Genomic DNA, 72,089 nt, shown 5'->3' on the forward strand with positions numbered 1-72,089 from the left:
AGGGTACTCTTAATCCCCTTCATCTACTTCACCCTTTCTCCACCCTCCTCCTCACTGCCAACCACCAGTCTGTTCTGTTTCTGAGGTTTTTTGTTCTTTGTTCATTTGTTAATTCTAACTTGAGGAGCCTCCATACTGTTTTACACAGGGGCTGCACCAGCTTGCCTTCCCACCAACAATGTGTAATGTGTAAAAATTCCTTTTCCTCCATATCCTTACCAACACCTGTTACTTTCTATGGTTTTGATTTTAGCCATTATGACACATGTGAGGTGACATTCTGATTTTTATTTGCATCTCCCTGATGATCAGAGACATTGAACACCTTTTTGTGTGTTTGGTCCACTATAGAATTTTTGTAGATAATTAAGGTAGTTCACTTTTTTAAAATGAAATCCAAGTTATTAACATAGTGTAATAATAATTTCGTGAATACAATTTAATGATTCATCACTTACATATAACACCCGGGGCTCATCCCAACAACTGCCCTCCTTAATGGCCATCACCTATTTAATCCCTCCACCCAACATGCCACCAGCAACCCTTAATTTGTTCTCTATTTAAAAGTCTCTTATGGTTTGTCCCCCTCTGTTTTCATCTTTGCTTCCCTTCCCTATGTTCATCTATTTTATTTCTTAAATTCCATTTATGAGTGAAATCATGATGTTGGTCTTCCTATGATTTATTTTGCTTAGCATAATACCCTTCAGTTCCATCCACATTGTTGCAAATGGCCAGATTTCATTCTTTTTGTTACCAATAATCCACTGTGTACATATATCACATCTTTATCCATTCATCCACTGATGAACATTCGGGCTCTTTCCATACTTTGGCTATTGTCAGTAGTGCTGCTATAAACACTGGGGTGCATGTGTCCCTTAGAATCAGCAGTTTTGTATCCTTTGGATAAATACCTAGTGTGTAATTGGTAATTGCTGGGTCATAGGGTGAGATAACACTTCTATTCCTAGTTTAACTTTTTACTCTGAATGGATACTTACCTATGACAAATACTATTTCTGTATCTTTTGGGGATTATATGATTTTGGGCATTTATTCTTTAAACATGATGCATTACAGAGTCCATTTTCTAATACCAAGTGAATACTGAATTCCTAAAATAAACTCAAGTTGGTCATCATCTATTTACACGTCCTATTAAAATGGCATTTTGATTCAAGTTCTAATATTTCATTTAGGTATCTTGCATCTGTGTTTATGAGGGACTGGCCTGCAGTCTTCCCATTTTCTAGCATCTTTGTCAGATTTTGCTGAGTTTGTTTGGCCCTGAGAGGGGAGATGAAGAAATGACAGAGTTGGGTTACTGCTCTTCCCTCTCCTCCTCCTCCTTCCTTTCCCTTCCCTTCCTGTTGTGAATTATCCAGTGCTAAAGCCATCAGGTGAAGCTGAGCAAGGAAAACATACAAGGCAGCTCAAAAAACAAAAAACAAAAAAACACACACACACAAAACAAAAAAAACCCCAGAGTCCCAGCAACATGAAAAGGGCATCCCCAGAGTACCGTGCCCAGCATAATGTGTGTCTGACTGAGAAAACTGAGGTGGTCTGAGGAGGAGAATTTATCCACTTTTAGCCTCTCTTCTCTATTGGACAAGCACTTAAGATGATAAAGATTATAAATACTGGTTTAATGGCATCCCCCACACAAAGTATATACCTATTTTCTTTCTGAATTTACTTCTATGTATAGCCTAGTTTCCATTACAATTTCTTTAATTTATGAATTGTTTAGAATTGGGTTTTTTTAGTTTTTATATATGTGCCAACTTGAATTTATTATGACATAAACTAAGCTGCTATAATGTAACCTAAAGATAAGCTCAAAAAAAAAAAAAAGATGACACAGATTTCCCTTTCGGAGGTAGGTGGGCAAGGCAGCTGGTAGGGACTGCACTGAAGGAGTCTGTCCATTGTGCTGCTGGCCCGGCCCTAGGGCGCTGCCTTATTTGCAAAGGAAACTTGCTTCACCAACACTCCATCTACATTCCAGCTCATGGACAGAGAGGAAGAATTTTCTTAAAGCCATTTCCTCTCTAAGTCAAGTCACCACGATGTTGCACCAACCACCTCCCCGTGAAAACAATCTCCAGACCCAGGTGCAAGGCAGGGGGAACAACCATGTGCCTAGCTCAATAATGAGTTCCACTCCCAAACTAAGAAGGGAGACTGAATACAGGGAAATAATTAGTATTCTCTGCCATGGAAGTTTTTAGTTATCCTTATGTTAGCCCTTTTAAATTAATTACATTGTGGTCAGAGTCTGTGGTCTCTAGAATCTCAATCATTTGAAATATATTTATGGCACGCAGCCTCCTAAATGGTCATTTTATGTGTTTCCTGCGTGCTTGAGTATATGCATTCAATTGTTTCGTTTCAGTGTCCCGCATACATCTACTAGATCAATATTGTTAATTACATTGTTCCAATCTTTTATATCCTGATAAGCCAACTGCTTAACAATTACTGAAACTATTTTATTTTTTATTTTCATTAGCTTAGTATCTTTATTTTTTTATTTATAGTTTATTGTCAAGTTGGTTTCTATATCACCGTTTTATTAATTAGTCTCCCATGATCATGTTAAGATCATTTTTTTTGTGCTGTCAATTTTTGCTTTTCATGTTTTGAATCTATTAACTATATATATATTTAGAGTTATACCTTCCATGAATTTTAATCCATCAGTATGGAATATGTTTCTACATCTCTAACAATATTTATTTTAAAGACGGCACTGTTATATTTGAGTAATTACACTAGCTTTAATTACTATCTACCTCCATTCTTTAAGTTTTTTTTTTAATGTTTACTTTTGAGAGAGAAAGTGAGAGAGCGAGCAAGCGTGCAAACAGGTGAGGGGCAGAGGGAGACAGACACAGAATCCAAAGCAGGCTCCACGCTGTGAGCTGTCAGTACAGAGCCCGATGAGGGGCTCCAACTCACAAACCATGAGATCATGACGTGAGCCAAAGTCAGACACTTAACTGAGCCACCCAGGCGCCCCTTCTTCCATTCTTTTTACTTCAAACCGTTCTGTACCTCAGTGCTTGAGCTTTGTCAACAAGAGCTCAAGTGGAGTTACTTTTAAATCCAGTCCAACTTTTGTCCTTTAAATACGGAATTATACATATGGTCATTACTAAAAATGGACTCACTTCTAACAGTACGCTTTTCATTTGCTCTGTTCTTTTGCTGTGTGGGTTTTGCTTGTTTTGGGTTTTTTGGGGGGTTTTTTTGCATTTCTGTCATCTTTTAGTTTGAGTTCTGCCCTTCAATTCATTTTTCTATTGATTTTTATTATGTTTCTATTCTGAGTTGCCCTAAAATAATTTAGTAACCACATGTAACTTTCACAAATTTAGACTCATTTTTATCCCTTTGCTTACATGGTATGCCAACCTTTAAATGTTTTAACTTTTAGCTGTGGTCTACCTCTTTACCCAGTAGGTTATTTCTGCCCATATTCTAATTCTAGTTTTAAATACTCACAAAATTAAGCATTTTTATCTTACACAGTCAGTGTTTGTTTATATTTACTATTTTAGAGATTTCTTTCTTAGGCATTCCTTTTTGTGTTCCTGATGCTTGCTTCTGTAGTAATTATGTTTCTTTCTGAAGTACAAGTGTTAGATATGCTAAAAATTGGTACAGACATCCAATTTTATTTCCTTAAAGTATTTTGCCCTTGTTCTTGAAAAGTGGTTTACTTACTGACTTATTTTTTTTTCTCTTCCCTTTGAAGCTATTTTTGGATTCTGCAACAGCAAAGCCAAGCCAAGTCCCTTAATTCTCCCTTTGGCTGCTCTGTAGTTTTTCTGCACAAGGTCTGGTTTTAAATGTCTACCTTCTTACCTCTTTGTGAGTCTCAGAAATGCTATGTTTCAGCAATTCTAGAAAAGTCTGTCATTAGCTTGTCTAGTATTTTGTTTCTACTGTTCTCCTTTGTTCCTTCTGGATTTGTTAACAGACTAGCTTCTCTTCTGTAGAGGTTAGATTTCCCATTGCTCTGCCCCTCTGCTGGCCACTCTACTTGCGATTCTTTCAACTATGTCTAAACTTCTGCTTAAACTATCCAATAAAATCTTCATTTCCATTATTGAAGTTTCTAGATAAGCTCTACATGGCTATTTTTCCATCTGATTGAAGATCAAAGAATAAGCTATCAAAAAATAACCAATCTACTTTGTTTCTTTAAATGATAGACATTCACAGTTTATACTGCATGTCTATGAATTCTATTATCTGCAAACTTTGTGATGGTCATTCATAGTCTGCTGTTTGGGCTAACTAACTGTAGTTTGTAACTTTTTTCCCCCCCATAGTTAATAACAAGCTCATCTTATTTTGCAAATTGTCACTGAATATTCTTGAGGTTTGGGTTTGAAGTACATTCCTCAAGAAATGTTTCATCTCTCCTATGCACATCAGAGCATAACCAGTCCATTTCAAGAAAATTTTCCATGAATATTCCCACATTTCTGCAGGGTTTGGGCTTTCAGAAGTAATGCTGGTAAACTCTCAAAGGATAACAGAAGAGCAAACATGTCTTTCAAGCTACAGATACTGTATTGTTCTAGAAACATCTAGAGATCTATCTCTTCCAGAGCCATTTGCTTACATTTCAGAGTAAAGGTCCCCCCCACCCCTCTACCCCTCCCTCTCTCCCCAAGGAACAGCCACCCTACATAAGCTTCTAGGCTTTCAATTTTGAGGCTCCTCTCCAGTGTCACAGGCTACTATCATGTCACCATTTGGAAATCGTGGCTTAGAAAACTAGTGCTAAGATGCTTTTTGAGTCATTTTTTCTGATCCAGAGTCCTTATGTTTCTATCAGAGTTCTCTATATTAAAAAAAAAAAAAAAAAAAGTCTATGGCATTCTAACCATCAGCTTCCAAGTAGCACAGAACCTAACACCCTTCATGTCTGACTTATTACACCCCAGCCCCACCTGAAGCTAAGCCTCCATGTTCAGACTTTTTTGAGCAATCAAGCAAATTTTGACTCCATACTCTTGTAAGGGCTAGCTTAGAGTTAGGAATCTGCAGAAACGGCTTTTTTTTCCCCATCCAGAATCAAAGCTGAGAAAAAAAAAGTAACCCCTTTACCATCTCCCTCTGTGGGTCAGATTTTTTCATTCCTAGTTAACGGATTGAGAATGTCGCCTTTTGTGGATTCCACCTGTACCTTGATGTACTCCTATCCTGTGTGAACCTCAAATTTGCTTCCTTTCATATAATTTATGAACAATCCAGAATCAGCAGCTACCTCTGGAGCAGTATCTGCATATTTGGCAGCTTCCTCTCCTCCCTGGCTTTTGCTTTCTCACAATTTATGGCCTTTAAGAATTTGCCTTACATCTCTACCAGTGTTGTATAAATAGAAACTTCATTCTACATTTTGTCTTTTATGTTTTATAAGGTCAGTATTTAATACTTTTAATCTTAAGTTTTCCATTTATTTTTAGGATTGTCAAGGTCTTTTGGTTTGAAAATGCCTGGCATTCTTTCCCTATATACTGTTAAACTACCAATTTGGGGGGGGAGACTGGGGGGGGGTTGTAAATAGCACAGTTTTGAGCTCTTCCAACCCTAGCTCACAGGAGAATTTGACACATTCACACATATTGTCACATATGACATATCTTATGCTTCCATTTTATTTTTAATATTTCATCTTTTTCCTTCCCTTCATTTTTTTTCCTGGTCTGATCAGACTGTTGGTAATTCTATCCTTTTCCCTTTCTGAGGAAATCTTGATTTTATTTTGAGGACTACTGACTCTCTGCATCCAGATACATGGAAGTCCACAACTACTAGAAACAAGACATCAATTCTTTCCTCCATGATGCAATGTATGCCTCACTGTGCCAACACAAGATCTACTTTCCTCTCCTCCCTTCCCTACTTTAACTGACTCCTTTCCCTCACCTTTTCTGCTACATGTTTTGAAATTCTTTATTTCCTGTCCTCACTGCCACACACTAGGTTTTTGCAGAGGTAGTTTGTACTTACTAAAATTTCCACTAGTGTCTCTTTAATCTCAGTAATTTTGTAAGCACTCATGTTTTTCCTCGTCCATTTACATTTAACTTCTAAATAAAACTACATGCATATGCACACACATGAGCAGACACCTAAAATGCACTGCTCACTTTCATCTTTATTCAACTTGAGGTCTATGGATACATTTGATTGGACTCTTGTTCGCCTCAGACCACAATGCCTCAGACACAATACATGGGTGATTATGGTGGTAGCCATTAGTGCTTTTTCAAAACTATTCAGATTCTCTTCCTTCCAGACACATCACAGAATTACACTTCCCTGCTGCCTCTGAAGTAAGTTATGGCCACATGACTGGGTTTGGCCAATAAAATGTAACAAGACAACATAGGTTTCTTTCAAGATCATTCCCTTCCTACTACCACAATGATCACAAAAACATGCATTAAAAACAGATCCTCCATCAGCCTAAGTCCCTATGCAGAGGCTCATGCTAACCCATGCACAACGTACAGCAAGAATATGAAAAAGGATTTTGTGTTAAGCCAGGGAGATTTAAAGATTGGTAGCATGGCTCAGACCAGACAGTCCTGACTGACACGTTCTGTCATCCTCCACAGCTCCCAATGGCTTTCTTTTTCCTTAACAGGTGAAGGATTCCTCGGCTGCACTTAAGCTTGTTGATACAGTCCTCTATCATTTGTAAATGTGATTCTAGGCTTTTCTGACTTCCGGTATTACGTATGAGAAGTTATATCTCAGTCTGGTTCTAAGATATCTGTTCTGTCTGGGAAAGTTTTATTCTATTATTGCCACTTTTATTTTTGTCCTCTGGAATTGCCAGTTTCTGGATCCCTTTTCCATTTCTTAGCTTCTCTCTCATGGAAAAGCTCATTCTATTTTTGCTCTACGCTTTGATGGATTTCCTGAAATTTATCTTCTAGTTCATTTGAGGTCTAACTAATGATACAGATAGAAAAATTATGGCTTTAGATCCAAAAACTGTTTGTACCCACTGTATTTCAGCATGTATCCCTGCCTTCTGAGTCTCCCTTAGATATTGGTTTCTCCAATGGCTACTAACAGGGGGTTTTTTCTCTTTTCCTTTTTAAGATACTTTAAAAAAAAAAAAGGGGGGGGGTGCAGAAAACCTGCAAGCCAAGGAGGGTGAAAGAATCTCTACCCCCTTGGACCTGAGGTCTAAAAGCAGACTCCGTCCTCTGCTAGGAGTCTTTCATGCCCTTTGGTCTCCTACACTCCAGTCTCAGAGACAAGAAAGACAGCCCATCCCATAATCCTCCCTGACCTCTTAAAGATCAGGAAAACCATGAAATTCCAAGCTCCCTTTATGCAATAACTTTATAGCTCCAAGAATAAGCTTCATCCATTGAAAAGAAAATTTTGCAAAAGTACTCAGAGACCAAGTCATAACTAAACTCAGCTACCCACAGCAGCCTTCAAGATCAAGAGAGGGATGAAGTTTATAGTTGGAAAACAAGGGGATCAGAACCAAATGATCATCCCTTTTCCCAGTGTGTTCTCTTTCCTCCTTGTATTTCAAGTCTCAGATCAGACTCATGGCCTTTCAAGAGGCACTCCCTAACCATTCCTTTCTAAAGCAGCTACCCACAATTCTCAGACACCTTGATTTTCCTGCTTTATCTCCTTCAGAGTACTTAATACTTAATTATCTCATTTACCTGTGAATGTCTGTTTCCTACTAGGATTTATATACCATAAAATAGTGAACTTGTCTGCCTCAATGTCTCCAACTATATAGCACTTTAACAAATTATTTACTGATTGGGCACCTGGGTGGCTCAGTGGGTTAAGAGTCCAACTTCATCTCAGGTCATGATCTCATGGTTCATGGGTTCAAGCCCCCCATCAGGCTCTGTGCTGACAGCTGAGAGTCTGGAGCCTGCTTCAGATTCTGTGTCTCCTTCCACCTCTACCCCTCCCCTGCACATGCATGCTCTCTTAAAAACAAACATTAAAAATTTTTTTAATTTACTGAAAAGACTGAGTTTACCTCCCTCATGCTTTCTACCCATCTGGCCCTAAAATCCTGGATTAGTGAAGGCCTGTTAACTAGAATCCTATACTCTTTCCCTTAGATATTTCTAGAATTCTCATGTAACACCTCTATTTCAAATGCCCAATTTAGATTCAATCATATATATTTAGCCAGAGTCCCCATTCACAAGGCTTTCATCTCTTCCTCACTTCCTCTGTCTTGAAAGTTCTTCTGAATCATCTTTGATTAAATTACAACCCCATGTATTTTCTTTAGATACAATTCATGGCACATCTAAATCCCTGTGTATCCAAAAAAAAAAAAAAAAAAGAAATCACTCACTCATTTACCCTGAAAGATCAGTAAGGAGTATGTAAGATCCTTGAATTACGGGCCTTTCAACAGCTTGTAGATGATTTTTCCACATTGGAGATAAGACAGCAAAGTCCAATGCTAGAATAATTATATTTCCTCTGTAAGCCATAGGTTTTTCTCCTTAAAAGACTGTAACCTGTTTCTCTTTAGCCTAGGAATTCAGGAATGTCACTTAGAATGGACTCTTGTTAAATATTAAAGCGCTGCTATGAAAAGTAAATACACTGGTACACTGCACTAATTTTAAGGGGTCAAACAGTGCCCTATGGAAGAACAGAGACCCTGAGTAAGCCAAAAGACCAGGTAAGGCAAGCTTGGTTAAGGTGCTCTTTTTCTTCACTGAGAAGTGAATATATTCACGGAGATTCACTGAGATAGTGAGGGTGGGAATCAGCACTATCTTCAGAAAGTCACTATTATCTGAAATTCACCAATTAGTAATCCAGGTCAGAAGGAACAATTTACCCGTAATTCATCTTCTAGTTCTGAATTCGCTGCGCTAGCTCCAGACAAATATATTTGGTTCAGTGAGCAAAACTAGTTCAAAGATAAATAAAATGTAACCTATAGTAGGAAGAGAATACAAGAAATAGTAAAACCATTACACTGAATTGATCGAAAGCCTTTTTTTGACTACTGCCTTGACTTTGTCTTTGGTTTTGACTTGCCTCAAATCCTGAAGAATGGGACCATTGGAACATTTTTCTTAACCAGCAGTAAAAACTAAGAGTATTGTGTTCAGCATAATAAAAAACTAGAAATAGAGCTACTTGAGAAATAAACCTAAAAACAATGTAAATACATAGAAGATACAAAAGACTAATTTCTTCCATCAAGGGTGCTCGCTCTGTGAGTTTAAATCCTAATTTATGCCTTGAAAACCAAAATATTTATGTAATTGTTTAAATTCAATGTAGAACAAGATTAAAAGTCCGTTACAGTGTTTTTCAAGAGCTATACGTAGGTGCCACAGCAATCATGTTTTTCAAAATGCTTCAATTAAACAGTAAGTTGAGAACGTAGTCACTTTCCCCATCATCATGATGAAGCACAAACTAAAACCTCAAATTTGAGTTTTCCCCAAATTTCACTGATACATACACATTTTAACAGGTCTTCTAATTCCCTCAATTCCCAGAGATTCTTAGAGTTCACCAAGGTCATCTCAGTATATTCATTTCTATGGTCTCCATGTTCCTCATTTAGGTCACTAAACTCTTTGCTATCTAATACCACCACACATCTGGCTTTTGCCATTTGTATTAAAAAATGCGAACATTCTCACTCTACACAATAAGTAAGTTTCATCTTCCATTTTCAAGCATTTTAGTGGTGTGTCTTGACATTCTTATAATAAATGCATTTTTAAAAAAATATTATCTGTGACTCAACCATAGTGACTTTATTAAAACCGTTACCAAACTGATACCACTATGGGTAAAAAGAAAAGAAGATGTTTGAAATCTAATTCTTAGTAGTGTTATGCTTGGCTTGAAGGAATGCTTAATATGAAAAGAAACCAAATTCTCCTTACTAATGATTCAAGGTGGGATTAGAAAAACAATCTAGCTGATTTACTGCCCCTAAGCCACATCCCTGGCTCACATCTCCTTCGATGATTTCCAAGGTTGTTTTTTTGCTCCTGACAGATTTAGACACAGAAGAGTCTTATATAAATTAGCAGGGAATGCACACAATGAAAAAGAAAAGCTGAGAGGTACAATAGCAGGTTCAATTCATGTACCCACTGCAAACCCTTTTGCATTTAAAAGGTAAAAAGCAAACTACTAGAAGCTTTTAAAAACTCCCTGCCAAATAACCATGAAACATGCGGATAAACAGGGTCAGTCTCAATAATCATTTACTCAAGTGCAATGTGGCTGCCAAATTCTTCCCTCCCGGGAAATACTTTGTGAATAGCAGATAATGAATTGTTTAGAAAAACAGTTTCTAATGAGCCCATGATATAAGTCATTAGTTTTTAGGTTCTCCATCTTCCTAGAGAGAGACTCACGGAGAAATCCTGACTTTAGAACTTCCAGCCTCCAGAGGGCCAGGGAGGAAGATCTCAAAATGATGAATCCTGGGCATCCTGCCTTAAGGGCAAGTGGGGGGGGGGGGGGGGGGGGGGGGGGGGGGGGGGGAAATGACTTTTTTAAAGTAATTGTAAGTCTCCCTAGATTTTCTATTTCCAGCATTCAGACAGACTACATACCCTGAAAACCCCACCTAATTGCAATAGTTAAAAGACTAAATATTTAAAACACATTTTGCAAAAAGCATGGCTGAGCTGGCAGAAAAGGGTGCAAATTCTCAGTTACCAGAAATAAAATCTAACTAGGAAGTGAATTATCAAAGCCACTTTCCACCATAAAGGTTCTGCTAAGCTCTGGGCCCCACAAATTCCTGCTGCTGGCCTCACAGGGCACCACAAGGGAGATTCAGACCTGGGGTTCACCCAGAGTGAGGAACTTTAAAGATGATCTGGAAAAGCTAAATCCCAAAAGTTCACTCATCCCTCATTAGAAGATCACAAAAATTAATGACAAGTGGATAACTCCTCTATTACTGCTGTAACAAGTTCCCACTAACCTAGTTGCTTAGGAGACAAATTTATTATTTTACAAGGTGGAGGTCTCAAATGTAAAGTCAAGGTGTTTCCAGGGCCAGGATCCTTCTGAGGGTTTCAAGGGCAAAGAACAAGCTTCCTGGTCTTTTCCAACTTCTAGAGACTTACCATATTGCTTGGCTTATGGTCCCTTTCTCACATCACCCTAATCTCTTACTTCTATCACCAAATCTCCTGCTTTCTAGCAGATTCCTCCTGTGTCTCTTTATAGAAAGCCTTATGTTTACATTGGACCCATCTTCATATCTAGGATCATCTTTTCATCTCAATATCTTTTTTTGGGGGGGGGGTTAACATTCATTTTTGAGACAGAGCACAGCCAGAGAGAGAGAGAGAGGGAGACACAGAATCCAAAACAGGCTCCAGGCTCTGATCTGTCAGCACAGAACCCAACACGGGGGCTCAAACCCACAAACCAAGAGAAAGGTCCTGAGCCAAAGTCAGACACTTAACCGACTGGGCCACCTAGACACCCCTCATCTCAATATCCTTAACAGGTTTACATCTGCAAAGTCCCTTCTGCCACATAAGATAACATTCATAGGTCTCAGGGATGAAGACATGGACATTTTGGGGTAGAAGTTATTATATAGCCTACTACAAAGCATTCAAAATAAAATTCGCAGTTTCATCAAGTATAAGTCTCCTTTGAGGTTTATTGGTATTCACAATGCTCTGCAACTTGAATTCACTCTACCTGTGTAGCCCAAAATATGGGAGTTTAGTTGAAAGTGGTCTTAAGTATGGAGTGGCTACAACTGACTGGAGGAGCGAATGCACGTCTCTCTGGACTATTAAACCCCACCTCATGGCTCAAACCATTACTGCAGCAAACGTCTGAGAAATATACACAACTTACAGACCAAAGTCAAAAAATGAAGTGGGGCACCTGGGTGACTCAGTTGGTTAAATATCCAACTTTGGCTCAGGTCATGATCTCAATTTGTGAGTTCAAACCCCACATCCAGCTCTATGCTGACAGCGTGCTTCAGATTCTAGGTCTCCCCTCCCCTACTCACACAGTCTCTTTTGGTCTCTCTCAAACCTAAAAGAAAAAAAAAAAAAAAAAAAAGGAAGTACCAGAAGTCAAAGTCTACAAGAAATAACTTCTTTCAGTAATTTCAGTTCAAAAAAAATTTAAAAAGATAAAAGTCTGATTATATAATCCTATTTAATATAATAAGTACAAAAGAATCCTGTAGATATGAGAAAGGATTAAGAGGCCATAAAGAATATCCAAGCAGATTTTTTAAAGGACAAAAATAGGAACCCTAGATATAATTCAGAACTCAGTAGATGTATTAAAAAGATTAAACACCATGAAGAAAAAAAAACAGTAAACTAGAAAAAAATCTGAATAGATTACACAAAAAGTAACTCAAAGATAATACAAATGTGATTAAGAGACAGATGAATAAACTAGTCAGTTCATTTAACTGGAGCTTAAGAAAGAGTAAATAAAATAGAAAAGAGTCAATATATGAAGATGGTGCCTCAGTGTTCTAAGACTCAATACAAATGCTCATTAACAAGTACCAAAAGAAATAAAAAGATCAGTTTCTAGATACACACAGTAAGACTAAAGAGCACTACAGAAAAAAAAGATCTTAAAAGTGGTTGAAAAGAAGGAAAAAAATCTTCCAAGTAAAGAAATATGATTCCAGACAAAACATTTAAAGTGTACGGAGAAATAGTAAGCCAATGAAGTCAGAAATATGAGAGGCTAGTAAAACTACTACTGACTATATAAAAAGACTAGTGATAGTAATATCTAATCTGGGGGCAGTGGGTCAAGATACAAGTACAATATTGGGGGGAATAAGTGTTATGTTGGTAGAGGGTGACCTGAGAGCCCTTGATTCAAGAATTGTAACTTAAAGATGGATGCTAAAATAAAGAAAACCCCTTTAAAAACAGACACAAAACAGAAGTTCCTTAAAAATTACAATAAGCACATGGAAGGAGATTGAGAAAAATTCAACTGGGCAAAAATAAAAAAAGCAGAGAGGAGGAAGATAAACAGAAACCACCTAATAAGGTGGTATAAAATGAAATAATCACAATAAACATAAATGGATTTAGTGCTCTAGTTGAAGGACAAAGATTATCATTATATTATCAATGGAATCCAGCGATAGAGGATATTCCAACTATTTAGTAATTGGTATAGTATAGGCACTGACTAGTCGAAATGCATTTGCCAACAAATCAGAACTTTGATCATAACCAGTATGCCCATATGGGATCATACTAAATATCAGCCCTGAGTCCAGCCATGTGCTTTATTTCATCAGTCACCTCTAAAACAGACACATAAATGTTACAAATTTAGGAATGAAGGGTGTACTAGATAAATACAAAAAGGAAGTTGGTAAGTGGTATTGACAAAATCGACTAGGACAAAAACAAAGCAAAACAAAGCATTACCTGGGCTAGTCAGTCACCATATGATCTAATCACAAAGTACAGGAGTGTTGGCACTCTTGCCTTTTCACTTCTTGTTCTTCACTGCAGCAATTTATCTTGTGCAGGTCCCACAGCTGCTGGTAGTTGAACCACATACATGCTAAGGTTTGGGAAGAATTCACTGATGTACTCATAGGTTTTTCATTTATGATCCTCATTAGTTGCTTTGGTCTATAAGCAGAGTTTGGGGACAGTTTTAGAACTAAGGAAGGGGTCAAACTCACGTTGCACTCATTCTGAAATTGCTTCCTACTTCACTGTCACGTCTTTTCCAGAATTTGTAGCATATTACTCACCTTCTACCAAGTGTGCTACCTTGGAAAGATAGATGCCAGTCTACGTGAGCTCTTCTCTGACTAGAATACCTTCCTTGTGCAAACAGAGGTAGACTGCCTGGAAGTCATTGGTCCTACTGAATCAGGTATCTTTGCTCTCCACAGTTTAACTGCTTGCCAAATAAAGAAAAAAGACACATTATACTCTGCTCTTCATTAGGTAGTTAAGAATGAATTGAAATCTGAGAACTGGAAGGGAAAGAACAATTTACTCTGCTTACAGTTTCAATAAAGAGGAAAAATGCTTTGTGTGGATGCCAGCAATTATCCTGTATGTTTTATTGTAATGTAAGCAGCCAAGCCTGGGTAGTTAACGCAATAAAGGGAAATGAATAAATCCCTGTCCTATTATTATCTTTCAGATCCTGTGGATCTGTAAAAGTTGTATGGGAGAAAAGAAATGTTAGTCAAATAACTTGAGGAAATGTTAATGCTGAAGTTGTTCAGGGAAGCTCTGGAACCATTTTATTCTTCCACTGACGGCAACGTCAATCCACATTACCGAATTAACAGAAAGCTCAATGTGTTTTCACATGTAACAAAATAGAAAGTTCTATTAAACTTTTAGAATTACGCTGATTACAAATAATCTTAAAAGTTCTTTTTGTCGTAGAACTATTCTTTCACTTCATGAGGATGGGCACTAGAAAAAAACAGGAAAGATGTTCAAATAACATCTTTGAAATATTCTTGGCCAAAAAATGAATGTAAGTCTGTAGTCTACAGCTAACTTCCACTTGTAAGAAACAGAGGAAAAAGTTAAATTTCACAAGGAAGCAGAGACCAATCCAGAGTGGAAGACTCTGCAAGACAATGGACCCATTTTCTGTACAAATCTGTGTCTTGAAAGGCAGGCCTAAGAAGGGTAAAGGATCTACTCTAAATTAACAGAAAGACTCTGGGATTTAACTAAATGCAACCCATGGAATTTAAGTGCAAGCATGATTTCCCTCATCTTTGGGACCACTGTAACAATCTGGCTACGGGCTGGGTACTCAGCATTAGCAGGGAGTTATTGCTAGCTTTATTAGGTGTACTAGAATATCATCCTGATATATAATTAAATGTCCTCAGCTTTAGTTTTAAAGGACATTTGAGTGAGTAACATGTCTGGAATTTTCCTTAACATACTTCAAATATTTTTAAAAATCAAAACAAAAAAGGTACATAAAACAAAATCTTAACCAGATAAATCTGGTTGATGAGTAGGTGTTGTTCTTTGTACTAAAGAGACTTTTGTGCTTATTTGAAAAGGTTCAAAAAAATTTAATGAAACTAATTTCATCATGAAATTGACCAAGCTTATTTATAAAATTACCTGAATTCTTATAAAATCTAAGTATCTAGAGACATCGAAATTGTTCTATTAAAATCATGACTGATTTACAAGAATACTTGAACTGTTACCATACCCAACCGATTTGCTTGGGCATATTTAGTGTGATCACAGGGGTCAATGCAGACTACAAGCTGAACCCTCGTTGTCCATAATGAGCACAGCAGCCGAGTTTTAAACAAATGTATCCTCAATATATATCAATACCACCTCACCCACACTTTAACTGTTACTGCATCTAACTCCAGTCACTGTACTCGGCACTTCACATGGACTATTCCTAACCCATCCCACACTGTTAAAAAGGTTTGTATTACTGCCTCCATTTTACAGCAGATAAAACTGAAGTTTGTTAGGTACCTTGCCCAAGGGCATAGTTCCCAAGTCTTTCTGAATACTGAGATGGAATCCTTCCACTATCCACAAAGAAGTCTGCTAAACAGGATTTCCTACAAATGTACATGTATTAATTATGTAGATTTTATTAAGAGTCTTTCCAAAGAAAAACAAAGATGACCAGGATGCAGGAAGCTCCAGAAAGTTCAGTGCATTTAGATCCATTTTCAAATTTGTCCGAATGCACAATTAGTGTTGTGCAGAGTGTCCTGGTCTCCAGCTCCAGCGCTGTCACTTATAACCTAAGTGGCCTTTGGCAACGTAACTCCTTTGAGTCGGTCTTGACAGGCCTGAAATCTGAATAGTAATATCAAGTGGTTGTGGCAACAATGATGGTAAATGGTGAAACAGGAAACGCTGCTTAGTGTCTGGGACATCACCGGATTCTAAATATGAGCACCGTTCTTTTACTTACCTTTTGTGATCTGTGCATAAGAGGGCAAGTCCAATAACTCCTCTTTGAATGCCACCCCTGACTGCCATCGGCAAAAGGAACCACCTATTGCCCAATGTATTGCTCTCCTTGGCCCAAGGCCAATCTTTCCATCTAAAATTCTGTTTTAATATAAACATGACCTGTAAGTCAGGCTTGCACTGCTCTACTCAACAGTGACTGGCAATGGGCAGCAGCATTTACCTTCAACACAATGTCACTTAAAAAGACGCTTGAGGGGAAACTGCTCCATCTGCGATGTTCAGATCCTGCCCTGTCCCCTTCCCCATTAGCAAAGGCTTCAGCTAAGCCAGAAACTCTGCAGAACATGGATTACATTTACTAAGAGTCAAGATACTGAGCCTGAACAGGGGGGAAAAAAAATTAAAACCTGACAACCATTTGGAAGAAAACCTTTTTTTAGTTAAGGACTTTTTATTATGTTACAGCCTGGATAACATTAAGTCTGGTACCTCAGATTTTAACCTCATATCCTTCCTAAGACTCCTATATGGTTTTTGAGTTAATATTCATATCACTATTCGTCCATGGGAATAACACCCTGAAGAGAAAGACCCTCTACTTATCAGAGATCCAGAAAGAAAAAAATCTTTAAAGAAAAATATCTGCACATAATTTACTAGTAATCCACTAAAAGGGTAAATGTGGCCCAAGAGCTAAAAATTATTTTAAAATCCATGTAGGACATTACTTCATCTCTGAAGAAGTACCTAAGTTCGAAGACGGCAAATTTTCTTTTAATTAGTTGCCATTTTGTTGTCAGTCTCTAGACAGCATGAAAGGGATCAAATCACAGGAAACTGACAAAAAAATCAAGTCATCTGAAACCCAAAATGCCATGTTCTTTACTTCTGAAATTCCCAGTTCTTACTGTCCTGTTTGGAATGGAGGACAGAAGGAGGTGAAAGGCAATTTATAGACTCCCCTTCACTCTTCATAAATGATTCTCCATTTTCATAGTTCCAGTAAGCTGGCCACCTAAGGAGAATTAAGACTCCCTATAGGCATCAAGTAAGTCCTACAAGTTCTTTAATGGGTGCGCAAGAGACCTGCTCTAACAGCTGCCAATATTTGTATTTGAAGTCCTCACCCACCAAGGATTAAAACCATAAGAAAACTCCAATTGCAGATACGGAAGATAAAAGTTTACATGCTATGTAGACTGGCACCCCCAGTAGAGACCCACAGACTTTTGCAGACTTGGAAAAAAACAATCACATGAGCCTCCATTATACACAGTAGAGAGCAATACCATGACAACAGGGTAGAAATTACACTGTGAAATGTATCATAGTTTACAAAAATATATCCTATTAGATGAAGAAAAGGAACTCTTGAAAACTGTAAATATTGATTCACTCGCCAAAAGAGTAGTTGTCAATTTCTATGTATATCAAAGTTATAATGGGTAGTTATTAAAGATTTTGAATCTGAGAAGCCAGCCTCAGAGGCCAGGCCTTGGAAAGGACACCAGGAATCTGAATTTTTAATAAGCATTCCAAGTAATTAAAATGCACATGGTCTGAGAACTGTACTTTGAGTAACACTTTGAGGAGGAAAAACCATAAACTTGATGCTCAGTTTAATTGGAGCACAGATAAAACCCAAAATTTTAAATCTATATTGAAGGACTGCTATAAGCAGTGGTGATTAAGTAAAGCAAGGTGTTTAAGTGAAATGGAGAGCAGACGCAGAGCTCAAGCTAACCATCGCCGACTACCTCTTAGAGCTAAGGGGTACACAGTGAGGTACAAAATCCACCTGGGTTGTTTGTTTTGCCTTATTATTTGTTAGGTTTTTGTGGGTTTGTTTTGCAAAGAAAGAGGAGGGTGTGTAAGTAAGCACCAGCAGACTCACTGGACTGGACACAGCTGTCAGCAGACAGACGACAGAGCCCCTTAGATGGGCTTTTTCTATGAAAAGCAGTGGCCACCAGGGGGGGGGGGGAGAAATTTTGGAAAGTGAGAAAGTTTGAGATAATTGCCTATTTACTTTGATTAGGAAAAGGTAAAACAAACTTACAATAAAAGCTAGGTGAGAAATTTCATCTTAAGTTAAAGCAAATATTAGGTAAGAAGTTTCTTCTTTACCCTTCCCCAACTTAATTAATCATCCTTCAACATCTGATCCCGGAAATACCTCTTTCAAAGATGAGTAGTCAAAGAAAGAAAAACAGGATTTATTGGAAGGTACTGGAAGGAAGAAAAACGAGAAATAACCCTTGCTGGAAACTTTTAGCCATGAAGCAAGTAAGAGTTGTCACCAAACCTTCTACCACGAATTTTTAAAAAACTTAGAAAAGTAGTTGCTCCTATGAAATAAGAGCACAATGCATAGGTGAAAGATCTCAGGGTAGAAATGAAGGAAGCATGAAGAGATGAAACAGGACTAGCAGAGTTAAAAGTATATATATGTATTGAGGGGGCAGGGAGGGGGGAGGGTAGAAGAGTATGAGTAATAGAACCATGACTGAAAAGTAAAATTAAAAGAATCAGAACAGTTGAAAATAAAGAGATACAAAGTAAAAGTGAGAGAATAAAACCCAAGTAAAGATTTTAACAAAATTTAGAAATAAAATGCCAGTTATTAATGGACAGCATTATGTATCACTTGCTACCCAAGCAAGGGGAAGTGAACAATAAGGCAGAATAGCTAGAGACCTAACAAAACAAAAACTCAAGTGAAAAACAAAAACAAACAAACAAAAAAAAACCATGAAGCTATACTGAAAAAGTACTTCATGTTCCGAAGAAAATGAACCCAGAATAACAAATCCCAGAAACAGTCTAGTAAAGTTTGTGTACGTCAAAGATAAGACTCCTTTGAGAAGTCAAGTAAACAGTGGCCAAGTTTCCTATGAGGATAATCCAATCAGCATGGCTACAGTCTTCTCCACAGAAATACTCAACTTTAGAAGACAGTGAGATAAATGACAGATTCCTGAAGCATTCAAGTACGAATCAAGGATTTCATACCTAGCCACAGACAGTTGTTGGGATTCCCTTTGCCTATTTTGAATAAGCACTCTGTTTTTTAATTTGAATCCAAGTTAGTTAAAGCATTCTATTTTATAAGTAATTTTTAACCAATACTTTTGTGTTCTTCTTAAAGATTGCTAAAATTGTAGAAGCTCCACAAAACGTGGGTCTAACACCAGCAAGACAACCTACTAGAAGAAGAAATCTTAAATGTAAGGATCTGCTGAAGCTCACGTCAACTACAACTGCAGGCACGATGGGTTTTTCTGTCTTACACATCTCTTGAGAATGCTTCCCACTGGCAGAAAACAGAATCCTGCTGGCCAGGGAAACTTACAAGTTTCCCCAAGTACCAGGGGTAGCATAGAAAGGACCAAAAATGGTAAAGAAATGCTTACAGAAAACCACAAACCATTTCAGCTGCTCAGAAAAAAACCCAGAAGTCTAAAAAGGTATTTTTGTTCTTAATGCTGCTTATCAGCCAAAGAAGAATTATCAACTGATGAATTAGTATAGTTCCATCTTTTTAATTACATGCCAGTCATTCAACTCAAATTCGTGTTTAAAATTCACTGCAAGGATCAGCAATAATAAGAACAACAGCAACATCTTAACCATTCTTAAAAATTAAGGGTATGTAACCATTATGGTGAACAAGTAGGACGTGGAAGGGGGCCACCATAGAGCAACTAGTACAGCCTTTCCTGCAACTGCTCACTTCCCCCAAACACTGAATGAAATCTCAGGTGAGACCCCAAACTCTCCGGATGACTCCTGAGCAACAAAAAAATCACCTCTGATCCAGGGGACATTCTCAGGTCAGCGTTTACATTCACCAGTCTCATGTAATCATCAAAACCACACACTTCACTTAAAGATCAGCTTCTTCCCAAACCTGTCTGGCTCTGCCAACTTTGAGCCAGAAGCCAACAATGGCAAAGGCAGGGATGGGGTAGTGCCTCCATTCCCAGGGCGTGGGCTGCTGCTTCACCATTCAGAACCAACTATAGGTTCCGGACTCGCCAAAATTAGCACAGAGGGAGGAGGAGATGGGAAACTTGGGGGTACATGATGGCTCTCCTCTAGTACCACCACGATCTGGAAGCAGCTCCTGGGCTCTGATGTAATTTCAAGTAAGACATTCTCTCATGGAACACACTAAGTTTTTTTGGAGATCTTCTCACAAGAATTCTCTCATCTGCCTTCCTGCTAATTTGAGTAATGCCCCATCTGGCCTGGAGATTATGATGTTCCCACCCTCTCACCCTCCCTCAGAAGCAGTCCTCTCTGACATCATCCTTTTAAAAATGAGCCTAGGCCAATGGCTTCCCCATGCAAGAGTGGCACTGTAGGAGAGCAGTTCTGAATGTTTCCAATTAAAGTGGTCGTCACAGTATAAAACAGAAGACTCAGACTTTTGAGACAAATTTTCTAAAGGTTCTATTTTTAAAATTCCAAACACTAAGACTTACAGTTGGTGAGAAGGATGCTCACTGAGGCCTTGTGCACTGTTGGGCCACTGTGAATTGACACAGCCACTATGGAAAACAGCATAGTTTCCTCAAAAAGTTCAAAATAGAAATACCATACAATCTAGTAATTCTTCTTCTGTATTATTTATCCAAAAACAAAAGGATAATCTGAAGATAAATGCATCCCTACATTTATTGCAGCACTTTTTGCAATAGCCAAGATATGGAAGCAACCTCAGAGTCCATCGATAGATGAACAAAGATGTGGTATATCCACACAGGTGGCTATTACTCATAAAAATGAAAATAAATAAAATCCTGCCATTCACAACATGGATGGACCCAGTGAATATTACACTATGGGAAGTCAGGAAGACAAATACCACATAATGTCACTTCTATATGGAATCTAAACTTTTTTAAAAAAGAAAAAATATTGCAAGCAAACTGGTGGTTGCCACAGGGTGGGGGATAAGGGAGATAACAGAAGTGGGTGAAGGAGATTAGGAGTAACAAACTTCCAGTTATGAGTCACAAGGATGAGAAGCACAACATGGGAATACAGTCAACACTACTAACTCTGCCCATTTAACTTTTACACTTAACGTGGTGAACACTTTGCAATGTGTATAGTTGTCAAATCCCTATGTTGTACTTCTGAAACAATTCTTATATGTCAACTGTACTTCAATGAAAAGTTTAATAAAGGATGATGCCCATTGGTCACCAGTAGCAGGACAATGCTACATACCTCCCTCACCACACACAAACACACACACACACACACACACACACACACACACAAATATGACAACTGGAAGTGAGAGTGGTAACATATGTTCTTAACAAGGAAATACCCACCTCTCAATTCCTAGATGTTAAAGTTGGGGGGAAAGCCTTCCCATCCTAGATCAGGGTCGAGGAGATTTGAATCAGGTAATAGAAATACTAATAATCACAAGCACACATACCCTTCATATGCCAGGAATTCTTCTAAGTGCCTTACAGGTTCTAATTTCATCCTCACAAGGTCTAGGAGGTAGACACTAGTGTCCTTATGCAATAGGGTAGAGATTTAGTTTACTCACAGCTACCACCCCCACCACCCAAAAAAAAAAGGTATCTAGCTCTGACTCTGAAGTCCATATTCTTAAGCACTACTCTCTACTCAAGAAAAAGTCAAGCTCTCAACAGGTAGAATGGGACTAAAAACATTTGGGAAGCAGACCAGCCCAGGACACCCTTATAAAAGGGAAGTTAACTAGAAACATGGCTGAGGATGAAAAATAAGCCATTTCATACTGAATAGAGATCAAGACAGATCTCAGCCTAGACAGAGAATTGGTAAGATGGGTTTTACCAGTCCTTACCTTGCTCTTGTCATGCCAACAGTTGCTGGCCCTGGTTGCTGACACTCCTATCAGCGAGGTTTCCCAAATCCCACCACTTAGATGCCACCTGATTTTCAGTCACTTTTCTATGGAGCCCCAACCTCTCCACACTGTGTCTAATGTCCCTCAAACTGCTCTACCCTATCACCCAAAGCTCTTAACCCTATTTGCTCTAAATCCCAATTTTCCTTTTTTTTCCCCCCAACCTTAAGAATTCCAAGTTGTCTATGCATCATTCTGGGCTACAAAAAATATATAAGAACTAGAAATTAAGGCAAATTTGGAGGTCAAAAGAAATGGCTCAATCTGGATCCTAGCTCTTGAACTCGGGATTCATGGGCAAGAAGCAGGGCCCCCAAAGACCCCTCTGAAAACACTGTGTCTCAAGCAGACACTGCAATTTCTTTAACTTTTATGGTTGTATCAGAAGCAAATTTCCCCTGAATACCAAGTGTGCCCTGGAGCACATCTGTAATACATAAAGATCCAGCTCCTCAGATGTCAGGTTTTATTTACAAGAAGAAGGGAAAAAGAGTCCGCAAATCCTCAGACATGCACACATATGTACACACACATGGTATGTAAGTGAAAATACATGTTTATTCTGTGAAAACTTCATAGAAATTAAAGCTCATTTACCACTACTTAAAACAGAAACGCTTGTCATGTCTTCTTAGAGATCCCCTTGAGATACTTCAGAAATTGGCTTTTGTTTCAAAACTGATGGTTTCTTCTGAGATGCTCAGTTACCCATACTCCTTCCCTACGGTAACCTTTGTTACAGCGCAGGCCTGCCATCGGAATGTGGTTCCTAACTGAGGACATGCTTGGAGACTTTGAATTTGCATGATCACACCAGGCAATCTTTCCTGTAAGGACGAGTATGGACTTCATGGCGTATTAATGCAACTAAAAATGTTTTCCCGTGGTGCCGACCCAGCTCTGTCCGTTAGAAAGCAGGTCACTTAGCGACCCTACTGAGCTCCACCATGACCGGTCAGGAGACAGAAGGACTCAGCATTCAGCGCAGACTAAAATGGTCCAGAAATCGGTTTTCTGAGGAGAATGCCAGTACCCGATAGCTATGCCTAGAGTTTTTAACAATACCTTCAGATAAGCACATTCTACCAGTATTATGGAGCTATCAGCTAGAGCCAAAAACTGAAAATCTGTTATGCACGGGGCACATGGCATTTCACTTTCCAGATCTAGGTTATATACGCTTCATCACAAACAAGGCAGACATTAAAATAAATTGGCAATATCATCTTAATTGTACCACACAGAGTAAATATTGAGCACTATATCCCACATCTGACAAATAGTGTTGCCAAATTAGCAGAAAGGTTTAGCTTTCCAATTTTGCTACATAACTACCATTTCTTAAGGTCTAAGGAGGAAAAAAAAAAATTGTAGGCCCTACAATGACTGTCAGAATATGAGTCAGCACACAGCAGGACCTGAACTGCCGAAACCCTAAGAAAAAAATCTTAAACGTACTGTCTCCATGTGATTTTTTTTAAGCCATGCAATGCATTGTTCCCTCTATCCTGAGTTATCTAAGCTATTGCTCTGAGATTCTTGCGATTATGACACAACTCAGCCATGACCTGAAAGGCAGGCAAATAATCCAAGTGTCCATATAAAGGAAGCTGTTAAAACACTTTTCCATTATAAGTCATTTTCATAAGCCTGGATCCACACCCTGTAACATTCCTGAAGACAGCTGTTTTCTGTAAAGGACCATCTATGCCAGTTGAGAAAAATATTTCATTAAAAAACACAGCTTAAGAAAAACTATGAGCCAAAATTCTTGTTTGTGATTATTTACAATTATTTCACATGTGCAGGAAAAATGCACTATATATGAAGATGAACTTATTTGATAGTCACTACAGTTCCATTAACATTATGAAGTCAACAATGGAGTAACTGACCATTAAAAGTTGTCTGTTTGGGGGCACCTGGGTGGCTGTCAGTTTAAGTGTCTTCAGCTCAGGTCATGATCTCATGGTTTGGGGGTTCGAGTCCTGCATTGGGGCACTGTGCTGACAGTTCAGAGCCTGGAGACTGCTTCACATTCTGTGTCTCCCTCTCTGCCCCTCCCCACTCATGCTGTTTCTGTCTCAATGCTAAAGAAACAAACAAAAAAGTCTGTTTAGGAAAAGTGAACATAGCTATGCCTTTAAGAAAAAACAATTATTCGATACATTTGGGGGATCTCTTCCAGGTTACAATTATGTATTCTCTCTACTGAGTTCATTCTTCGCTAATCTGTCATTTAACGATCTGAACACGTTGCAAGCCTTTAGACCACACCAAGCAGCTCACTTCCCCGGCAACAATGTTTCAACCGCACCTCTCGGTGGAAGGCCTCCCACCAGAAGACTAAAACCAAGCTGCTCCAGCTCCTAGCAGCTCCGCAGAGTCACCTGTGAAAACAGGAGTCTAGAGTCTTGATTCTTCCATCTTTTTTTTAAGCTTTATTTTAGAGAAGGTGGGAGAGACTCTTAAGCAGGCTCCATCCTCAGGGCACAGTCCAACCCCACAACCCTGGGATCACGACCTGGGCCAAAAGCAAGAGTCAGGCACTCAACTGACTGAAACACCCAGGTGCCCCCCTTCCGTCTCTTTATAAAAAGAGGGACTTCCAAGTAAGCTTGCGCACTTGAACAACGTTCCCAAATCCAAAACGGGTTCGTAAGCGCTTGGTGTGGTGAACGCCAATGCTCAGCTTTGCTGCTTTCACTTCATTTGCCTTTTGTCTCCTCTCATCCCACCTCCAATTTACCACCACAGCCTACGACAAGGTGCTTATACTTAGAAATCAAACGCCTGACCCTGAAAACCTCTGTCCTCTACCTCCCTTACCAGGATGACTTACCAGAACCATTTTGCTACTTAACCTGGATGTTCCGCGTCACGTTTCTGAAGTTAGATTTTTCATTTGAGAAAATTCAAAGATAGATCTACAGTAGAACCAATATTAAACATTCAGTCATCAAACCTGTTAAATGTTCAACAGATGAGGATATTTTAAAGTCCTTTAATTTTCCTTTGTATTACTAAAAAATAAAAAAAAAATGTTAAGTTGTTGATGCCTATTGTTAAGTAGGATACTGGACATTTTTGACATTAAAACATTTCCTGAAAAAAGTTTCCTGTCAAGCAAATGTCCTTTAGATAATTTAAATGTCTTTTCGAAGGATTAATATGCTGATGTTCACATCAGCATTATAGAGAGAAATACTAGGGTACCAATGCTAAGCTTGAAAAAATTCTTCTCACAATAGTTTACATACAGCGAGGTGGGTGAGAAAGAGGATTTAAAATGTATAACTAGGAATTATAAGCTTATTAGAATAAGTTTTGTATACCTTTCACCAACAGAAGTAGATTGAATTACAGCGTGTGAAGAGTTTTGAACAAAATTGCCACTTCTGAATAGGAAGTAGAAAACCCATCTATTCACAACCATTCCATACATAAATGTTTGAAAATACTAATAAAGTGTTCAGTTTATCTAAAATTTCACACTGAACTTACAGGATTTCCAGGATTTAAGACTAAGTCTCCTACGGGGGGCATCAAAATAAAAATTCGTCAAGTAAGAGAATAATTTTCACCTTACACCTTTAAAGAGCTCTCATGGATGCATTACAAGTGACAGAAACCCTATCCCTAGATTTTAAAAGAAATTTGTTCACTATTACTTAAGGGCAGGAGTGGGTCCATCTAGAGGGTCACATGGGGGAACCACGTCTACCTGTCCACTGGTGTCCACTACAATTATGTGGGCTCCCCCAACAAGGGGAGGAGGAGATGAATGACACCACAAGCTCACAGGTCACAAGTTCGGCAAGTCCAGCGGAAAGAGGGCACCATTCCCGATACCACCAAAGATCCAGGGAGAACTCTGATGTAGACAGGCCGGAACTGTAGGCGTATCTGTCCTACCCAGGCCACGTGGACCAAGGACAAACCAGGCCCTCCCTCCACCCAACAGGCACAAAAGCTCATTTCCCCTCCATGAAGCCCTTCAAGAATATGGTCTGCTCACACATCACTGAGCATCTCGTGAAGCTGGAATCCCCGACCACCTCATCTGGCTCACGGTGCTTCTTCCACTCCTTCCAGAAGGCCAAAGCCGAGTTCAGGGATGGTGGAACTCCCAGCCTATCAACTGCCTCTGGCGGAACCGGACTGTCCCCGCGCACTGGCAGCACATAAGGTGCTTCCCGAGCCCAGGCTCCAAGGCAGCTGCGAGTGCATGGGGTGCTCCCGGCCTAGGACCGGGTTCCACCAGTACCGGGGAGCATCTGTCTGCGCAGGTTCCACCCGTGGGCCTTCTCAGTCCTGGAGCAGCCATTCGGGTCACGTGGCCCAAGCCCACCCTGGCAGCAGCAGTGACTTGCTCGTGCACCTCCAAGACTGCCGTGTGCTCACTAGGGCACAGCCCTACCCACCCACCCCCAACCCCCCAGCTACCTGGGTCCACTTCATTGCAGGCGCTCTGGGGACGGGACCGGCTGCCCATCCCAGACCCTGCGAGGCCTGTCTCCCTATGGGGGTCCCTGCTGTCCCTCCAGGGATGGCAGGCAGGGCACAGGCCAGCACCAGCAGGAAGCAGAGGCACCCTGGGGAACCCGTTCTGATCCTGCCCAAGGGGCTCACGGTGGCAATGAAATGCTGGAGCAGGCATTCCTGCAATATGATAACAAATAACGTGGGAAAACGTCTTAAAGAAATAAAACCAATCTCCTGCGTCTACGAGACAAAGAACAGAGGCATCATTCAGTCACACAGCAGAACAGAGAAGCCTGTTTTTACAGAAAAATACAAACCTCGTCTTCTAGTATCCCACATAATACAAGGACTTAAATAAGATTCTACATCTAGAAATTCACATCTGAATAACCCAGTCACAAGACTTAATTCTGGTAAGAAATTATCTGTAGATTTCAACTGGGTACTAATTATAAATTACAATTGCCCAAGGACATTTCTTCTCTGTGGTCTTTAGCTATGTTATATTCTTTAACTTGTTATTTACGTCTGTACCTATTTTAGGACAAGCACTGTGCTTGACCTATGATTTTTCCCCCTCATAGAATGCTGTCTAGTACAATATCATTTAGGCATTTATTATTTAATATTTATTGATCTGCCTTGGCATTTAATATTCTAAGAAAGATCTGGTTCTCTTTTTCAGTTTTTCATCATTAGGCCCCAAGAATAAAAGAAACGACACGGGGAAAGGGGCAAAGTTTCTAAGTGTAGGCATATCTGCATTTTTGAGAGTTATTTAGATTTTCTCCAGAAAAATAAGATTTCTCTTCAACTTGCACATTTATTGTTTAAGAGTTTGTGGGCTGCTTACAACACAAATACAAAAACTAAATTTTTAAGAGAAATAATGCATTCTTACTTCTTGACAAGTCACTTTATAGCATTGGGAACAAAATGCAAATTGTAGTCATTTGCTGTAAGTGGTTTCCATTAAGATAACAAAACTATAAAACATTCTTTTTTGGTCAAATCTTTTTATAATTTATACCTAGCACTGTTAAGATGCAGTGCTATTATTTAGCCTATTATTTGTACTAAGTGTTTTGCAGATGCTTCATTATGCTTTTCTAAAACTCATTATTAACATTTCCTCATTTGAATCAATTGAGACCTAACTTTCTCTGTTTAGGATACTAAGTTTAGATCAATGAGGCTATGTCTAATTATTCTAATTCACTTGTGATCATTGAAGCTATGTTGAATGAGACTATATCGCAAATTCTAATGATCAAAAACCCATATTTCAAGTCAAAAAACTCAAAAAGCTAATAAATCTATACTCTTAATACAGTTTGGACTTTTCATGCCAGTCTAAATACAAGACCACATTCCTGCCCATTAGGTTGATAAGCAATATTAACATCAACTCAAGTGACCACATTTATTTAGAGACTGAGAAAGGGCACCCTTCCAGAATTTGCTCCTCCAGCAACTTGAAACCTTACCATTGGAGAATTAGTCCTTGAAGACCTTTTGGGGGAGTGGAGGGGGGAGGGGGAAGAGGAACACTCCAGAACAGTTGAAGGAAGCAACTAAAAGGGGAAGTGAGGCCACACCAAGTACTTCAGACCTTCCCTTAGGTCCACCCTCACTGCTCCTTCATTTATACCCGTGAAAAAGCAAGCTCAAATACCCAATACTCAAGAATTGAGGGTAGTAGTCAGCAAAACAGACATCACTGACCAGCCCCAATTCCCGGATCTCAGTCCAGGCTGGAAGAGGGAGTAGTGGCCAGCTGGGGGCTGTAGGGGGAAGAAGGTTTTTACTGCACCTGTGCTTGGGTGCTTTGGAAGACTCCTTATAAAGTGGTGACTTTCTCTGGGAGGAAATGGCACATGGAAAATGGAATTAGCAGCATGTTAAACTTTATTACACATTTTAACTTTCTTTCCAGTAAAATATGATACATAGTAGTAAGAATTTAGAAGGCCCGAGATATAATTTTTTTGAGATATAATCTTTAAAAGCAATACCTTTTGAGTAGATCCTAGAAAATGGAGTTTGTTTCCTTCCCCTTAGTGAACAGTAGCATTTAATATTTTTCAAGGAAAATCATAATTTACATCTAAGTTAGTTAGCATATAGAACAGTAGCACTTATTATAATCCTGCACATGGTTCTCCCCTAGAAAGTAGAGTCCTTGACAAATTCAGTTAGATTAGAAATCTTATCTTCCCTTGATTAAAGTCTAACCAAGGACTCTACATATGGTATTTAAATAAATTTGATTCAAATTCTTTAATTTTTTAATGTTTATTTTTTAGAGAGCAAGAGCAAGCACAAGTAGGGGAGGGGCAAAGAGAGGGAGACAGAATCTGAAGCAGGTTCCAGGCTCCGAGCTGTCATCATAGAGCCCTACTCGGAGCTCAAAGTAACCAACCATGAGATCATGACCTGAGCCAAAGTCAGACACTTAGCCAACTAAGCCACCCAGGTGCTCCTGATTAGAATTCTAAGGGTCATAATCTATGAATCACATTTTTAGTTTATTCCCAAATTTTTTTTAAGCACAAGTGAGACTTAAACACTGAAGTGTACTTTTTAAACATTACCAAAAAAAAAAAAAAACCCAGAAACGGCTGGGCATCATGAAAAACCATGGTCCATATTGTTCATGTGAAAACAAAAGCAGTACTATCTCCTGATTTTGGCCTTCAATATTAAAGCAACATATCAGAATGTGCCTCTGTAATCAGCTAGGTAGAAGGAAAAGGAATCATTTATTTAAAAAGTTCTTTGGAGCACATTCTATTCCATATGGCTCTTCCAAGGGAATCCTAAATTTGAAGAGAGCAGCCCATTCATTTAGGTGGCTTCCAACATAGTTTAAGAATTGGTGCACAAAGAAACGCACTGAGAAGGCTTTTCATTTTTAAACCGAGTAATTTGCTTTTATTAGCTACCACCAGAATACTCATGATAAAATCTGAAATTGATTATGTTCTAAGAACTCTACAAATTTGCATATCGTTTAAGTAGTTACAACACAGACCACGTGATCTACAAAGATATTTACTATCTGGCTTACCCCGCTGGGAAAAAGTTTACCAACCCAGGACCTAAACAAAAGCTAATGATTTTTTTTTTAAGCTCTTCCCGGCTTCATGGCTTTGGTTAAATGTTGGCATATCCTATCACTGAATAGTCAAAAATCTCAATATTTAAATTCTGCAGCTCAAATCTACTTGTTAAGAATCAACAATCTGTCAGCTGTCATAAATGTACACATTGCTGAGAAAAATCTATCACGGCTCCTTCTCTCGTGTATTGCAAACCTTCTCTCTAGGTACTCCGACTCTGCAGCTCTCATCTGACTTTCATAAGGAAGGTATAGGACCACCTTGGAACTATACCATCTGTTTCCAATTACCTAGCAGAGCAAATGATTAGGCAATCAGACATTTTAAAGTCTATGTTTTTTTAATGTATATCACCAGTAAACTCTAAATTTTGGTCCCTTATCTTACTTGAAGAGTAGAGACTATGTTTTTTCCATGAAAGGTGGTAGTTCCTGAGCCAACGTGCCCTTACAAGAGGTCAACACTAAAAGAAACCTTTTAAGGGACTGAGGTAGCACATTGGGAAGGAAAATTTTGACTAGCTATTTATGATTTATCCCCTTCATCTGAGCAATTGAAAAACTCCTACAGCTGCCTGCCTATCCATCTTTCTATTTCTCTTTTTTCCTTTTCATTCTGTTGTCTCCTGGAGAAAAAAAGAATGGAACCAGATTATCAGAAAAGAAAGAAAAAGCAATAGAGAATAACTAGTTCAGTTCTTTCTCTGCTCATACCCTGTCCCCAGCCCTGTCCTAAAAGCTAACACTGCCACACGTTTTGCTGTGAGATGTTAGAAACTCAACATGAAGTATCTCTCACTCACACACACACACACACACACCCTAGAGATCTCAGCCACATGCTTTATATAGTCTAATTAATACAAAGCCTAAAGACTAACATATAGAAGCAATTAAGTCCAAACCAAAAGAAAATCCTACTGCTTTCAAACAGGAATGTTAATAAATATGGAAATCCTGACCTATAGCTCAAGGGTGTTGTCAGTATTCAAATTACAGTTTGGGTCAAGGCAGGAAGAAACAAGGTAAAAAAGAAGACAGCACAGAGATTAAGAGAATGCTAGAAGAACTATTGAAAATGTGGCACGGTCTTCAGGAGGAATGACCTTTACCTCTGGCAATAAGAAGTCTTTGGGGACTTTTGCTCAGATCCTTTCCACAAAGCGAAGGGAGCAGAAGGTGGATATTCACACCCATGGAAAATATAAGAAGCAGAATCTTCAGATCCAAAGGACAAAGAGAAATAAAAGAATAAAGCTCTGAAGCATCAAAACCCAAGACTCCTTCAAGTCCATGTTTCACATCTTCCTATCCCTCTGCAATACTGTTGTCCTAATTAAGAGCAGTTAATGAGGGACAGAGAGGGAGGGTGGCCAGAGGAATGAGGAGAAGGCCAGGGGCAGGTGAAGAATATGAACAAGAATGAGGCAGATCCCCAAAGACAGAAAGCTGACTGGAAAACAGATGGGACTGGGAAACAAATTTAGTAGAAAAGAAGATCTGTGAGAAGAGGGAAAAAGAGCACTGGGGAGGCAGGAATGGATGGAATGAAGAAGAAGAGAAGAACCTGCAGAGAATTAATCCCCAAAAGGAAGCAAGGAGGAGGAAGTAGAGGCAAAAATAAGAGATTAACCCAAAAGCAGGTTAGGTTTGTTTACCTACTAGTATTAGAAAAAACTAGTTTAAGATAACCCCAGGAATTTAAAACCACAGTGAAACTGCATGTTATTTTAAATTTTATTTCATTCAAAATAGTGTGATACTAATTTTAAGAACTTAGGCTCTGGATGGGAGAAGATTAGGGTAAGGCTAAGATGTGAAATACAGATTGTGTAAATTCCAGAGAGTTCAGGAAAACAAACCTCTTTCAATGTAACTGGCTACTCAAGGACAGCAACAGGAAAAAGAACCATCAAATGTTGAGAATGGTGTTCTGTTAACATGCTCTAGGGTAGAAAGCATCTTTACTAGTCAGTCCACCTGCAGCAAGAAACGGAGAATGAAAAATTGCACTATTACTGTGTGCCCAGCACAAAGTAAGGGCTCATTAAATATTTATTGATAGAATGAACTCATCTTTTTTATTATTACTGTGAAATAAATATCATGGTTTAAAGGACATTTGAAATTGCAATTCAGAGTTGTAAGAGACAAGTAAATCTTTCTGAAGCTGTAACAAGGTATGACCTTAAAAAGGACCACCACTTGTTGAAATACTATGTGTAGGACAAGATTCCAAGCACCATCTCATTCACTCTTCCCAGCACACCTGCAAGATGAGGATTCTTTCCAACCAACTGTTTCAAAAACAAAGACTCAAAGAATTTTACTGTATCACCCACTAGCCAATAAGGACTACGGAGGACTGGAACTTGTGTGCTAGAAATAAATTACACAAAGCCAAGGGTCTTAGCCTAATTTGGTCTCTGTTTCCTCCTAGATAAATGCCTGACACAAATGCTTGACACTAGTCAAGTATTTATTGAATGAATACATAAGTGAATGAATACCTATGTATGATCAGACAACTGAATATGGCTGGGGCGGGGGAAATACATAATCTTGCCAACTGGTCTCATTTTAAATTCATGATGGTTAACCTCCAAAGTGGGCTCTTGGCCTGGACGTAACAATCCAAGTTTTTATATATATATATATACATATATATGTATATATATATATGTATATATATATAAATGTATATATATAAATGTATATATAAAAGTATTTAAAATCATGAGTCAGGATGAGATCACTTCAAATAAATGCAGGGAAAAGATCTAATGTTTACAAGCCAGAGAGACCAGGTGGTGGAGGGGGGGAGGGGGGATGAAAATAATTTTAGAAGAAGCTACTGAGGCAGGGCAAGACTTAAGAGAATGTGATACCCCAGAAGCAAAGAGAAAGGAGTATTTCAAAAAGGGGAATAATTAGTTGGGTTCTGAAGAAACAGGAAACACATGTGCGTGCAGGTTTACTGGGGAGTGCTCTAAGGATTAGCACCTGTAAGGAACTGGGAAACACAGGATAGTGCGGAGGGTTTGACTAACCATATAGGGGGCGTGAAAGCTAGAATAGATATTCCCGTACCCTCTTGAAGCAAAATGCCTGCGTCCACCTGTCATTGGATTCAGCTGGTCTCAAAACTGTACCTAATACTTCTCCCCCTTCACCTTCTATTATCTAGATTCGCCTTACCCTGGGAGTAAATCCCAAATTCCCCTCCAGACTAATAATTCAAGTCTCAAAAAAACCTGGGCAGAAAAGTGCTAGATCTTCTGAGAAAGGGACTCCACAGAAAAGAGCTGCGAGGCTTGGCAACGTGTTTACTCTTCCATATGTTCTGTAGCTCTCTAAGTTTCCTCCATCACTCAGTCTGTATTCTACACCACTGACACACTGCTCACTCCACCCCCGCCTTGAGCGTTTATGCCATCCGATGGCACCACCTCATATTATAACGGCTATAAACAATCTTTTGGGGAAGCCTACTCAGTCCTTGAAGATTTGGCTTCTGGGCTCAATACCATTCTTCCCAATACTATTTTGGTCCTAATTCTTGGAGAGTTGAACATCCACAAAGCTCATTTCAGTAGCTGGACCTCTCTTCCAAGGATCCTGTGGTCTACTTACGCTTCCCCATCCACTCAGGTGTTCATACCCTAGAATTCAACAATACCAAAAACTGAAACTGTCACCCCTCTAGATCAACCAGAGAGGCTAAAAGTTGGATAAACAGAACAAAATTGAAAGCTTCATGCCCAATGCTGGAAGGGTCCGCAAGGCAGTTATAAAGGAAGAATATAAAAATGGAGAAAAAAACAAATTAGAACCCACAAGGACAGAATGGAAACTGTGTCAGTCTCTCACCACCTCCAACCTTAAATTGGGCACCTTGCTGCTGGGGACCCTAAGGCCTTTCATGAGGGAGTGAAACACATACCTGACCCAGGGGCTGGAGAAGCTGACGGGGAATCCAGAGGGTGTGGTGGTGGCAGTCTGGCTGCTGCCCCAGAGCAATGAGATATGCCAGCGAACAGACAACAATGTGCATGAGCTACAAAAGCATGCACCCTGATTTTGAGCATAAAAACAAAATGGCTGCTGCTTTGCACCCACCCTCCCCTAAATACAACCACACCAGAAGGTAATGTGGTTCAGCTAGACCAAATTGGCTCATTGAAAAACTACCATCCCACCCCACCCCCCGTCTATTTTAAACTACAGTACTCCCTGGAAACCAGCTGCTGTGTTTCCAGCTCATTACCTCTAGAACTCTTCCAACCGTTCTTTGCTACCACTCCAAGGTGTCCAAAAATCCATCAATCCCTTTAAAGTGCCTCCCAGTCACTAGATCATTTCCTCTGTACCAGGTTATTACTGGTATCACTCCCTTGCATAAACCCATTTCTCACCTTCCCCTCACTCTTTCCATCATGCTCACCTGCTCAAACACCACACACACACACACACACACACACACACACACACACACACACTCCACATACACACATAATTAAATCCGACTCTCCATTTACTCATTGCCTGAACCAGCACAGCTGGACTATTATGCAAACAAACAAACAAGCAAACCCACACATAACCATTCAGATAGACCTTCCTCTGAGTTTACTCACCTCAAATGAATTCCTCATCCTCTCCAGCAGCCCTACTATATTTCTCCAGGATACATCCATATATATACCAGCTCACACCTTCTCCATTTCATACTTCTCTTTAACCTTCAAAACACATCCTCCCTCTTTGACACTCAGCTCATGAGTTTGCTCCTATTTGTGTCTGTTATCTACTGCTAACAGGTAGTAGCTTAAAACAAAAACCATGATTTGACTCGTTGTTCGGTGACTTGGTCATTTGGGTTGGGCTTCCCTGTTCTCAGCTGGTTTCACTCACAGGTGTGGGCCTCAACTAAGATGACTAGGAAGGCAGAGGCAGCTGGCCCCCACCCCACATGGAGTTTCACATTCCATCATCATTTCTAGAATGAGAATGGAAGCTTCAGGATCTCTCAAGGTTAGAACTGGAAAATCATCACTTCTGCTGCATTCTGAGACAGAGCAAATCAGAGGTCAAATTTAAAGAATTGTGGAAACAAACTTCACCTCTTGATGTCAGGTCAATCTGTGGCTATATTTAAAAGCTACCACACCATTTTATTACCCATAAAAAAGCCAATGGACCACAAATAAGGAGAGAAAGCAAAGGAAATGCCATATCCATATTTTTCATTTTACCTATCTTATCAATATTCTTATATAAATACAGATTATCAAAATCTATTCAATATTTGTGCTTTGGACTTTCTTTCTTTAAATATTGATTGAATCGAGGTGCCTGAGTGGCTCAGTAGGTTGAGCGTCCAACTTTGGCTCAGGTCATGATCTCATGGTTCATGAGTTCAAGCCCTGCCACTAGGCTCAGTGCTGACAGCTCAGAGCCTGGAACCTGCTTCAGATTCTGTGTTCTGTGTCTCCCTCTCTCTCTGCCCCTCCCCTGCATTCTCTCTTTCTCCCTCTCTCTCTCTCTCTCTCTCTCTCTCTCTCTCTCTCTCTGTCTCTCCAAAATAAATAAACGTTTTAAAAAGTTTTTTAAAAAATAAATATTGATTGAGTTACACATAAGTGTTCTCTGATAGGGATCAGCACAGTATGGTCCACAGGCCAAATACAGACAGTTTTATTGGAACACAGTCATGTTCATTCATTTATGTAAATCTAGAACTGTGTTCACACTACAGCAGAGGAGTTGTGTAGTTGCAACAGAGATAGTATGACCCATAAAGCCTAATACATTTTTCTGGCCTTTTACAGAATAAATTTGCCAATTCCTGCTTGATAGTATCATTTTTCCATCTCTGAAGTAAGCCTATTGATTCTACAGAATTCTAGCGGACATAATGTCCATTAGTTAAATCCCAGTGGTTTATGCAAAAGAACTACCTCAACAGTGCCACATTTTATAGACTCAACCTTTGTGTTCCAAGAAATTTTTTTGGTAGGCTCTTCAGATGCTGCCACATCCAATGAAATATTTATTCCATATAACAATAGAATAAAAAATCCCCTACAAAGAACACTTAGTACAGCCACCTCTCAAATATCACTAACCTTAAGTAATGCATAAGACCATCTTTTACTTCATCAAACCATTAATCAACCATAAAAGAGTAATACTTAGATACAGCTCTTAAGCATTATTGTACTTCATAATCATCTGGGGAAGTTACTAACAGGCTGGTTCTCAGGCCCCATCCCTTAGAAACTATAATCCGCTAGATTTGAAGAATGGTCCAGGAACCTGAATTTTTAATAAGCACTCCACTGATTTTGATGCTGGTGATCCAGAGACCTCATTTTGAGAAATTCTGAACTAACTAGGGCAAGGAACCAGAAATAAATGAGGTTTAATTAACCATTGCTTTTACTGCTTTTTCTATAGGAAAAAAATTCAATATCCCCAAGTTTACCAGGTAAATAATGTAATATATGACTTCCTTAGAATTTATACCAGGGTTCAATAGGAGGCCATTGTTAGGCAGCTTGGAGTCTAGTCCAACAGTTACTTTGATCAACTTCCTTTATGGTCATCCTGATAACATTGATTATATCTATATTTTACCAGCATTTTAAAATTACCAAAACTATTGTACCGTTTTGGCATTTTGGAAAGCACTTCTCTGTTACCCCCCTCTCTCCTTAGAACTCTATTTCAATACAGTTTGCTGAGATTTTTCTTTTTAAGTCACTCCCTGGTGGTCTAGTGGTTAGGATTTGGTGCTCTCTTTTTAAAATATATAATAGTAAAAGAATTGAAATTTAAAAACCTAGATGTGAGTCATCTGTGTATTGCAAATTTCTCACTTGTAACATGAGGGGATCATACTAACTATGCTTTGCTATACCTCACATATTTGACAATGTGTGATTTTCTGCTCTTTACATTTACATCAAGACTTTAAAGATGAATTTCAAGTGTTCACATCTATACTTATTTAGGGAATAAAAGTAGATTAAGAAAGTTCTCCTATTGCCACAGATATTGTACTATCTTTAGTGAGTACCTAAATAAGAAAAATAGGCAACTCTACTTTAAATTGACACCCATTGGAGGAAATGGTATTCTTTTTATTTCCTTTTAAATCCATGAATACATGGAAAGTTACATTTCATTACAATTTCAATTTTGTAGGACTCTATCACTGGAATGTTGTTAGTGAAATGTAATGACAGGCTAGGCCATTGGTTCACCTGTGAATAACGGAGATGTTTTAGCTGGACGAATTCTCATTCCATGTTGACTATTTTGCTACTACCATAAATAATGTTCAGACCGAGCTTTGTGGAGGAAAATGAAGAATTTTTTGCAGTTCTTTTGATAGCATACACATGGAAGTGCCCAAAATTGTTCTCCTTTTTTATTATTTTGCATTTATATAGCACCTTCAATGTAACTTAAAACCCATAAAAATTGGAGGCAATGAATTGATGCTGGAGAGAAACTTAATGGAATAGGACCCAGAATGAGGCATAGTGCTCCTGTGATTATGACTTTATAAACAAATCCAATTGCTTTTTGCTGTGTTTTTTATTCCTATTTGTATACCCGTATCCACACATGTGCAACAATAAACCCAGTGGTTTTCAGCAAATGCATCAAATAGCCTACATGTCAAAGAGACAAAGGAATGATACGCTCTTGAAAGTGGCCATGAATGTCACCAACTCAGAAGCCACAGCTTTCTGAGTATTGTGTCCCTGAGCAAATACAATAACAGCAACAGAAGTAGCAGCTTCTATTTATATACTGCTGTTTTAGGTAGTAGGCACTGTCCTAAGTATTTTACACACTTTATATTCTTTAATTTTCACAAAACACAGTCTTAGGAGAAGAGTTTCATATCCCAATTTTAGTGATGAGGATTTCAGTGTACGAGGTTAAAATTTGGGGTCACTACTACGTTGTCAGAAAAATGCAGAGCCCACAAGCAGGTGTCTGTTCAACCACAGGTGTATCTTCACTCAGGCAAGTAATGACTTTTCTTCTTTTGGAGGATTCGCCCTTGATCTTTCCCACGCTCCAATCCAGTGTCACACCCACTTCAGAGGTGAGCGCCTTGTTTCTGTTTCCATTACGAGGCCACCAAACTCCTCAGCACAGAGTGGGTTCTTGACAAATAGTTGTTCTTTTCCTTTCCTCCCCACTATGAATAATTACTCTTCTGTCTGGCTCAGCTCTCTGTGCTCTGAGGTGGAAGCCACATGTCTGATACACATACACCCAGTAAAAAATGAATGATGAAAACCAATATTAATCAGTTATCTTGGTATGTCTCCATTTTAACATGGGGCTCCTGAAAACACAGTACCCGGTCTAAAGGATCCATTTCAGACTCTGTGACAGGCAAGTGGTGGAGATGTCTGACGGTAAGAAGATCTTAGGGTATTAACCATCCCAGTTTTCCCAGGCCGAGAGGTTTCCCAGGACAGGGGACTTTCAGTGCCCAAACTGGACTATCCCAGGACAACCAGGGCCAGCCCACCCTAACTCCTCTGAAACAGCTCTAGTGATATTCCCTTAGGGTTAATCCACTAGTGTGGAAAAGGCCATGATCATTTTGTCCACCCAAACAGACACACATGAACATTAGCTGAGGAGAAACTTTGAAAGGAATAGATAATGGGATAAGTATGTGAGTGAAAACAAAAATATATGACCCCAAAACATGTTTCTAATATCACTAATAAAATTTCATGTTGAAATACAAAAGGGTACACAAGGATTATGGGAATTCTATACAATTACATGACATAGTGAATTTGTACTTTTCTTTTTTTCCCCCCTTGGGTTAATTTCCATGAAACTTAACTCATTCAAATATTTAAAGTTTGTTTGATATAGATAAACAACTCAAAACTGGGTTTACTAGCCTTGACGTGTTTGTAAACACACTTACTACCTCATGACACGAGGAGGAGTTCATGAGACAAAAGTAGTTACTTATTTAAATGTTCAGCGATTTATATTTCAAGATAAAATATAATATTGAAACACTGTAGTTTCAGATGTTAGAACCAGGTCAAGATTTTCTCCACAAGATATTTACCCTTAAGACTTTATAATATCTGTGCCCTATGTCTTATAGAAATTCTGGGTTCACACATTATTTATCAATAAAGTGGGAAATACAAAGAATTTTTATATTGAGGCAATAAGCAAAACAATGTAATTTTGTCTGACCATTCTTGAACTACTGGAAAATGTAATACCTGATGGCATTTAGAACATTGATTTTTGTAAACCCAAGTTGCTAAGAACAACAAAACACAAGCACTATACTGAGGAAATTTAATGTCCAATTTAAATAATAAAATATCTACACACATTCTAAAGTCTTTCTTAGAAAAAGCATTACAGTTTCCTTAACATTTTTTCAACCAAGTCCATGAGACTCTCTTTCCTGAGTCTGATGCTGGGAGGAGAAATACCAAGAGACAGAGAAAAGAAGAAGAGATAAATAATTTAGTATTAATCAATGTATCTTTTTTTTACACTAAAATGATACTGCACCATTGTTCCCAGCTATCTTGGACCTGGGCATAAAGAAGTGGGAACAGAGGAGAGGAAAGTAAGTAGGGTAGAGAAGTGAAGGGAAAATGGAAAAATTTTTCGTCACTTCCAATCACTGAGATTGTGGTACCACCTTTTCCCCACTACCGCCTTCCCATAAAATACTTCAAATCACAAATACTGCAAAGAAGTATTAGGTTATTCATTGTAACTATAAATAATGGGCCAGAGAAGTAAATTAAAGCATAAAGTTATGAAGTTTCTTAGAGCTAATACTTCTCTGTATTATTTTATGAGAAAAGTTTTTCTGGCAAATTAAATTTTCATCACTATACACTAAATGTTATTATTTATTAGATTTCTAGTGAGTAATTAGAGTTTTTAATTACACAATAAACCTTAGAAAGTTAAATGTAAGTACTTAAGTCTAAAATTAATGGAGAGGGCACCTGGGTGGCTCTCTTGGTTTAGCTTCCAACTCTTGATTTCAACTCAGGTCATGATCTCAAAGTTTATGAGTTCAAGCCCTGAGTTGGGCTCCACACTGACAGTGCAGAACCTGCTTGGGATTTTCTTTCTCTCCTTCTCTCTCTGCCCCTTTCTCTTTCTTTCTCTCTCAATATAAATAAACTTTAAAAAATAAATTTAAAAATAACGGAGTAGGAGCAAAGGGCAAATGATATCAAGAACTTACTTTATTTCTATAAAGTCACCTCTTCTCTACTTTTGGTCAGCATACATTATTCCCCCATTCTGTGCTTGGAGAATTGAAGCAACACAGAAGGAGGAAAATGAAGTGTGAGTTGGAGAACTAGCAATAGCTTGCACCTACACAATGCTGCCTCCTTTTGCTAGGCACTCTGATAAATATTTTAAATAGATTACTGCAAGTTAATATCTACCTCACTAAGGACTCACTCCACAAAAAAGATAGTATAATTGTCCCCATTTTATAGGTAAGGATATGAAGGCAATGAATGCTTTGAGTAACTTACCTGAGGTGATGTGTCTAATAAATAGAAGAACTGAGTTTTCAACACAGACATCCTAGTTTCCGATGCTGTGCTCTTAATTAACCACACTCATCTCTCTATGAAAATGACTATTCACAAGGATAATATCCAATTAAGATAGTTAAGAGGTAGCAGGTGAGGGGCGCCTGGGTGGCTCAGTCGGTTGGGCTTCCGGCTTCGGCTCAGGTCATGATCGAAGGTTCGTGTGTTCGAGCCCCGCGTCAGGCTCTGTGCTGACGGCTTGGAGTCTGGAGCCTGCTTCAGATTCTGTGTCTCCCTCTCTCTCTCTCTGCCCCTCCCCGCTCATGCTCTGCCTCTCTCTGTCTCAAAAATAAATAAAACACTAAAAAAAAAATTTTTTTAAAGAGGTAGCAGGTGAATGAGTGATCTGAAGCTTCACGCAACAACATGGATGAACCTCACAGACACAACACTGAGTAAAAGAAGCCAGACTAAAGAGTGCATAGGGCATTACTCTGTTTATATTAAATAACCAAAAACAAGCAAAGCAAACCTGAACTGTTGGACGTTAGGAGGGCAGTTACCCTTGGGAGTAAGGGTAGTAAAGGAAGAGTATATGAGGAGCAGTCTGGTGTTGGTAAGTCTGTTTGTTGATTACATGGTATGATGGTATGTGAAAACGCATCCAGCTATGCACTTACAACATGTGCCCTTTTCTGTACGTAATTATATTCAAGAAAAGGTTTGAACGCGGAATGGGAACTTTTAGGTCCCCTTAAATAAAGCAGTGAACAGTCCTCTCCTCACTCCTATAACTCACTGTCCCACTCCGAGGCCGGGATCCGATACTATCATATCCCCATTATACCTTCCCAACTTTCTTTCTCCTTTTTTCACTTTAATTCTCTCTTGCAAAAAAGCTAAAAGTAGGAAAAGCTATTTCTAGTTTCCTCTACTAAGTAATTTGAATCCCCAACCTCAATTTATTTGGGGTTTAAAGGGTTACAAAGGAAGTAAAGAGTGACAAAATTTCTAACCCTCCAATAATTTAAAAAAGTTGTCAGTGACTAAATAGCTTTTCTCCAAACATCAGAATTGATGGCTAAATTTGCCTCAACATGACAACAAAGTTCTTTCCTTACTTATGCTGTTCCATCCAGAAGGGGAAGAGAAGGAGGTGGTGTTGGAAATTGGGCCTTTTGTTATAATTGGGAAGAAAAAGAAACCTAGAATCCATGTTCTGAAAGGTCAAAAACAAATGTAAAAGCTATAATATCTGATTTTCATGGCTTGAAAACTCTCAGAACATTGGTTTCAATTAGGACGTATTTTTCACTAAACTGTCATATAAGCCTTTTGCATCTGAGACGCCTAATAATGAGAAAAATAAGGAAGAAAACACACCACATAAACAGAGATTGTTTCTAATGGAAACCTAGTTTTGACAACCTTACCACCTGCTTTATATCATTAAACTGAAGGAGACTATGAATAGGAAGGGGGTGGAGAGACATTGCTAATAAAATATTTAAGAACATCAGGAAGAGCCATGTCAGGCTTTTAGTTTACCCAGAAAAAGCATCTTCCTAAAGTATCAGTCAACCAAGATTTACTATATTAATAAAAATCACCTTGCACAAAATGCAGACAGATAACCTATTTTTAAAGTCTGGAATAAGAGGGCAAAATGTCCTAGAAGAAAGATAATGTCAAGCATCTTGCTCTTGTGGCTGCAGGATTCACTTTGACCTCTTCATTCGCAGGTGACTGGGACTGAATACCGATACTTGAAAATCCTCTTGGAGCCATATTCTAATGAGGCAGGAATGTCCACATAATGTTAGAGAACATTTAGTATCTTTTGAAACAAACAAAGAAGCAGAGATGGCTACATCTGAACTACTACCTCCTCCACAATTATTTTTGCTATAGGAGATGAATGATTGATGGCATACGATGGAATTTACCATCTTTCAAATGTGCATTTTCCTCTTGAACACTGAAATAATGATGGTCCCAGAGAGCCATGCAGATTGCCCAATCTATCAGTGTTTTTCTCTATGTTTGACTTTCATTCCTCTGCATTTGATTGCTTCTGAAATAATGGTAGCAGAATTGAAAATACTCTTTCTATTCCCTAGGTGATTTTCATTTGTGATAGATAAGCAAATGCAATTTTGCCTATTACAGTAACCAGGGAAAGACGCCCCCCAGACATTAGTGAGCTCAGTAAATACAGGGGAGGAGATCCCACTGGGTGCACAAGCCCACGCAAATGAGAGGCAAATAGGGATTAGGCACTGCTAAGCAAGCAAAGTCGGTGTTCATCCACACATTCTCAGTGACTGGCCACCCCATCTAAGCATTAAGAGTGTATTTCATTCTAATTCTGGGGCTTATTTTTCTGCATAGTAAAAATGAGATTAAGGACAAATCCTGTGCTATGATTTTGTACTAATTTAAAGTGATATGAGAAGCTTGAATTATCTCTCATTTCAGTACATTTGAGTTGTTATCTCTGACTTTAGCTTCCCTGCAATGGAAACCCCCTACCCTGCCCTTCCCCTCACCCACACACCACACCAGTCAGTGCTGAACAATGGGAAATAGTTTTCTTTATGGCATTTACTGTTTATCACTGACTGCAGAAGGGTCTGCGTAGGAAAATTCTTGAGGGTTTTGCAAGAAAATGTGAGCTGTCAGCCTCACTGATCTGCATAAAATTCCTCCTCAGTCTCAACTATTTTGCTTTTGTTTTGGGTTATTTTAAATGGGGAACTAACATAATGGGAAAATGTTTAAAAAGCCCAACCTTAGGCTTCTTTCACTCCATATTTTGTTACTTTCTTTTTTCAGTAAGAATAACTTAATTATGTAAAGTAGTGACAGCTCACCCGGATCCTTCACTGATCCCAGCATAGATAAGCAATTTTGAGGAAGCTAAATATTCAGTGAAGATACTGCTAATCACTACCCCAGGAACAGCCCAACAGAAAGATTATTCTTTGCAGTGTGGATGCGCTTGTCATTTGCAGAGCTTTGCAAATACTCCAAAAAGGAGACGCTTGGGGAAAAATAACTCTCAAAGGTGAAAATGCAAAATTTACACCCTTTCATAAATGATGCCGTGATAGGTGTTATAATATTCTAAGAAATTAAGGGAGAGACTCTTATAATTTGAGAAGGAAATGCAAAATCTTACATGAGATGGAAACTCTCCAAATTAAACCCTTATGCTGAAAAATATCTGAGTATATACAATGCACCGTTCTTTTATTTAGAATTTTTTTAGTGTTTACTTATTTTTGAGAGAGAGAGAGAGAGCGCGCGCAAGGGAGCACGAGTGGGGGAGGGGCAGAGAATGAGGGAGACTCAGAATCTGAGTCAGGCTTCAGGCTCTGAGTTGTCTGCACTGAGCCCGATGCAGCTGGAACTCATGAACTGAGACCAAGACCCGAGCACAAGTCCGACCCTGAGCGGACTAGGCGCCCATACAATGCACCACTCTTTAGAAATAATAATTTATACGTTCTAAGAGCTTTTCTAACTAAAACTAGAAATGTTTTTCCCCATTTTTGATCAAACACTTGGCAAAAGTAGTCTCAAGGTTGATACCTACATGCACCATACCTTACTTCATCACATTATACTCGGGCCATAAATTATTATTAGAAAAACTTCCTAACCTTGAAATTCAATCTGTTCTGTTTGGGTAATTTTGTAGTTTTTAGAAGATGCATCCATACCTAAACTTAAAATAAAATTTAAAAGCCCAATGAAAGTATAATGAAGAGCATAGTAATGTAAATAATATATGAATGAATAAGAAAGTTCGAAAATGTAAGCAATACCACTCTAAATGTCATCATTGTAGATGTCCTTTGGCATGTCCAAGAATAATTAATCAGTCTCTTGCTACACAAACGTCTGAGACTGCTAATCTCATGAAACTTTGCAGGTTGAGCCATCTCCACATTTTCAGGGGCTTACGTGTCCGTGATAGACCCCAGCTTGGAGCTCCTGCTTCCATATTCTTTGCCTTCACACTTGCTCCTAAACACTACGCTTCCTCTTGTCTCTGCTCTGAACGGAGCCAGACACAGAACTCATTTTCCTTTCACTGGCTTCCACCAACCAAACAGCTACAACTTTACTGAAAGGTCAGGGAGACAGAGAAGCTTTACAGCCAAAAACACAAACAACTGAAAATTGAACAGTAGCTATCCCTGTTCTAACAGGTGTTTGGCAAACAGTTGCCTTTTCTGCTTTGTTCTCTCCCTCCTCTGTGGGTGTTCACTTGCTCCAAATTCCCAGTCATTTCTCTTTCCGAGCAGTTTTACTTCCTTTCTTCCTCTTTCAGACCTTGCACTTCCATTCCTGAGGAAATTGTCAAGATATTTCCCTTTCAAAAGACGGCTCTTACCCAAAGGGGATTTCAAATGTCCGCTTTTAAGGTAAGTGTTTTGCCCCATATTTCTCTCAATTGATTTCAACAGTGCCTTGTTTTAAGCAGAGCTGATATTATCATATTCCTATTTCATACACAGGAAACTAAAGTTAAGAAATGAAGTTACTCGCAAGGGTCACACAGCGAAGCAGAGTCAAAACCAGAATTCAGGTCACCTGTACACTGGAGTCTCCACTTCCTCACAAGCCAAGTTTCCATCTCCTCTGTCAGCTACCTTTCTCTCCTCTCCCTCAAATAAACATTGGAAGTTCTTATGAAAAATAGTCCTTAAGTTATGTGTTAAGAAGTGTAGCAAATACACATCAGCTCAGTGGATTCCAAAGCATTGTCCCTGAATTAGCAGCAGCAGCATCTCCTGGGAACTTACTAGAAATGCACATTTTTAGGCCCATTCCAGACCAACTGAATCAGAAACTCTGGGACTGAGATCCAGCAGGCTTGGTTTTAACACTCCTTCCAGGTGATTCTGCTGCATACTAAAATTTGGGAACTACTGGGCCAGATGTGTATCAAATCCTCTTCTTCCTGGGCAGGGAACTAGAAAGACCGCATTTCCGAGACACTTTGGATGGAGCCAATGGAATATGAACAAAAGCAATGTACATTATGTCCTGGTTAAGTTCCAAAAAAGTTCCCGTTAATGACACTCCATGTTTTCCCCTTCCTTTGTCTTGTTGCAGAGTGATGTGTTTATCCTGAGAGGTTTGTATGGAAGATGGTGGAGCCACGGAATAAAAGGAAGCTGCTTGAAAGGAAGCCACCAGTTGGTCAAGAATACCCAATTTATGTAAAACCACCTGAGGCTTGACATTTATCTATTACACCTGCTAGCATTAACCTAACTCCTACGAAAGGGGTATTTTTTTATGTTTATTTATTTATTTTGAGAGAGAGAGATAGAGAGTGAGTGAGGGTGGGACACAGAGAGAGGGAGACAGAATCCCAAATGCAGGGCTCAAAGCCGCAAACCGTGAGATCATGACCTGAGACAAAACCAAGAGTTGGACGCTCAACTTGAGAAAACCCAGCACCCCTGAAAGTGTTATTTGATGTGGGCATGATTTCAAGGATTCTAAGAGAGAAATTAAGATGTGTAGAAGGTAAAGTTAACCACTCTAGCCCTATCTGCCTAAAGAAAAAGATCAGAGAACATTTTCTTAAGTTCTAAAATAAAGACAAAGCTATCCTTTGGGTTCTGACTTGCTCTCAGCAGGGAGCTGGGCTGACTATGAGAGGGCAAGTAGCAGGAAGAGATATTTAGTTGCCACAAAAAGAAAGAATAGAGATCATAATAACAACAGCCATATGCCATTTTGCATTCTGGATCACATAAATTCCATAGGTGTCTATCCACCTGGGATTGAAATGGACTGTGGGAATAAAATTCTTTGATGTCCAAAAATTTAGTATTTGGATCTGTTATGGACAGTCACAATTATCAGATTAAGTCCTCTCCTATTTTGCAGGGATTTCATTAACTGCCCAGGATTCTTAGTGAAAAACCAAGCCAAAATCCAAACTCGCCAACTTCAAGTCAAGGAATCTTTTCTATCACCTAACATTTTTAACTTATTTTTAAACTTCAGGCACTTTCCTAGAAATATCATTTCCCTCTCTTATATTTCACTCCCAGAACTTACTACAGAGGTTAAGTACACTGAACTTGGCTCTACTGTCAATATTTTAAAAATTCTGACAGCTTTATTGACTAGATTTCTACAATAATAGGGAATGCATTTGTCCATGAGAAGCTACAGGTAGAGAAAATAATCCCCAAACTCTCTTTTTTCATGAAAGAGTGTGCAAAACCTAGACAGGACTGAGAAATGGAAAGGCTCCTGGGCCTAATGGAATGCTTACTGAGATCTATTGATCCTGATGCAGCACATTGATTGGCCATCTAACTCCGCGCTCTGTAATGTCTAGCCAAAAGAAAAAGTATGGCAACAGATAAAAGATGTCGGCAATGTCACCAGCTGTGATCACAAGTTTCCAAAAGGGATTGTGACAGTTAGTGAAGCATCTCTGTAATGTTAGTTCCCAGGAATATACTGTCAAGTATTCATCTCAGTAGGATCCAGAATGGCATCTCATACATATCTGCTTTAGAGTCAGAAGCACTTTTAATATTTAGGTCTGTCTGGGGTTTTTTTTTATACATTCACTTACTTGTTATTGATATTGCCAACTGAAGGAAAGTTAAAGAAATAGAGACTTTTAGGAAGTCCTTTACTATGATAAGATTTTATTTCATCCATCACCTAGGTTTCCAATTCTCTGAGGGTCTGAATGGGTAGAAGTAAACAGATCACACAACAGAATGGCTCTAAGACCTAGACGAACTGCCTGGGTTCAAATCCTCACACTAGTGCTTAATAACTGTGTCTTTGGGAAAATTATATAACTTAATTTGTGCCTCTGTTTCTCCAACTATAGGATGGGGATACTTACTGGTACCTAATTTCTAGCATTAAATGAGTTTGTATTTTTAAAGTGGTAAAAACAGCAGTTGTCACCTAATAAGGAATATAAGAAGGGGTTTTTAAGGAAAGAAAGAAAGATAGAAAGAGAGAGAGAGAGAGAAAGAAAGGAAGGAAGGAAGAAAGAAGGAAAGAAAGAAAGAAAGAAAGAAAGAAAGAAAGAAAGAAAGAAAGAAAGAAAGAAAGAGACAAGCATGGAAGCCTGGATGGCTCCATTGGTTAGGTGTTGGATTCTTGATTTCAGCTCAGGTCCTGGTTTGTAAAATTGAGCCCTATGTCAGGCTCTGTGCTGATCCTCTTTCTCGCTCTTGCTCTTGCTCTCGCTCTGCCCATCCCCTGTTCATGCTCTTTCTCTCTCTCTCAAAATAAATAAAGTTGAAAAAAAAAAACAGAAAAAGGCAATCAAACCAAGATAACTAACACCTGGCCAGCTGGGCTAACCTGAGGGTACCTCAGACTTCATTACTCTTTCAATGCTTCTGAAATGTATCACAGAGTAAAGTGAGTCATTCTGCCACCTGGTAAAAAGGTAAGACTAGATCTTTTGGTTTGTCAAAACCCAAAAAGGTGTTGGAATATTATTAGAAAAGCCTTTACATCCTACTAACCCCTTCAAGTAAACTTGTGAAAACCAAAATATAATTCATTTTTCCTGTCTAAAAATAAAAAATACAAGAACAATCAATCTCCTTTATTAGGAGATATTTAACCTCAGGTTAGCTAGCCTATGCCACGCAGCAGGCTCCCCAAGCACCAATTATCGTGTATTCAGGGAGTTCAAACCAATTAACCTGAGCAAACATGAATTAAAAGGTATGTCCCCGAAAGGTGAAAAAAACACACAATGTTCTCCAAAACGATTACTCCCTATATGAAATGTAATCTTCATTGATTCTCTCATTCCTTTCTCCTTTAGTTGGGGTGGTCAATCAAGAGTTGACTATATACTATTTTTAGATAATGCTAAATGTTCCTGATAGATGTAAGAAATAAACAGAGCTAAATATGGCTATATTAAAATACAGTCAAAAGGCTGTACCACAGGAAGGCAATAAGTAAAAAAAGTATGATGAGGAATGAAAAAGAGGTGAACTAAAATGAAACCACTTACCCAACCAGAAAGGGAAAAAAATTGCTACAATCAGCAACAGCTATATAATTTGTGGGGCCCATTGCAAAAAGAACAGGTAGAGGTCCTGTAAAAGGAACAGCAGAGCATTCGACCGAGCAGGAGGCCCTCTCAGTGTGGGACCCAGGTAACTGCACAGGCCTACGAATCCTGCCGTGGTTATGAAGGTGTGGGCTCAAAAGTAAAATGAGAATAAATACAAGCACAAAAATTCAGATGAAAATCCAGGAATATTTAAGGGAATAAGAAAGGAAATAACAGAAGACCTGATAAAAGGTATTAGATTAAGAAAACAGCAGAAAGAAAGAGAAAAATAGGAAATAAAGATGAAAGAGTAAACAGATACAGACGAAAGTAAGAGGTCAAACTTGAGTCAACCCCATCTGCCAAAGGCACCCTAGAAATATGGACAAAAAGAAGCAAGTTCCTATTTGAGTCTCCACATTAAGCAATCAGTAAGATGGTACTGTGTGCCCTCACTCCAAGAAAAGAATAATTCCAATTACCCAAGGAGCATGATTAGAAGCCAAGGGAGGAGGAATTGTAAAAAGGTCAATAACTAAGTGTTATGAAAAAATTCTCTCAAAGTCCTTTGAACAAGAAAACATCTAAACGTGGGTCAATCTATTTTGTGGAAGAAGAGGAGATCTGACTATTGAAACTAAATCCCCTCACTGTCACAGCTAGCTTTGCAAATAATGAAAAGCTAGGGCACTTGAACACAAACAGACAAAACTGTTCATTATGAAATATTGCTCTGTATTACACAAAAATCAGGAGTTAGATAGCTGTTATATAAATGATAGCTAAAATGGATTGCTGGCCACTATACACAACCAGGAAAAACAAAGAATAAATTCCCAAAGCAAGGTAACTTCATATTTCTGTTGTGAACAATAATCAAAATAATCAACCACTGGTTGAAGTACATGCTTGGATGTTCAAAATAATTCCAGTGTAAACATTTGTATCATATGAGTTGAACCTTTCAAGTCTATTACTTCGAAACAAATTATCCTTTCTGCCCAATAAAGCTGCAATTGCACAAACAATTTTTAGAATTGTCTTTCCATGGATTATATTTAACCCCCAAGAGTTTTAAGTTATTCCTTTTTAATCAAAATTCGGAGAGATGGTTGTCAGTTCTGGAGAGATGGTTGTCAGTTCTGAAGGTAGGACAAAAAAAGAGTTCACAAGACGTTTAGAAGTGATGATTACAGAGTGAGTAGATATGTTATCTTGCCTCATATCCTCATAATACGTAAATCTAGGAGAGAATGAGAGAAAATTAAATGGTAAACAACCTTAAAGACAAGATAATCTAGCCTACAGCTTCCTATTAAATGGGTGAGGCCCCTGTAGATTTGCCTGAAGTTCCACATTTGGCTCCTGGAGAATGGCATGGCTTGAACTTAACTCACATTTTTCCTTATGAGTGGTCTTTCCACATCACTGAGAACCATTGTCAAAACTGTATGACCTTCTAGAAAGTCTTTGAGAACCACAGGTATCATCTACAAACATGCTGAATTGTTACCATTTCTGAAAGACAAGTCTGTCAGTCCTGGTTGTCATGGCAATAACTCTTCATACTCACAGCCTGGTGATTGCATATGTAAAATGCAGCCGACCCAGACAGGAATAAGCCTTATTAAAACAATATTCTAAAAACGGCACAGCTTACCTGGTTTGGCCATTCTGAGTTCCAGAATCTTGACTGCAATTGTCATGTAAGTTCAGTTCAGTCCAGATATCTATATTTAACGGTATCAGGAGATATTCTTTGTCTTGAGTCTCTAGGAAAAAAAGCAAAAAGTGGTTGAGATTAACTGAACCCAACATTATGAAATCAAAATTTAAAAGGTTATTGTACATGCATTAGCATAATTACAAAAAACTATAAATAAGCCATTAGATTCTAATATTAAACCCCCTCACTAAGAATTTATGAAACCCCTAACCTCTTACCTCTCTTTGCTTCTTTCCGTTATTGTGCATTTTGTTTCCTGACCCCATGCTGTTCTTTCCCCATGCAAGTATGTGTGGTGGCCCGTTTCTTGTATGAGAATACTTATACAGGCTCCATGTCTACAGTCACTCAGAAATCAAACTCAGTATGACAGAGTTATCTACCACTTGTTTTCTAAAGATGTTTTGCGCTCTGCAAAGGAATCTAAAAAAAAAAAAAAAAAAGGTCTATAACCAGCTACTCGAAATGTGCTTTCTATTCTAACTCGAAAATTTCCTTCCCTAAGCTTCACCCCAACTTCTCTTAGTGGGAAGAGAAATTTCCAAGTTGGCTCCAACCTAAAAACTGATCCCCCACAGGAGAGAAGCAGGAGTCCTACAAGATTCCTTAAGTGCCACAACTTAAGATTTTACCATTCAAATACTTCCTGATGCACACAAGTACAAGTAGTAGTTCAAATAAATCGAGCATGTATGAAAGCCATCTGTGTCACAGCATGGTTTTTACATAAATTTTCTTTGTTGGTATATCAAGGTCTAACAGCTGGACCAATGATACATTTGTGCTCTCCATCACCACAGTAGGGTCTCAGAAGAGAACAATCACTATCTAAAACCCAGTCTCCCAAGACATCCAGTGTTCACAAGATCAATAGCCTATTTTACATCTCCTAAGTAACCCCTTCCTCTCCCTTCCTCACCCACTCATTCATTGTGCCTTCTACAACTCTAGATCCACGACAAACTCACCCACACTCTTCTCTGAATGCCCCCTGTGCCCCTGTGCTAATTTGAAATTGTTCCCTGTAGTTGTGTCAGGGACAGGAAAGAAGTCTAAACACCTGTGTGTCCTTTTTGATCCATATTGCTGTTTCTAAACCATGTATTTCTCCAAAAGCTTTTAAAGACCACCGTTCCTTTGAAGCTATGCCGTCTTGCTATGCCACCTACCTTCATGTTTCTCTCCTCTATGGTCCTACTTATATGGACCTCTCCTTTATTGAAGAGATTTGTACTTGACTACCTCCATTCCCTCTATCACTACACCGTTCATCATCCCATTAGAGCAGCCATGTGGATGACTGAACAAAAACTCTAGTTTATAAACCCGATTTTGATTTCACTTTGATCTGCTTCCCTTCCACCTTAGCCATCCCCTCCTACTGCTACGACAGAGACCTTGCATTTGTCTATAAATGCATCACCACCAAAATCTCCACTCAAAACATCCAACTCAGATCATTCTCTTCCAGTTCAGTCCCTCTAGAACATCCACTTCATTAATTCTTCTACATTCCTGTGGCCTCATCATCCATGGCCTCATTACTTTACACCCCTTTTCTGTCTTCACTTTCCTTCTCATTCAAGCTAGATTCCATGATCCATGACTATATTCATACTCCTGGTAACTCCCTCAACTTCCTCATCATACATTATTGTCCTAACTGGAACAATTGCTTTTTGCTCTCTTCCTTTTGCCTGCCTGTCACACAGTAGCTAGCTAGTGTTAGCAAATATCATACACTGGCTTATCGGTTTCATCTTAACTTCGTGATAACAAACCTAAAATGATCAGTTATCTGTTCCTAACAACTTTACAACCGTTTCCAAATAATTCCATTTCTCCTTTTTCTAAAATGACCAAATTTTCTCAGCAAACCTCTTCTGAAACCCTCTAAGATAAGGATCTTTCCTAAAAGTCATTGAAAAAGATAGAAACTACCAGATCAGAATTCCATCATAGTGTACCATCAACTCTACACATGCTTTCTGTTTTCAGTTTTAAAAGTGTCTTTATGCCTATTTAAAAAACAATTGTTTTCACATTTGCTTTTGCTCCAACACTCTTACCTTCTGAAGGATTTTGTAGCTTTAGTAATCTCCTCATGCACTGCTGTCCATCCACTATTTCTGCTGGATCATTTCCATCAGAATGCAAATATTTTTTCTATCCCCCCATCTTAAAAAAAAAAAAAAATCCCTTGACCACATACCCCTCAATCCACCAAACACTTTCATATTCTCCTTCTTTCCACAGCAAAACTCCTTGAATGAGTCGTTTATATCTGCTTCCTTATTTTCAAGTCTCCCTACAAACTTCCAAATCTATTAAATCACCAACCAAAAACTTCCGTTGCCAAGTCTTTGCTCATTTTTTATGTTTTTATTCCAATTATTTTTTCAGCAGCATCCTTTGATGGTCACATTTAGTCCCACATTTTTAAATCCCGTATACAGTAACAACTTCCAAATGTATACCTAGATCTAAATCCAGACCTCACCACTGTCTACTTGAAAACTCCTTTTGAACGTGAAATAGGCATCTCACAACACAAAAACATAGCTCTTCCTCCAACTCTTTCCTATTTCAGGAGACAGAACCACAATCCACTGAGTCATTAAAGCTGGAATCAACAAAGTTTTCCTTCCCCATTCCCTCTAATCTGCCCGCAAGTCCTGTTGGTTCCAGCTCCAAAATACACCTCAAGTCAGTTCACTGTTGTACATTATAATACAAATGTATCACCATCTCTCCCTGGGACTACTTCCAGAGTCTCTGAGTTGCTTTTCTGTTGCATCTCGCTTCTGACAACTACCCATGCTCCCTAAAACAGCCAGTCATTTTTAAATGTAAGTTAGATTATACTACCTCTTATTTAAAACCCTCCAATGGCATCCATTTCTCTCAGAATAAAGCCAAATTCCTAACCATGGGCCCATGCCCCTCTTCAACCTTCCTTTACACAATCTTCACCTTTAGTCACCATAGCCCAACTACATGGTCTTCCCATTGCTTAAATACACCAAACCTTCTCTTACTTCTAAGATTTAGCATTTGCTGGTCTTTCTCCTTGGAATGCATCCAGTCCTTCCTCTCTGCCCACACCATTGCACTTGACTAGCTTATTCTTATCCTCAAAGTTTGGCACAGATGTCCCCCCCTCAGAGAAGGCTTCCCTGATCTCCATTTAGGATGGCCTCTTACTGCTACTGTCTATCTCATCACTGTGTTTCTTAAATCCTTATTATAGTCCATAATTACCTTGTTTTTATGTTTACTTATTTTTTCATTGTTTTATCTTTCTGATTATAGTTTAAGGTGACTGAGGTCAGAGAATCTGTCTTAATTACTGATGACTCTTCTACATCTAATATTTGGGCACTTTGTAGGAACTCACTATAGACCTGCTAAATAAATGAAGAAATTTGCACCCTGTAGGTTTCACTAGGAATACATACATTGAGAATATCTGAGGGATTATTGAGAGTGCCTCCTCGAATCGCCCTATTATTAGTTTTTTCAATTGTACATTATCCTTCATTGTAAAGTTTTGTGTTTAAAGACAGCTATTGTGTTGTTAATGACGTCTTTATGTATGTTGTTATTTGCTTGGAATGTTAGGATGTTTTTACTACCTAGATTTAGAGAAGTATTCAATAGCCCAGCTTGTAGTACACGAACAGAATGAGACTGATAACTAACATTTGCTGAGAGCTTACTAAGTGCCAGGTATTGCTCTAAACTCATTATGTGTATTAAACTGAAGACACAATTATTGTATCTATTTTATGGACGAGGAAGTCCTCTATACCTTCTGACTTGAAGCATTCTCAAGTAAGGGGATATTTTCTAAGTCTCTTCACTAAAACTCAACAGGAATAATTATCAGGAATGGCTAAAAAACAGTACCAGTATCTTTCTTCAAATCACACAAGTTGAAAGGCTTTCCAGAATCTTGAGTTAAAAAGACTTCTGTGCTTGACATAATGGAACACAAGATGTATTTACACCAAAAAACCAAATGCTTAAATCAAATATTTGAATGTATATTTATGTGCATTTTATGACTTTCTATAATTTAAAAAAAAACATTCTTTGATCAGTGGCTTTCTTTCCATTTCCTCTGGGTCCAATATTGTGCCTGCCCATTTCACAGATTACTAAAATGGACAACAGCAGTTGACGTGGGATTGATTACTTTATGACACCACACATTAAATCCTCACTCTAATAAATGGTGTCCCACCACCACCACCCCAATACAAACTCATATGTTGAATCAGGGCCCCGCCCTCATGATGGGATTAGTGACCTTATGAGAGACACCAGAGAGCTTGCTTTCTTTCTCTCTCTCTCTCTCTTTCCCTCCCTCCATCCCTGTCAGCACACTCTGTCCTCACATAGTGAGAAGGTGGTTATCTGCAAGGCAGGAAGCAGACACTTACTGGGGAACTGAATCATCCTGCACCTTCATCTTGAACTGTAAGAAATAAACCCCCATTGCTTAAGCCACCCAATCAATGATATTTTGTTATGACAGCCCAAGCTGACCAATACAGATAGAGATATTCCACATCCCTGAGATGAGAGATCTCTGGGATGTATATTCTACACCATTTCCCAGATTTCCCTCTGGGATTAAGTGTCAGCAGACATGAGTAGTAACTGACTTCGTAGAATCTAATATTGGCTGCCTTCCCTTCCCTGTCTCACTTCCCCACTTCCAAACTGATGTTTCATACATTTCTCAAATAAACTACTTTGCATTAGGAAATGGTCTCAGAATCTGTTTCTGTGGGCACCCAAATGGAAACAGTTGTGTTTGTGTAAAAATCTGGCATAAAGCACTGCCCTAGGTAATATACAATGAGAATACTCGTACAAAGCTAGTTCAGCACTTTTACTCATTAGTGTTAAGCCAGCTTAAACAAGATCTAAAAATGAGATATCAGAGCTTAATTCACAAGAGGATCTGTGAGAAGAAGTTCAGTATGCATATCTATTCTTAAAATAGTTGCACCCCTGTGCCTACATGGCTTATGGCTATATTGGGGTGACTTTCTTGGGTTCGTCTTTTTTTTTAGGTTTTTTATGACTTAGTGCTAAGTGTCATTCACACTCCTAACAAACTGCTTATTTGAAAATCTTTTTCCCAGAGTACTGAGACCTGTGTATTCCTTGCTGCACAACAAACAAAGAATAACTAAATTGATTTCAACCACTTTTTCAATCTTTTCATGATAGTCTCTTCAAATGTCAAACCACTGTTGGAGGTATATAGTTTTAACATCCCAACAGTCTAGTGTGTAGCTTAAGACCTCAACCCTCACCTTTCTCCACAGACATATCATATTTATGAAAGATAAAATTGAATCAAGGAATTTGCCTGAGGCAATGAGATGGAGATAGAAACACCTGGACTGGGTTTATGCCTACCCAGAGTGAATAGAACTATCAAGTGGCCTCTTTGGAATTTGTCACTTTAAACTTGGTTTTGATGAGTTCCTCCTCGTTGCCAGTGTGCAGACAAGATTATTCTTTGAAAATCTTTCAGTTCTAGTTAGAGCCACAGATTTCCTAAGGTTCTACTCTAAGAATAAAGAACCCATATGAGGCAGCCAGAACAAAAGAAAGCTGTTAAAAGTGTTGATCTTCCAAAGATCTTATCCAAATGGAATATTTTAAGATAGTGTTGGATGATGAGATGGGGGTATAAGAAGAGAAAAAAATGACCATTAATCATTGAAGAAAAAGAATTACCATATTGCTGGTCTGGGTAAATCTGTAATAAAAATATTTATAAATATTTATGGGATGATTTCTAAGTGCTTCTTATTTTACTAGTTCCCAAGAAGTCAATATTTTGAAAATTATATTTAGTTAATAATTCTTAAAAGCCAATAGTGTATTATAAAAGCAGAAAATGTAAACCCCAGATTTCACCATAGTGTTATGAATGTGGCCAACGAGATCTTTACTTGGGTGAGAAAGGAGCTCAGGAAGCAACCTCTCAATGAGCCTGAAGATTCAAGTATATGTAATATACTTCTTTCCTACCATGATGTAATGAAAAAATCCACTCCTTCACCTCCAGTCCTTCCAAAACAGATGGCAATCTAAAGGGAGATTTTTTTTCTTATTAATGTAATTGATAGACTGTGTGTAAAGGAGCTGAAATATAACATTTATGTAAGAAAATAATATCAGATAATATTATAACCCCATTGCCCCATAATGATATTCTTACCTTGAAGTATGAAATTTAATTCATCTATCCTAGCAACCAATATTGTTTCCCCCACAGATTTTGCTACAGAAGTATTTAGGCAGTATTAGGTTCTGCTACTCTTTTACTCCTAGTTCACTGAAAAACTGTTTAGCTTCTTTCTTTCCTTCCAGCCCAACTCCAGCATTGCCTCACTGAATCTTCTTAAAGCACAAAGTCTAAGCCATGATTTTTAACAGACTCCTCAACCGGTACTTTGGGACCACTTTCGCACCACTGAATCATATCACTACCAGACATGTCACGAGGCACCAGAGATAAAGAAATGAAGGACAATTCTCTGTCCAGATCTAGAGAGACAGACAGTTACAATGTATTTTCCCACAGTGTAAGGACTTTGCTATCATAGAGTCAGGTGAAAGATGCCATAGGAGGGACATAGCTCAGCTGAAGAGGGGAGAGATAATGGTAAAAGATTTCCTGGAGAAGGTGAGATATGAGTAGTCTTTAAAAGGATCTGAAGTTGGCTATCTATAGAAGGGTGAAGGAATTACCTCTTCAATGGGCTTCATTCCTTCTCAGCCTAAAAGGGTTCTCAAGAACCTTAGAAAAAAGATGACAGTAGGAAGCAACTGAAGTCATGAAAGCAAGGACTCATATGCAATCCCATTAACCAAAGAGCTCATGGAAACATTATAAAGGGTAGAGGTGTAAGATAAGTCTTGGACAAGCTGAGATTAATATCCTAAGTTCAAATAAATCTTCCTACTCGGTTCCATCTGGGTTTACCACCTAAAGAAAAAACAAGGGTACTGAGAGGTTTATGAAGTATCTTGAAAATGTAAAGTTTCCACTATAAACATGATTTCTAATTCCACAGAGACCAGCAAGAGAGGCTTTTATAAACATATTCAGAATTGTGCCTTACTAAAAAACAAAGAAGTAGAAAGTTTTGCATACAAAGTAATCCCCTTATTCTTGGGAGATACTTTCTGAGACTCCCATCAGTGGATGTCTGAAACCATGGGTAATCCTGAACTGTATATATCCTATGTTTTTTCCTATGCATACATATCTATGATAAAGTTTAATTTATAAATCAGGCACAGTAAGAGATAAAAAAATAAATAATAAAATGGAGCAATTAAAATAACATACTGTAATAGAAGTTATATGAATGTGGTCTCTCTCAAAGTATCTTACTATACAGCACTTCTTGTGATGATGCAAGATAATAAAATGTCTAAACATGATGAGATGAAATGACAAAATGACATAGGCATTGTGATGTAGCATTAGGCTGCTATTGACCTTCTGAAGCTCCATCAGAAAGTGGGTGAACTGGTTCGTGACCATGGCTGACCCTGGTCACTGTAACTGCAGGAAGCAGAACTGTGGATAGGAGGGGATTAATGTATTTATCAACCCACAGTGAAGGCAGGAACTTGATTCACATATATACAAATTTGAGAGGACATTGAACACGTGTCTTTAAAGGTGAACGACACTTTATACATGTCTTGTGTTCTATGCACTTCTGCAACTTAGCTTTAAAACCAGTCTCTTTTTGTCATTGTCAAGCCCCGAGGATACATAAAGATGATAGACCCTTGTCTCCTGAGTAAAAGTAAGGCATATGAGAACCAAAAACAATAAAAATGGTAGAATGGTTTTACCTCTTCATGAGAAATTATTATAGTCGACACATGTGAGATCTTATTGAAAACTATGTCTTTAATTTCCTTGGCAATTAGAGAATGAAAAAGATTCTCATATGAAAAATGGTCATGTTTGTCCCTATGGTAGGAATCCACTAGTATGTGGGCTCCAGCCTTTATCAACTTTACACTGAGTCATGATATAGATATTATTTAAAAAAAAAAATTTTTAAATCAGGGGCACCTAGGTGCCTTAGTCGGTTGAGCATCCAACTCTTAATTTCAGCTCAGGTTGTAATCCCAAGGGGGTGGGATTAAGCCCCGTGTCAGGCTCCACCTTGAGCATGGAGCTGCTTAAGATTCTCTCTCTCTCCATTTGCCTCTCTCCCCGGCTCACATGTTCTCTCCCTCTCTCTCAAATGAATGTAAACATTTTTTAATTTAAAAAAAATCACAATAATCTGCTCCATTTTATGAAAATGTTCATCTTCAATAGCTTTAACAATGTTAATGAGGATGAAGAAGTCTCCATTCTGTGAAAGAGAATCTATAGAAGAGAAATATGACCTAGGCCGAATGGGTTGGTGGAAAGCAGCCATACATGGGCAAAGTCAGATTGTTAAGATGCTGTAAAAACAAAATTAGAACTCAATAGCCTTCACCTGAAGCATTTGAAAACTGGCAATGGCAATAAAGTTGATTAGATGGTTAATGGCAAAAGATGAATAGCTATTTCTATTTAACACAAATAAAGTGAATACATTAGCATTTAGGAAATAGTATGTATCAGCATCATAGAACCATCAAGACAGTTCCAAGCCCACAGTCTGATTTAATAGGCATAAAAATCAGAAATTTCCTGGGGAGTCTGGGTGGCTCAGTCAGTTAAGCATCTGACTTCAGCTCAGGTCATGATCTCATAGTCTGCTTTCAGTACAGAGCTTGCTTCAGATACTCTGTCTCCCTCCCTCTCAGCCCCTCCCTCCCATACTTGAGTGCACGCGCGCTCTCTCTCTCTCTCTCAAAACAAATCACTTTTTCAAAAATCTGAAATTTCTCTAAATTGTCTGTAGTTTTATCATCAGCTGTCATCAATTTACTTTAGAAACTTGCTAGATGTTTTCAAGCAAATTTGTGTTTAGTTTCATGCTTCATAATTCATTTTATTTTTTACTATTTGGAATGTTATAAAGAACAGTGGTAGAAGTGAAGCCCTGGAGCAGCTTCATACACCGGTAAAAGATCCATTCCAAATGCAAAATAGGCCAATGAATTTTAATGTAAAAGAGCACAAGAAGTTTCAGATTCCACACAGCAGCTAACCTTTAATAAACCTCCATTTGTTAAATGTTTGTGTGCTGTGAAAGGAGGGAATCCACAATTATCTGAAAATGCTATTACAGTACTCCTCCCTTTTCCAACTACATGTCTGTGTGAGGCTTGACTATCTTCATATACTTCAACCAAAACATCTTACAGCAACAGATTGAATGCAAAAACAGAAGAATGCAGCTATCTTCAATTAATTCAGTCACTAAGAAGAATTTACTAAAAATGTGAAGCACTGCCTGTTTTTTCACTAAGTTTTTGTTTAGGAATAGTTATTTCTCATAACAACATTTATATCAACATATAATAAGTTTATTATTTTTAAATGAATTAATGAATACTCAAATTTTTGTTTTAAATTTTATTATAAGTATCAATAGATATAAACAAAAACCCTGAGATTATTCATACTTTATTTTTAAGTTTATTTCTTTATTTTGAGAAAGAGAATGTGTACACATGCCAGTGGGGAAAGGGGAAAGAGAGAGAGAGAGCAGCAGCAGATCAGCGAGCAACCCACATTGGCATATAGGGTGTTCCTTTCTTATTATAATTACTATATTTTGCCTTATATTACCATTATATGTGGGTCAATATTTTACCTCTACCATCTCCTTCTTGAGGGAATTTATGATATGAGAGAGAGAGAGAGAGAGAGAGAGAGAGATTCCCAAGTAGGCTCTGTGTTGTCAGCACAAAGACCAACATGGGGCTCAAACTCAAGAACTGTGAATCATGACCTGAGCAAAAGTCAAGAGTCAGACACTTAACTGATTGAGCCACCCAGGCACCCCTTGTTAATACTTTGTAAGAGATCCTGAGACCTGATGTGTTGGTGAAGAGCACAAGTTTATAATGCAACACAGGTTTGAGTCTTACCCCTGATAATTATTTTTGTGACCATGGGTAAGAAGTGAACCTCTCTAAAGATCAATTTCCTTATATGGAAAGTGGAATAATACCAGCTGCTTCAGTGGATTGTTCTAAGTTTTGAATGAATAAACAAATAAAATTTTATTTATATCTATATCTTGTATATCTAGATAGATGGAGAGATAGAAAGATAGATTGCCCCTAGAATGTAACAAGAACTCAGTAAATAAAAGCTCTTGTTAGTACATCCTTAAAGCATAAGGCAAATATGTGGTAGACATGTAATGAATAGCATAGTACTGTTAAATCTAAAACAAAGAAGTTTCAAGATGAGATTTGTCAGTAGTGTCTAAAGCTGGAGGGATCAAGAACTGTGTGATGCCTTGGTGAGCTTTGAAGAGGTCAGTCTGAGAAACAAGGTAATATGAAATGCTAGATTGCAAGGAGCTGCTATGAATGGTAGTGAGAAAGCAGAATGGGAACAGAAGTCCCCTTCCAGAGCTGCCCAGGCAGCGGTGGGTCCTATGGCACACATTTAACAATATCCTTGACTATGAAACCTAAGCTGAACAATGATGTGAGAGTCCTTGAAGACCGAAGGTCCCTTGCAGCAGATCAGCGAGCAACCCACATTGGCATATAGGGTGTTCCTTTCTTATTATAATTACTATATTTTGCCTTATATTACCATTATATGTGGGTCAATATTTTACCTCTACCATCTCCTTCTTGAGGGAATTTATGATATAAGCAAAGTCTATTAAAATGCCTTCCCTAGAATATATATGAGATAAAAAGTAAAATTGAATTGGGATGCCTGGGTGGCTCAGATGGTTAAGGGTCCAACTCTTGATTTCTGCTCAGGACATGATCTCGTCATTCATGAGCACTGACAGAGCAGAGCCTGCTTGGGATTCTCTCTTCCATTATTTCAGCACCTTTCCTGTTTGTGTATACATGTGCTCTCTCTCAAAATAAATAAATAAATGTTTTTAAAGAGTAAAATTATATAATAATAGCTTAAACATATACAGTGACCCAGACAAGTGAATGGCATACAGTTGCCAGGTGTAATGCTAGGAAATTTCATCAGATGCTTCTGAACTACCTTTAACTTGATCTCTTGATCTCCAAGACAAGTTCTCCTTGTGGACTCATAATCTCTTAATAGAAAGGACAAGGATTTTATTTTTTCATGCATATCTATGCAACAATTTACTTTCAGTTATTAAAACTCTACTATTCTTAGCCTTTCTGGCCTACTAATGGCTTTAGTAACATGCTGCATTTATAATTTTTGATTAGGTTTGAACCCAGATGGCCTATATATGACATACAATTAAACTTTATTAATTTGGATAATACTAATTCAGATTTTGCCCTTATTCAGGCATACAATTAAGCTTGCTCTTTTGCTCTTTGGAAAAAAAGATCTTATAAATAACTCAAACTCCAACCTATATCACAATAGTCTTTTTTTTTTAATTAGTTAAAAGAGTAGACAACTTTTCAGTTGTCAGTCTTCTCCTTTAAAATAAGCAAAATGGAAAAAATAAATAAACTAAGCAAAATGGTTGTGTTTCAAACAGTGAGACCATTAAAACCATCTGGAGAGATTTTAAAATACAAAGTATCCTTAGCTTTCTGCCCCAAACCTACTGAATTAGAATAAGTTTAAACCTATAAGTGAAGAGGTATATTAGTAAATCTTATGATTAACCAAGATTGAGAACCACTAGGCTGAATTATTTTTAAAGATTCTTTATTAGCCAACTTAAGCTAAGCTATGTTATGGCAATAAATTACTTCAAAATCTCTGTGATTTATAAGAACAAAGTCTATTTCTTATTCATTGTATATGTTCATTGTAGTTCAACTGAAGCTCTGCTCATGTCTGTCATCTTCATACCTGGGTTCAGTGCTAATAGAATAGTTTCATCTGGAACTTTGACTGCTTTAAGGCAGAGGGAACAGAGATATGGAAAACCATGAGCTAGCTCATAAAGCCTTTGTTTAGAAGTGTTATGTGTCACTTCCACCCACGTTTTTCTTTAGCCAAAGCATGTCATATGGCCACTCCAGAATTCAACAGAGTAGGGCTGTATAATCTTCCTACAGGGAGAGTAAGTGAATAATATCAATAACTCCCATATAGACATTAAAAGTGGTATTGATTATAAAAATTATCCATTTATGAAATGGTTATAACTATAATAACCATACTATAACTATAATATTTAGTTATCCTAGAATCTTAATTTAGGATCCTCTAAAAGCTGACCCTAAAATAAAGACTTAAAGGCAGACAGATTAAAGGGTAAACCCAGAAAGACATGTTAGGAGGTAAGGAACATTAGACAGTGAAGAGAGAAGAGCTAATAAAAAGCAAGAGGAGCCTAGTCTTGCTGGAGACCTCTGAGAAACACTTCTCTGTTTCTCATCAGGACCCTTCCACCAGAGAGCAGGGAATCTGGGGCATTTGTCTACCACTCCCATCACCATTAATTGAAGGTTGCCTCCCAGAAAGGTTAGCTCCCTCAAACTGTGGTTTAGCTTTCACAGCTGAACAAGCTCTAGTAACGCTGGAGGAAACCATCAGGTAGAGAAAGGGGAGAATGCAGTTGTACCTAAGGTGGGAACCTGTCATGGGCAGAGTTTTTCCACAAGTGCAAGAAAACTCTGGTAGCCAAAGATACGTTGGCAGACTGTCAACGATATCTGCTATACCTAGTTCAGTGTGGGGAATAAGCTTACAATTTCTCCAGGGCTTACACCAATGGGCTAACAAGGCATTAAGAAATACAAAGCCATAGGATGCTCACACCAGAGTTTGGGTAAACAAGATAAGGCCACCAAGAATAGAGAGGTGCAAAGGCACCCCAGAATAAAGAGGGAGTGCAGAGTCCCCAGAATAGAGAGTGGTGCAAAGGCACCCAATACAAAGATATATGAGGTAAGGAAGATTGGGCATTTGGGGCAAATCAGGACCCCCAATTTAGCACTATAGCAGAAAGCTGCTTTCACAGGAAGGAATGACCAATTTAGGTAAGCAGTTAATTAGGGCTATAGACTTCTGCACTGAGCTGCTGAGGGTGGTACTGCCCAATATGGAGCTAATTTACAGAAGAAAAGGTGCCTTGTTAACCTTGAAGTGTTTTGTCCTATCTGTCTTATCCCCCAGGCTAGCTAAGGTAAACAGACAGGGTGCCTCCTGTCTGCCCTTAACAACCATCTGCCCATCTGCCCTGTGCCAGGATTTTGTTTTATATTTGACCCAAACCCCAAACATTGTGTATCTTCAAAACCCCCTTTCCCTCATGCCCATGAGTTAATATTCACTAATTCATTGACTCTTTGTGCACCCCTATTGTTTCTAAGCCTTCTGATCCTAACAAAAACAGGACAAGAACTCTTATTTGGATCTCTTGTCTTTTCCCAGACATTAGCCATCTTTCTCCTATTTTAATCCTGTGTCTGCTCTCTCACTGACCGAGAGAGAACTGTAGACTTGGAATCTATGCCAGTACAGAGTTGGCCTCTATTTGTAGTTAGATATCTTATTATCAGACATTTCATTTCTTTAAGTCAGTCTGATCTATCCCAAAGTTAGTCCAAATTGATCATTTTTTTCTATCCACTATTAGCACTTAATAATACCTTAGTTTTCACCTCAAGTATCAACTCAGGTTAAATGTGAATAATCACCTAAAATGCATGTTGAAAAAGATCCAAGATCAAGTTTGGTGTGTCTTGACCACTTAAGGACGTCTGCCATGCACGAAGAGGCCACATGTCTGTTACACATGTCTGTTACCCTTTAATTTAGTATGATATTGGGGAGGCATAAGTGCTAAATAAACATTACTGCTTGACTTGAAGCTTTGTAATATTTATTTACATTGTTCAGAATGGGAAGAGGTTTAGATAATAATAATCTATGATCTGATTCTAAAAATTTAAGCAACATACAGAAAGTAGGAAGTAAGTAAACATAAAACTCATGGATTTGGGAAAATCCTAATGTCAAGAAAAACTGTTCCCATATCCTTAAGGATGGAGCTAGTACCACATTTTCTCTCCATAGAAATAGAAATCTATTTCCCAACAGAAATTTTAAAAATTAAATTTCCCAACAGGAAATTTAAAAATATTTTGAGTGTTCCCTTGTTCTTTCTTGCTTCTAGACTTATTAGAACTTTGCTGTTCTTTTTTCTATAAATTTTAATCAAACCTTTAGCAGAGTGAACACCCACCCCCAGTCTTGCCTTTCTGCCATCGACTATTAAGCAGGCCTTGATAAGGAGGAGATGCAAGCTGACATATCCTCATTCTTTTTATTTACTAAATGTGACTTTTATAGCTTCCTCAGCTTAAATTTCTTTCTCTGATTTGAACTTCAGCTTCATTAACCAAATTTTGACCTGACCTGTTATACAGATTCCAAGTCTAGCTTTAACCGATTTAAGATAGTTAACTCTGTGTCTCCTGGGTCATACCCTTCCTGGGCAGGCATTCTATTATTTATGGTCTCCACCTGATACCAGCCTTTCTTTTTCCTGTCCAAGGTTCTGCTGCCTTTTGCGCTCTTGACATTCCCTGACCCTTAGTCAGCTTATCACAAAAATTAGACCAAATAGCCAGTCCCTCAGCGAAAAACAAATGGAAGTGTCCTGCCCTTTTCCACAGAGAAAGGCATCTTTTACTCCCTGGTCAAAATTTAGCAGCAGAGTGCAACGAAGAACATTTTCTTTTTTCCACAGGAAATGAAAACCTTAAAAATTTGTAGCCCCTGAGTGCTTTCCTAAGATGATAAGGTTTATGATCCAGCCATCATTTAGCCAAAAGCAACTTTTCAAAAGGCTTAGGATATTTGATAGAGTGTGATTATAAATTTATTTCAGCTCTCACCAATGACATCTAGATTATGTAAACTTCCCTGGATTTGCTCTGAGAAGATCTCACATGAATATGAAAATGCTACCCTACATCATTAGATGTTGTCAAGGGCCTATGCTCTGGAGTCAGAACCTCCCCACCTGTATGACCTCGGCCACCCTACTCAATCTTTCAACACATCAGTGTCTTCACTTGTTAAATGGCGATGATAACACCAACATTACAGGGTAGTTGTGAAAATTACATATGTAAATAAGAATATATAGATTTTGGCTATATTTGTCTTCACCAGAAAAGCAGAGAAATATTATCCTTTATAAATTATAAAGATCAAAGGGCTAAGAAAGAATTTTAGAAATTAAATGATTAGAAGTGCTTCTTAGGGGCACCTGGGTGACTCAGTCGGTTAAGGGTCTGACTTTGGCTCAGGTCATGATCTCACAGTCTGTGGGTCCGAGCCCCACATCAGGCTCTGTGCTGACAGCTCAGAGCCTGGAGCCTGCTTCAGATTCTGTGTCTCCCTCTGTCTCTGCACCTCCCCTGCTCAGTCTCTGTCTCTGTCTCTCTAAATAAAATAAAGACATAAAAAAATGTTTAGAAGTGCTTTTTAATTTAGTAATTGTGGTACTTTTGTTATTTTAAGTTTATTTATTTTTTTATTTTGGAGAAACAGAGAGTGAGTGGGGGAGGAGCAGAGAGAGGGAGAGAGAGAGAATACCAAGCAGGCTCTGCACTGTCAGCACAGAGCCCAATGCAGGGCTCAAACTCACCAACCCCAAGATCATGACAAGAGCTGAAATCAGTCACTTAACCAACAGAGCCACCCAGGTGCCCCAGTAATTGTGGTACTTTTAAAACATGGCCCCCAAATTATTTTATACTATTCCCATTAAGATATGGGGTCTATGTCCCCCTCTACCACCTTGGTTAGGGTGGACTTGTAGCTAAAGGCACAAGTGACACTCAGGGTCATAAAGGCCATGCAGCTTCTGCCTAGTTCTCTTGAAGTACTTATCTCGTAACATGCCTTTTGGAGATGCCGTCTCTCTGAACCCAGTTCCATGCTGTAGAATTCCAAGCCACATTGAGAGACCAGTGCCTTGGTCAGTAGGCTCAGCTGATCCTGGGCTCTGAGACTTCCCAGCTCACACATATGCATAAAGGAGTACCGACATGATTCAACCCCAGCCATTTCTGAGTCTTTCCAGTCATATATTTTCTTTAAATATGCCTCACTCTACTTTATCCAAAGTCCTGATCTTGGAATCTATGAGTATAATAAAATGGTTGTTGTCTCTACAAATAAGTCTGGGTTGATTTATGAAGCAGCAATTTAAAGCCAGAACAGCAATACCAGCAAAACAATAGAAATGGTCCAAAAGGAAATAGAGGACTGGGATCATTCCTATTCAATACTTTGAACTTAAGAATGGATAACTCTAAAGGCTCTGGGTGACTCAGTCCATTAAGTGTATGACTCTTGATTTGGCTTACGTCATGATCTCATGGTTTGTGAGATTGAGCCCCGTATTGGGCTCTATAGCGATGGCCTAAAGACCTCAGGATTCTCTCTCTGCCCCTACCCTGCTCACATTCTCTTTTTCTCTCAAAATAAATAAATAAACTTGAAAAAATAAAAAAACGATAACACTAAACATCAAGATTTAATTATTCACACCTTATAAAGTGGTTCTGCCCCAATTTTGGAAGAATTTTCTCAACAGCTATATAAATCATTATGCAGACTTCATTGGAAATTCTGCTTATCAGATCCTAATCATTATTAATTGTCATAATTCTCTCCTTAAGTAAATAAATTTCAATGATATGTGTTACAGCATTAACATTTACTTAATTCAAAGAAGATTTACAAGTGTCTTAAATTACTTAGCACACTGTGAGGCACTGGGTTTCAAATTTTAGAGTTAAGAATCACCTTGGATGCTTGTTAAAGTCTGACTCTAAGGCCCTTCCACAGAGATTCAGTAGATCTGCATTTTTGACAGGAGATTCTGAAACTGGTTAGTCAGAGAAAAACTTTAAAAACCATTCTTGGAGATCCAATAGGATACACAAAAGAAGCATTTAAGATAGGTTCTGACTCAATAATTTAATATGAATTCATAGAAAAGACATAAAAAATATAAAGAGCCTTTAGGCTTCCAGTCATGTTTTGGGTTTTAATCCACCAGACCCAACATTTTTCTTCTTTAATATGAATTGTCAGGTAGGAGAAAAACTAGGCCCAAGAAGGTGAAGTTTTTTCAACTGAAAGAGAACTTAAGTGATTTAATTACTGATGGATCTGATTAACACATTTTGTTTCCAACTAATGAGCTATATAGTCTATAGATTAAGTAAAGAATATAATGTCTTAAAGTTTAATGTTACTTTCCAAGGAGATTAAAGGAGAGCTCTGTTTCACATTGAATGAGTATCCCAAGAAGAGCTTTGAACTGAATATACATTTATGTTTCTGAACCATATATATAATGGCTCAAACACAGAAGAAATTTATATCTCACTACATAGAAGCTCAAGGAGGGTAAGGAGATCTCTTCCATGCAATAATTCAGGTGTCCATGATCATTCCATATGGTGACCCTACCATCCTCTAGTTCATCACTGTCATCTGCATCGAAGGGGAAAGAAATACAGGAGAAGCACACAAACACACACACACCTGTTTCACAAAAGCCTTGGCCCCAAAACAGCACACATCACATCTACTAATTACATTGGTCAGAATTAGTTATATGGCCACATCCAGTTGCACAAAGACCTGGAAACTGTGGTTCCTCATCTATTAGCTGCTTTCCAGCTTCAACTGTATAACTCAGAAGAGAAGGATGGATTTTGGTGGACAGCCACAACTGCCATACACTGAAGACATAGCACTATAATTCAAATCACCTGAGATAAACAGCAGGTTCTAAAAGCTTCCAGGGAGAAAAACAAGGCATTAAGAAAAAAGGAAAAAAAGGAAGAAAGGAAGAAAGAAAGAAAGAAAGAAAAAGAAAGAAAGAAAGGAAGGAAGGAAGGGAATCAAAATGCCATCAAAATTTCTAAAAAAAAAATAAATAAAAGACAGAAAGACAATGGAGAAAAGTCCGCATAATTCTGAGAGAAAATGATGGTCAATCTAGGATCCCATACCTAGCAAACCATTAACATGTAAAAGTAGACAGACATTGCAGACTTGTGCAATCCCAAAAGATTTACCTTCCAAATACTTCCTCAGGAAGTTACTGGAAATGTGGTCTACAAAAGCAAGGGAAGAATCCAAGAAAGAGGAAGACAGAAAATGCAGAAAACAGAGGGTCCAAAAACTAAGAGTGAAATGAACTGAATTCCAATAATGGTAGTGAAAAGATACTCCAGTGTGACAGCTGGGCAGCAAACCTAGACAGCAAGTTCTGAATGGAGCAATAAGATGGATTCCAAAAAGGATAAGCTTTCCCACTCTGACCACCACAGCCATCCCCCATCCCTACCACACACACACACACACACACACACACACACACACACACACACACTGAACTAATAGATTCCTTGGTGTGTCTGACTCTATTAAAAGAAGTTTTAATGTTTGGTCAGAGGGTATGGGGTTTCACTAGTGATAAGTACATAAAAATTAAGTAACTGAAAAAGAAAAGAAACATATTTCAGTATACTATGTACTCATCTATAAATTATATTAAGCTAGTTATCATAACATAAATACTGAATGTTCATTTAACAAAAATTGTGACAGAACATGTCGGGGGAAAGAGAGTGAAAAATGTATGGGGTTGGTGGGGAATGGAAATGTAAGAGCGCAAAATCCTCATCTTTCACACCCAAAAAAAGTCAACTGATAATGTCTTAAATTGAAAAATTGAGAGACACCAGTTTAGACATGCTATTGGGAAATATGGAGAGCCTTAACCTGGGCTCTCCAGAAAGCAGAACCTGAGGCAAAGGCTGATAGCTGCCTTTATTACAAGCTTCAATGACAGAGAAAAAGAATGAGGAAGGTCTGAGTGGAGTGAAGTGAATAAAGGGGAAGCACTAATCAAAGGTGACAGCAAAGTTGTAAAGCAAGCCAGCCACTCTTGATATCAAGCACCACTGATGGCTTCTTCTCAGACCATCCTGTGAAGGGTTATGTAAATGACTGTGACTTGAGACAGTCCATTACAGTGGGAGCAAAGAGGAGAAGGCTTAGCCACGAGGTTCCATATCTTATTGGTCAAAGGTTCACTTCATGTTTTTGAGTTAAGCAAACATAGTCATCAAGTCATAGTCATCAGATGTGCCAGGCAAAGCTCAGTGTCAATAGGGAAGCCCTGGATGTGAAGCAAGAGGCACAGGAGGTGGGCTGGAAGTGAGAGCCTCTTTGGTCATGGCTCCATGAAACTGAAGCCCACGGAGAACTGGTCACTGCGCAGGGGACAGAACAAACTCTCTAGAGACAAGTGAGGTTGTCTGAGTCTGAAGACACATATAAGGCGTGTTTGATAAAGAAGGTGACAAAAAAAAAGAAAGAGAAAGAAAGAAACTATAAGAACTACATGAAATCTCTCATGAAAAAGAGGCAATCAGGGGTTGCACAGATTGGGATAAGACTTTTAACATATAATTTTATTTTTTAACGAATCGGTATGTATTATTATTTTAGACACTTATAAAATGTGAAATCAGAAACCATATCCATGAACTTTTTGTATTGTTACATTAAATATCTTTGGTCTATTTTGCACTTTGAATGGACCTTTTTGTTAACCACACATGATTAGTCACTTGAAAATCACTGATCCACTGAGCTATTCAGATCTTCAAATGTAACCCATTTCATTATGCAATATCAAAAAATCACATTCATTAATATGATCATTATTCTTATTAGAAAAGTCTTTAGGTATTAGGAAATGCTCTAGTTCATGGTGGTGAATACAAGTTTGCCAAATTTTGAATTTTTTTGTGAAATCTCAAATTCTTTTGCTGGCACAAATAATGTCAGTTCCTTCTTTAAAATGATCGGCTCACTTCATTGAGTTTCAAGAAAATATCTGCCAAATAAATCAGAATAGCCCTAGTTTTTCTGACAGTTCCAACTAAATATGATGTTTTGTGAAAAAAAAAAGCAGCTGTTTCAGCATATAGCTCAAATATACACATGCTTTTCTCCAAGACAACCATCGTAGTTCAGTATAAAACTGAAGCACTTTATTTTTGCCCAGTTTTATTGAAATGTTAACATGTTGCATAAGTTTAAAATATACAGTGTAGTGATTTGACATATGTATACATTGCAAAATGATTACCACAATTAAGCTAGTTAACAAATCCATCACCTCACTTAGTTACAAATTGTGTGTGTGTGTGTGTGTGTGTGTGTGTGTGTGTGTGTGTGTTGAGAACTTTTAAGATCTACTCTTCTTAGCAATTCTCCAACATACGATACGGTATTGTTAACTACAATTATCAGGCTGTGCATTACACCCCAGAACGTGTTCATCTGATCACTGGGTTCCCCACTTTCCCCCTCTCCTGTGCCGAACCCTCACAATCACCACTCTGCTGTCTTGTCGTGCAGAATATTAACATGACATGCATGCAAAGGCTGAGATTTAATAAAATTAATAACCTTTACTTCTTGATAAAGATATTCAGAAGTGTAACTGCACTTTTTAACTGCAACTGTATGGCAATGAAAACTACAGTGACCACCAGTATAATTTGGTACCACGGCCTCAATTCGTGTGGAGGTGCCAGCAATTTTACCTACCATCGCTGTTCCACCATGCTTGCAAACGTTGCCCTGGGAAAAGAGGCAAATGACATTTTAGTATTATCATCAAAATAATTTTTCCCTCTAAGACACTCAGAAAGGGTTTTAGGGCCCCGCAGGCTCTGTGTTGTCCACAGAGAGGTACTGAAGTACTGATGGAAGCACTGAGTGTCATAAACGATTACAAGCAAAGTCCTCACTTTTTTGCCTGCCTGAAGTAAGAACTGAGCTAAGCACTCAAAGTTGTGCAGATTGTATGTAGGCAATAGGATGCAAGAGCAATGACACTTGATCACAGCTTCCAGGACCTAAGTCCCAATGTCGTCATTCACTATTCATAGGGCCACAGATCAGTCAACTGTGTTCCTCTGAGTGTCATTCTCCCTATGACAACATCTTAGTGTTGTTGGATACACTGAAACTACTCAAAGTGTGATCGTTTAGGGGTGCCTGGGTGGCTCAGTTGTTTAAGTGTCAGATTCTTGATTTGGGCTCAGGTCATGACCTCACAATTTGTGAGACTGAGCTCCAATATGGGTTCTGCACTGATAGCACAGAGCCTAGCTGGGATTCTCTTTCTCTCTCCACTCTCTCTACCCCTCCCCCTAGTCTTTCTTGCTCCCTAAATAAATAAACATTTAAAACAAGAGTGTGGTACCCCCAATATCACCTGAGAACTTGTTAGAAAGGCTAATCCTAGAGTCCCAGCCCACATGTGTTGACTCAGAATCTTTGGAAATGAGGTCCCAAATCTCTCCTTTATCAGATTCTCCAGGTGATTTTTCACTCATACTTAAGTTTAAGAAGCATTGATGTCATATAGGAAATTGTAGGCATTATGAATTTACATCATAATGATAATAAGTAGAAAAGAAAGTCTTTCCAGTCAAAGAACTATATAAGATAGTTATTGTGTTTTTGTTTTAGGCTTCCCCCCACTATGACATTATTAAACATACCTTATTCGTAGGTGCATCATCCACCAGCGTGCACTGGCCTTCCTGTTGTTAAGATGTGTGTGCTCCATGGAAATGAATTTTTAAAATGCAGAGCGAGGAAATAGTCAGGAGGAAGAGGAGATAGCAAAGAGCATGTGTGGAGAAGCAATGGGAAATAATGCTGGATGGGGGCAAAGTAGGGATGAAATGTTTAGACTTTTCACACTGGGCAATAAGAAGGCACAGATTCTTGACTAGTAAGGAAACATGACGCAAGGCATGTATTAAGAAACAGAATAGGGCATCTGGGTGGCTCAGTCAGTTGAGCATCAGACTTCAGTTCAGGTCATAATTCAGGGTTCACGAGTTCAAGCCCCAGGTCTAGCTCTCTGCTGTCAGTGCAGAGCCCAGTTCAGATCCTCTGCCCCCACCCAACCTCTGACCCTTCCCCACTTGCTCCCCCTCAAAAATAAATAA

Source organism: Suricata suricatta, chromosome 3 (assembly GCF_006229205.1).
Source record: "Suricata suricatta isolate VVHF042 chromosome 3, meerkat_22Aug2017_6uvM2_HiC, whole genome shotgun sequence".
Classification (NCBI taxonomy): domain Eukaryota; kingdom Metazoa; phylum Chordata; class Mammalia; order Carnivora; family Herpestidae; genus Suricata; species Suricata suricatta.